This window comes from Rhinolophus ferrumequinum, chromosome 11 (genome assembly GCF_004115265.2).
Source record: "Rhinolophus ferrumequinum isolate MPI-CBG mRhiFer1 chromosome 11, mRhiFer1_v1.p, whole genome shotgun sequence".
In the NCBI taxonomy this organism is placed as follows: Eukaryota; Metazoa; Chordata; class Mammalia; order Chiroptera; family Rhinolophidae; genus Rhinolophus; species Rhinolophus ferrumequinum.
The window spans coordinates 35,298,455-35,358,249 of record NC_046294.1 but is presented as its reverse complement, the minus strand read 5'-3'; the positions used below and the strand labels follow the sequence as shown (position 1 = coordinate 35,358,249).

The following is a 59,795-nucleotide window of genomic DNA, read 5'->3' as shown; positions in this document are numbered from 1 at the left end:
GGGTCCCCATGTCCCAGGGCTCCTGGCTTGATGGGAGTGAGGGTGTGTGAGAATCACAATCTGGATTTGCTTCACATTCCCAATTTCCACAAGGGGGCACTGGGGAGCTTGAGGGCAGGGTGTGTGTGTGTGTGTGTGTGTGTGTGTGTGTGTACTTGTGTACACACTCGCTCTTTTTCTCTCTAGGAGGAGGAGAACATGGAGGCAGGGAGTGGACGGGAGCGGCAATCACACAGACCCAAGAGGGCTAGTTTTGCTCAAAATGCTCCATTTATTGCTCTATTCAATGACCACGAGCAAATTATAAAAAGACACCAAGTGTCTCTGTCTGCCGTGGAATAAATATTTAAAGTCAGCAATAAAAACACGTGGCTCCAAGATAACACATGTTGCCAAAGAGTCATGCATGCCCTGCAGATGGGCTCTCAACACACGCATGGACACAGGAACACACGCAGAGCTACACGCAGCAAGACTTCTGGGAAGGCTTTCCCACAGTAACACAGAAAAATGTTTCACACAGATCTGGGGCCGAGTTCCTACCCCATCCTCGGAGCTACACCTCTCCATTCCGCCCCCACCAGGGCCCAGGTCCTCTGGGTTCCCAGCCCCCATGTGTCCCCTTCCCTCCCAATGCCTCACAGGCTGGTCACTGCCTCCTGGGAGCATCTGACACCCAGGGGCCGTCCAGGCTGCAATACTCCTCTCTCCCAGCTGCGATCTCTCTCCGCTCTCAAAAGCTCACCATGCCTGACCCCCAGGACCTCAGGCCCCTCTCCCCACCCTTGTCCCAGTAACTGGGGGCAAAATGTAATCTGCCTGTTGGGAGAAGTGGGGTGGGCGCCCGAGTCAGGCTCCTCTGCCTGGGCTACTTAGGGGCTGGAGCTCATTACCCGTTTCCCGGGCTGAGGAGACACAGTGTCCGGTATAGACAGCAGAGATGGATGGACAGACAGAATACGCCGTGGCAGAACACTTGGAGTGCGGCACAAACATTTTGGATTAAGTAGCAATGAAACCATTGTTAAAAACTGAGGCCCCAGGTCTGTGTGGTGTGGGTCAGGCCTGGCCTGGGGCCCCAGGCCTGGCCTGGCCCATCCCTCCCCCACCCCACCCCATTCCCCAATATATACAGTAGGAAGAGCTATGTTGGGGGAAAGGGGCCAGGCTGAAGGAAGCAGGAGAGGCAGGGCAGGGAGCAGGCCAGGACCCAAGGCAGGGCCCTAGGGGCGGCTGGGGGGAGGGCCGAGACGCAGGCTGGGTGGTGCCCAGAGGACCTCCGAGGAGGAATGGAGTCACTCCGGGGGCTGACGGGACAGCTGCTTCTCATACAGGCTCATGACATGGTGCACAAACTGGTACTGCTCGCACGTCTGGATCATGCCGCCCCTGCCCAGCAGAGACACACAGTAGGGATGGGGTTGATGCAGGAGGGGGGCCCCCAAACCCATGGAATACCAGTCATTTGTGAAGGACTTTGTCTTTACGCAGCTTAGAGAGGCCACCCCTTGCCAGCCACTCCCCTGTTCCTTCTTGCCCCGCCCAGCTTTGACATAGATAACAGGGACAGAGATGGCATGTCCCACTGCTCTCAGCCCCTGTACCTTCCGGCCACCAGCAACTCCTCTTTCCTCTTCATCCAGCCCCTCTACACATCTGTCTTCCCTCCTCCTGTCAGCCAGTTGGTCCATACCTGGTACGTCCTCCTGCCCCTCAGCCCACACACAGGTCAGCCTCTCCCTTCTGCTCCTGGGGCTCTAGCTCTCCCCGTGCTCCCGCCCCCACCTGTGGGCTGACCTGTCCTGACGGAGCTGGCACGTGGTCTTCAGGATGTCCACCACGCCCTCCTGCCGTAGCTGCTGGCAGCAGATGCTGGTGGCAATGAAGCAGCCAGTCCTCCCAATCCCTGCGCTGAGGGCAGAGGGGATGGGCAGGGTGAGAGGCAGGGCAGCAGGGGGTGCTGCTGCCCTGCCCTGGCTGGTGGCTGGGAGGACCCACCTGCAGTGGACGATGATGGGGGCGCAGTGGGGCCCCTCCTGCTGGGCGGCCTCCTCCACCTCCTGCACCAGGTGAAGGAGTGGGGGGGCCCGGTCTGGGGTCTTCTGGTCGGGCCAGGACGTGAACCAGTAATGCTTCAGGCCTCGCTCTTCCGTCCCGCTCTGGCCAGGAGACAGAGGCCCACCCCAGATACACTTGAGCTCTCTGAGCCCGCAAACCAGCCCAGAGATGGAGATGGGATGGGGGGAGGAAGAACACAGGAGGGAGGGCACAGGGAGTGGAACGTCTGGCCTTTGCCATCTATACCGCATTGCCCAGTGGCAGCAGGCAAGAGACCCACAGCCATCTTGGGAGTGAGGGCTGATGAGCGATGTCAGTATTGGTCTTTACATCAGTTTTCCCCAGCAACTCCAGCACCATCTAAGAGAGGTGAAGAGTCCCTCTCCAATTCATTCCTGTCTCCCAGTTCCTTATATGAACAACTAGCCCAGTCACCCCTTCGTCACATAACCAGAGCTCCGGGACCCTTCCTTTCGCCTGGTCTGCCTACCCCCTCCCCTGGCAAGTATGCACATTTCCCTGCCTCCTCTCCATGTCCCTCTCTTTACCATCAACACCTCTCTTCCACTTTGGCCTTTATCATCTCTCCCTGTGTAAACCTCTCCTTGCCCTCAGACTGCACCATCTCCACCCCTGTCAAAAGGGTCTGCCTATGGCAGAAATCGGACGTGCTGCTCTCCTACCCAGAACGCTTCCATGGTTCTTGTTACTCTCTGAACAAAACCCATTCTCCTTAGATTTCAGCCTGGCAAATATTACAAGCATTGCAGATTCTACCCTTCTAGGCTTATCTCCTGCCCCTGCATACTGGTACTCTATGCTCCTGCACTAATGGTTTGTAGATAAAACCCTCTGCTACACAAACACACACACACACACACACACACACACACACACACACACACTCACACGCATGTGTGTGACACACAGCTGTTCTGTCTTCCATGTCCTTACTTTTACTTTTTTCTCTGCCTGGAATGCTCCTTCCATTTGTCTGCCCCCTGGCCAACTCTTACTCATCCTTCAAAACCCCATTCAGCATCACCAGTTCCAGGAAGCCCTCCCTGAGCACCCCAGCTAGCTGTTTCCTTCTGTGTTCTTACCTACCTCTAGCTCAGTACTTACCATACATGGGTGCTCTTTGAGGAGAGTCCCGGCTTTGAACAGCTCTGTGTTCCCAGTACCCAACCCAGAACCAGGCCCAGGGCAGGTGTTTGTAAAGGTTGATGGAAAGAAGTAAATACCTCCCAACCCTAAACTGCCCAGTTCTTCCCTAACCAGTCCTGTGGCACTGAGAAGATGAGACAGCCCCCGCCTCCCAGCCTCTTTTTCTGGGGAATCAGGAAGCTGGTTCCTTGGGCTCCTGCGTTATCTGGCTGTGGCAGCTACCACAGCCTCTGCTCTCCACCTCCTGGCCCTTTCTGCCCTCTAGCCAGGCCTGTATCCCAGAGCTGCTCAGGTGGAGAGGGCGCAGCTCAGAGGAAAAAGTCTCAGGCCTTGAGCTGGACCCCATGGCTGCCAGCATTACTGGACTTTCCAAGCTGTTTCTGAACAGGGCATCACGCTTTCTGGTGCCCGGTTCCCCTCTTCCAGCCTTTGGGGTTATTACAGTGGCTCCACCTTCCCCTTGTCATTTCTCAAAAAGAGAACCCACTGATTCTCCTGATTCCAAAGGAACAGTCTCCTCTATTATGCTGCTTCTGGAAGAAGCACAACTTCGGGGTGGGAGGATGCCTCCCCCAACTCTTCTGGGCTGTTTTGTATTGATCATATTTTGTGTATCTTCCTTTTTTCCCTTTTCTGTAATCACCACCTCTTTGTGCAACCCAAACGCAGCAAGGAGTGCCTTCCCTCTGGTGGACAGATTGGGTACTACAGGCCAGAAGCTGAGTATCCCAGGTGAAGGGGTTGCTTCTAGCCGGGATCTCAAAGTCACCATGGTTCTTCAGTTATAAGGACAGGGCTGGAGGCAGCTGGAGACCCCTTATCCAGACAGTCCTGGATTTGGGTGCATTTGAAGCAGAGCTGGAAGGCATTATGAATGACAGTGTAGACACAGAGAGAGCCCAAGAGCATGAAATACAACTGAGGTTTGGTCCTGCTTCTGACCCCCAACTCCATTCACCCCTCCCTCATCCCTGGGAGACACAGGCCTTGATTTCAGCTAGAGTGGACTCTGGGACCTGTTCTCTGTGGAGTCCCCAATCAAGCCCCTGCCCCCATCCTCCCAGCCCAGCCCAGTCCAGCCCATCCCCAGGCCTCACCCTGAGAGAGATGAGTCGCAGCCGGTAATCCTCAGTGTGAATGACTTTCCGCACGGTGATCTCGACGCCATCATACACCACCTGCTCCTCTGGCCAATACTCGGTGCACTTCTGAAGGGGCCCAGATCAGGCTGAGATACTCTCCCAGTTCCCCCATCACACTCTCCCCAGTGCCCATCCAGGGTTAGCGAGGAGAGATATCAAAGGGCAACAGGTTTGCAGTTAGAGAGTACAGTTTCAGAACCTATGAGTTAACTTCCCTTTTCTGAGCCTCAGTTTCCTCATCTGGAAAATGGGAGTACTACCCATTTTGAAGGTTTCAATTAAATGGGCTGTTACAGGTATAGAAGTAGCCAGCGCCAGCCGTGGGAAGCTGGGAGGCAGCAGAGCATCCTGCTTAAGAACAGGGGCCCTGGAGGTAGCGAGGCCAGCTCCAGGCCCTGCCTCTGACTGTCTGTGCGGCCCTAAGCCCATGACTTAACCTCGCTGAGCCTTACATCTTGTCAGCACAGTCAACACTAGCAACCTCACAGGACTGTGAGAATTAACAGGGAAATAAGACGGTTAGCACAGGCACAAAGCAGCAGACACCTGGTGATGGTACAGGGGTGCCTACCTCGTTCATCTCTTCAATGTTGGTGATCATGACAATGATCGGCGTGTGCTCCTGCCATACCATGCGCCAGAAGTCGCCGACCGTGCTGACGATGGGTCCCTGAGTGGCAATGTACACCTTCTCCTCCCCACCGTAGCCCTGCGGCCAGCCAAGTCCAGGCTGTCAGGGTCAGATGCGATGTTCCCAGGACCCACACTCTACACTCAGACTCTTCCCGGGGGCTCGCAGCAGCCTCGCTGGCTTAGGGACAAGCTTAAAGGACGGATCCCATTAGCTTGGGCCTCCTTTTCAGGGAGAGGCCATCGGGATAGGGCTACGTACCCGGATGTAGTTGGCGTTGATGTAGGAACTCAGCGGGTCGTCAGGGTCTGGTGAGCTCAGACACACTCTGCTGTGAGGGTCTGGGGTGGGGAGATAGGTGAGGCTGGGATCTGACACGTGCGCGCCCGCTGGGGCAGGGCCCACCTTGTCTGGCCCATTCAGGGCACCCACACTTCTTCTGGAACTCTTCAAGTTCCTCCTTCCTCTGCCTGGTAGCAAAACACTGACCCATCCCCATGGTCCACTGTGGCAGGGGAGGGCCCAGGCTGAAGAGGAAGTCAGAGTGCAAGGCCCTGGGTCTCTGCCTCTGCAGCATCAATGCCTGGCCCTTGTCTGTGTCCCTTAAGCTGTCCTGTACTCACTATGCCTCATGTTCTGGAGAGAAGAAAGCTAAGAACGAAATTACCCAGGGTATACGTCCTGGAGAGCAGGGGCAGTGAGAATTCAAGTGTTCACTCTCACCAATGTGCTGTGTACACTTGTACAGCACATGGCCTTTCTAAGCCTCAGTTTTCCTGTCTGCAATATGGGGATAAAGATGCCTACTTCCTAGGATTGTTGGGAAGGTAAGTGACAAAACAGCTGTGAAAGTGCTACGTAAACTGTAAAGTACTTTATAACTCTAAAGGGCTGTTAAGATTTTGGGGACGAAAACTGAAGGAGAATATTGGGATGAAGGAGTAAAGCCTTCCATGTCTGAGATGAGACGGTAGGGTCTTAACAGCAGAGCTGTGTGTACAAAAGCATATTTTTTTCTCTTAAATCTTTTCACACATCAAGTCACATAACATCCTGCTCTTCTTCCTGGAGTAGAATCTATTTTGTTGCAGCTAGAGCCTCTCTGTATTGACTATTCTGTCAGCCTGCAGAGGCTGGGATTGAGATGGGAACAGTGTGTGGGGTGGGCAGGAAGCTGGCTGGGGACCCCGCAGTCCTGGTTGTGGTCTCACTTTGTCACCAGCTCACTCTTATCCCTTCCCTGGGCCTCGGTTTCTCTCCTGTATAAGGAGGCCGGACTAGAGGCACTTTCGGCATGGACGACATGGCGATCTCAAAGGCAGTACAGGGAAGTGGGTCAGAGTCTACACCGCTGAGCCAGAGAGCCTGGGTTCAAGTGTGTCTCTGACTTACTAGTAGTGGCAACATGGGCCATTTATTCCTCTCCCTCTGTGCCTTATTTGTAAAGTGGGAACATTTCTTGCATTACAACCTCACTCATCTTGTAAAGGTTAAAAGAGTGAACGTTACCGAGTTCTTAGATCAGTAACTTGGCCCAGCATACAGAAAACACTGTATAACAGAAAACACTGTATACCTGCCATCACTTATATAGCAGGTACAAGTTAGCAGGTCAAAAGAATGATCCCACACCCGGCAGGAGAAACAGTACAAGCCTCCGCTCTCCCCCGCCCCAGCCCCAGTGCCTGAAGTTTCGGTAGCTGATTTGGGAGGGGTGGTGGGGGTATCAGGAGTGGACAAGAGCGAGGGTAAGGAGAGAAGTGAGGATAAGCAGAAGTCGGCTCTGGGTGACCAGCAGGAGAGAGCAGCAGGGAGTGCTGCATGGGCCACTTCTCTTCTCCTTGTCAGCATGTGCCCAGATTAGCTGCCACAAGTGAGCACTGCCCCCTCTGGCCAGACACCAGGGTCTTTGGTATTAAAGAACCACTGTGGGAATGGCCATGGTCCTACTGACGCGACTGAGCACTGCATCTGCGCCTGGCACTGTGCTTGAGAGCAGACACTCCTAAACAAACACGATTCTGTCCTTGTCCCAGGGTGTGGGGCAGGCACACAAGTAGTGTGTGGTTTGTGACCACTGGGGATGAGGAAATAGAGGGGCCCCTCGATTTGGCTAGGGTGGTTAGGCTTCCTAGAAGAGGTGGTACCTGGGCTGGGTTTGAGGGACCAGTAGAAGAAGTAGGGAACACTGTTCTGCCTGTTTCAAGTGCACAGGGCAGGTGGGGGCTGATGAGAGAGGAGCTGGAGAGGAACCTGTTGACAAAGGGTCTTATAAACCACACTTGTAAGGCTGGACCTAAACCCGAGGATTACAGAGTGACACGACAGTGTGTAAGGAGGAGAAGGACACAACTGGATTTCTGTTTTGCATCATTTTGGTGACAATGGTAGAAGACGGACAGGAGGGAAGAATGTGAATTCAGGAGACCAGCTGGAAGGTTACTGCAGTGGTCCAAGTAAGAAGCGTCAGGGGTCAGAGGGTATTATGTCACTGTAGTCTATGTAAATAGCGCCCCTGGGAACTGGGAAACATGGAAGGCCCAACCCCCCAAAAAAAGTCATTTGGCAGTGAGGATGGAAAGGGGGAGTTAGATTTGAGAGATATGTATGCATGCATGCATTCATTCATTCATTCATTCACACTCACTCACCCATTCATTCACTCATTCCAAGAGGTGCAGAATGTCTATTATGTGTCAGGCACTATTTTGGTGCTTGGGACACAGTGGCAAAATGGACAGAAATTGCTCCCCTGCATCTTGTTCTCGGTGCTGCCTGCTGGGTGACTGGTCACTTTGTACTGAAACTGTCCATGGATCTGTCTCTCCCACTAGCCTGTGAGCTCCCTACGCACAGAGTCTGTGTCTCATTCATGTCTGAATTCTCAGCCCCAAGGGCAGGGGCTCAGGAAACGTGCAGAATGAATGTGAGAACAAATCTCAGGGTGTCTTGGATCTGAGAGGGCGTTTCTGCTCTCTTGTCACCGCTCCCTCTCAGCGCCCCCATTCCAGTCTCAGAGAGCACAGGATCAATTCTCTGTTGGGCTCAGGGGCCTGGAGGCTCAGGGCATAGGTGGACGTAGCTCGAGTTCTTTCAGCTATCCAGTGCCAAGAGGCCCTTCCGCAGTGGCCATTCTGCGTGGCCAGCAAAGGCCCAGGTTCTGACATACCTGAGCCCCTCCCTCCAGGTGGGGCTAGGTGGGCGGGTGGGGGGCAAGATGAGGCAAGAGGTGAGCAGCCCTGAATCGTGCATCCTGGCCTTAAATGGTGCTTTGTTTAACTGGAACTACCTAGAGACTGTGTAACCATAGCAACCACAAGTCGATATTTTAAAAGTTAAAAATAAGTCATGACATCTTACGTGTTGTTGGAAATGCTGATGGCAAACTGCTTTTTTAAAGCCTCGTCACTCCATAAAATGAGCGGAAGAGGTTTGTGGGGATTCACTTTCAACAAGTCACAGCCCCCCTCCCCCCATGAAGCTAGCCCTGGGGCCTGGGGCCAAAACTCTGCAGGGTGACAGGCAGACAGGGGCTTGATTAAAGTTACCTGAAAATGACACACAAGGTCTGAAAGAGAAACATTAGGTCACCTGGTCTAACTGCCCCTAACGGGGAAACTCCCTATCAGACCTTCCAGGGGACAGGGACTGCTCATACAGCCTTGCTTGAACACCTTGACTGACAGGGTGCTTACTCCCTAACAGGAAGCTCATTCCCTTGTGGGGTGGCTCTGCCTGTTCCAGGACGCATACTCTGGACAAACGAAACTCGAGGCAGACAAAAGAGCCCAATTCTGAGGTCACAGAAGCCCGGTGTGAAACAGTTATGTTAATTCCAAGCTGTGTGACTGTGGATGAGCCACTTAACCTCTCTGAGCTTAATCTCCTCTCCTTAAAATCTGCCCACTCTGAAGAGACAAAGGATGTGAAAACACTTTCAGTCACCACGCACTGTGTAGGAACTGCTGTTATCATCACTCTTTCTCTCTGGGTTTCCAGAGAGCCCAGCAAAACACTTGGCCAGGGCAAGGGTCCAAGTGCTGTGTGAAGAAATGAACTAACCTCTGCCCTCACTAGGGGGCATTTCCCTTCACTGTGCACCCCACCCTCCGTCCCTAGCTCTGGAATTAAGGTCTTCCTCAGTGTGAGGGGGCACCCAGGTGAGGTGCCCGCCCCCATCCCTTGGGGCAGTGAGTACTCACTGGGCAGGATAGTCCTGTACCGGTTCTTCCGCACGAGCCCAGGGATGTCATACTCTTTTGGATCCACAAAGTTCATGGGGATTTCCTGCAGGAGGACCACATGGGGGTGTGAGTAGCGGCGGGCTGACGCTCATAGACGTTTGAGTCCAGGGGCAGGCGTAAGTACATGCATTCATGCAATAAACAGTTACTATTAAATGAGTTAGTGAACCTAAAAAAATTCCAGAACAGTGTCTGACAAAGGCTGAATGCATAATAAATGTTATTATTACTATGTTTTATCGACAGCCAGTCTGGTACATGGCAGACACTCAATAAACGGTTCACGAACAAAGAAGAACAAGAGAAAAAGCGACCTGGCCAATCATTGCCTTCTTCCACACTGCCTGTGCTGCAGCCACGCTGGGTGGCTTTCTTGATCCATGTTCTCGCCCTGGACATCCCCATCTCAGACCCTAAAGTTGTGCTATTTACTGTGTGATAACATCCACTCCCTATCCTCATCTTCTCATGTCCTGTCCATCTTAAATGCCGCCTCCTCCAAGAAGCCTTCCCTGATTCTCCAGCAGGAAAGGAGCCATTTTCTGAGCTCCCAGTCACTCTGTGTGTCCAGAGCTCCAAGGGTAAACTTCTCTGCCTGGAATGTGAGGTCTTCTGAGATCTGGCCTTTCTTTACCACTGGCTGCTCTCAAGAGAGCCACACTTTATTTATGCTGGTCTCTTCCCGTTACTAACATACCATTCTCCATCTTACCTGCAGGTCTGAGCTCATGGCATTCCACTTGCAAAGAGCACCCCTCTTCAACTCTACACATCATGCCCACCCTTTAAGGTTCCCCTCTAGCCTCACCTCCCCCCATGCCCTGTGGGATGACTCTCCAGTGCCTCTCAGCTCTTCACTCCCCATCTATCTGTCCACATAGTTTAGCACCTGACCACATATAGTTTTATTGTGCTCACTGTGTTTGCACCCACTGAGGATACACTTTGTAAAAGGAGGATCCTAATACTCACTTTCTAGGGTTGTTGTGAGAATCAAAAGAATAAAAAAACATGTAAAAGCACCCATGGAGTAGGTGTGCAGGCTGTGTTCCTTTCTCTCTGGGCAAAATCGACAACGATTTACTGAACAGGAAGTAACAGAAAGGACGCAAGCCCCTCATTCAAGGGGCGGTGATGGCACTGGGAACTCGGAGCAGGAGTAAGGGCTGGGTGGTCCAGGAAGGCTTTCTTTCTGGAGGCACCCAGGGTGGGGGATGATGTGTGGAAATACTGGAGGAGAAAGACACAGCAGGGGCTGGCCCACTTTGAAGTGGACAGTCCCTGCCGGGGTCAGGGGACGTGAGGCTGAAAAAGGTGGCTGGGGCTAGCCCAACTTGGTAATGCAGGCCATGCCAAGTCCTACAGAGTTTGGAGCAGTGGGTCATAGGGTGGTGGGGCTCTACTCAGAGGGGCGAGCCATCCAGTCCAGACAGGGAGCAGAGTGGCCTCGAGTGAGGGAAGTTGGGAGAGAGGCACACGGTTCCCCATCCTTCTGGCCTCTCCCAGGAGGGACTCTCCTCAAATACTCATGACCTTCCGTCCAACATGCCCAGAGAGATGGGCAAGTTACCTGATGGGTGCATTTGATTGAGGAATGGGCTTTTGGGCCCCAGCCCCTTCCTTCCTCCACCCTCCTGCCGGGAAAGAATTATAGGGATGCCCCATGGGGTGAGAGGCCCTGGGTGTGCTGGCACCGCCTGGGGTGGGTAGAAAGTTTGTTAATTCTGGGGGTCGATATTAGAAAGCTCACTATTGCTACATACCTAAGCTTCATTTTAAACTTAGCCTTTATCAACAAAAATAAAGGTGATATTGTGATCTCCTAGGTCTTAACTCTTAACTGGTTGAGTGCTCAGGCAGGTAAACCAGGGGTGTCATTTACTGGATCCCTCAAAGGCCTACAGAAGGCAGCTGGAAGCTGTTGCAGAGGACTAGAGAGGAGGTGATCAGGACCACCTTAAGCTACAGCCACAGGGATGGAGAGACATCAAAGCAGGATGAACAATGCTTGGTGGTCAGGCAGGAGGAGGGTGGGAAAACTGGAGTCAGAAGAAAAGGTTTCCTGTGGCTTTCAAAGCACAGCACTGGGCACTAAAGATGAGAATGCCGCTGTACACCCACCACCCTGATGGGCGCTTTGCACACATTAGTGATCTCTTTAATTCTTGCAACATCCCCATTATTTTAGCCCCATTTTCCAGATGAGGAAACTGAGGCCCAGAGGAGAAACAGCTTGCCCAAGACAGTAGGAGAGCTGATAATGAAATGATGTTAATCTATTTTAAACTTAGCATTTAATGCTGAGTTCTGAGCACCCCGCTCTACTGCCTTGTTAGTTGGGTGACTGACACGAGCACAGAGGTCTGACCACCACGGGGTGGCCGGCTCAGGGGACTCACGAAAAATTCTGCCTGTAGCAGGAAGGGGTCCAGGGCCTTTTCGTGAAGCTCCTTGGCCTGGAGGATGCGGGAGGCGCTGAGCAGGTACTCGTGGGAAGACTCTTCCCGTGGTGACATGAGATACCCAAAGCCCTCTTCGTTGCAGCCTGGTGTGCACATGTCCAAGGTCAGGGAGACATTGGAGCCCCTCCTGGAAGAACCAGGAAAGAGGAAGTGAGTCTCAGGGGCAGGGAGGGGCATCAGCCGGGGGCCTTGGAGCAGGAAGATGAGGGAGGGAGGGATCAGGAGTGGGAACAGGATGGATTCCACAAAGAAGAGTGGGGGTGTAACAGCACCCCTGATCTAAAGAGCACGAGTCTCAGGTCCAATGCTTAGGCCCCATTCCCCACTTCCTGCTTCCTGCAGTGCAGTTGCTAACTGAGTGGGGGGTTGGGAGCCCTGTTCCAAAGGTTCCCTCTGAGGCAACCTCAACACAGCCCTCCCCTGGACTCTCCTCTGTCACTACCGGAGGCACTGCCCAGCCCTGTAGCCCCCGGGAAGCTCCCAGAGAGAGGGCACCTGCCTAGAGAAGAGAAGCAGGGCTCGACCCTCTGTATCATGGTCCTGGGCCCGGTCCTGGGCTGGGATGAGGGTGCCAATGAATCAAGGACATCTCATCCAGGAGAGGCCGGGACCCTCGGCTGTCAGGGAAAGAGGGAGTTCTAAGGGCAGCACAGTGCTCGCGAGGATGTCTATCCTGGACAAAGTCTTCCAAGTGCAGCCTCGAAAGGCACACAATAGGAAGGGCCTTATAACGTAGAAAGGGAAACCAATACCCAGAGAGGGCATGAGAATTGCCCAAGCCTGTGCATTAGGGGTGACAGAGCTGAAACAAAAAGCTACGTTTTCTGGCTCCTTCTATGACATCATGTGGGCAACTCAAACCTGGTGTGATCTGGCTTACCCAACTGGGCTCTGAAAAGAGGGTGTCGACACCTCCCAAAGTGTGCTCTGCGGAACGCTGCAAGTACTCTATTAAAGGAGGGTTCTGTCGTCCAGTGACTTTGAGGCATGCCACACACTACTCCCTTGTTGATTTACAACACATGCATGTTAGAGGCTCTGACTAGACTTGCAGTAAAGAAACCTACCCAAACTTACTTGAGCACCAGAGTGTACGTGTGAGTGTGCACGTGTGTACACATGTGTATGCCTATGTGTTCGTGTGCAGTAACAGTATTTCTTAGCATTCACCTTGGGGCATTCTGATGTACATGCATCAGACCTAAAGAGCATGTGTCTACACTGGCTAAGCTATGAGGTCGGCTCGGTCCTGAGCACCGGGAGTTAGAGTCAGTCATCCGCCCTTCTGATTGGGAGCTGAGAGCTCCAGGACCCGTAGAGCCCACCCCTCTTCCACCCCTCCCACCTCTCCTGCAGACCCATGGACTTGACGGTCAGTGAGGTGGGGTCGGCCTCAGGCTTGATGTCCATCACGCAGTCAAACACAGGAGTCTCGGGGACCATGTCCAGGTCCAGGAAGTCATCCTCGACCTTCTCCTCCATCCACTCTGAGTAGGTGAAGGAGGGCTGGCGGCTCACCGACTGGCGCCTGTCCTCGGGGGGCAGTGGGGTGGGTGGCTCTGGGGGAGCCCTCAGGAGGTGCCACACCTAGTTGGAGGCATATGGCATCATGGACCTGGGACCATGCCGCTGCCCCCTGGCTCATGGGCTGTCCATGGGGTTGAGTCCCCTGCCCCTAGTATGTCCAGAGCAGCCCTGCTCTCCTAGGAGCTGTCTGCAAGGCACTGCCCCTCCCCTAGATGGGAAGCTCCACCCCCCATCCTTCCTGTCCCCTCCCTCCCCCGACCTTCAGTTTCTTGTGGATTGAGGGCTTCTTGGTGGGGTGTGGGGGTTCCTACTCCAGTCTTCTCCCTGCCTCAGCCCCTCCCCCTGGCCTAGAACACTGTAAACCAATTTTGAGAAAGAAAGTGCCTCTCAGCCCAGGCTAGACAAACTGGTTGAAGGAGGCAGATGCCCCGTCCTCGGCCCTACCTAGAATGTCTAGTCTGTAGGTCAGATGAGAGCTTTCGGGGATCAGCCTCAGGGTCAGAGGAGGGGAGCACTGAGTCGGGTCAGGAGGAGCCTTACCAGGGCGGTAATGAGCAGCACAGACAGAGAGACCAGCAGCAGACTGAAAACTTCCCAGGTCCCAATGCCCAGCCAGGCCTGGGGGACATGAGACAAACAGGTCAGGTGGGGGGGGGCAGAGATCTCATCTGTTTCAACAGGGACAGAACCAAGGCTCTGAAAACTTTGGGCCAGGTTTGGGTGGGGAGCAGGGAGAAGCGCCTCAGAGCTGTGGAAGTATCTTCTGAACTCAGAGAAGCCCCGGGTTGCAAGCGCTGGTAGGACTGGAGGCCCCCAACTCCTCCCTCCTACCCTGGGGGTCCCCGAGCTTACTCACCGAGGGTCCTAGCTGCTCCAGGAGCGTGAGCAAGGAGGAGAAGAGGTCTGTGGCGTTCCGTGACCAGATGGGGCCATAGCCGCTGAGCCAGAGCACCCCGCAGGCAAGCTGGGACAAGCAGACCGGGTTTGGAGCCCCGGCTCCTCGGCTCCATTTTCCCCCTGCAGAGCTCACCTTCTGCCTCAACCTGGCCCCCCAAGGTACAGACTGAGCAGCTGAGGAAAGGGCCGAGGTACCCTGTGCCCAGAGAAGGCCTCAGGACTTTCTCTGGAGAAAAGTGAACTGAACGAAGCCAAGAGAAAGCCCTTCCCAGAGAGGACCCCTCCACCCCAGCTGAATACATAAAAAGGCAAGTCTCCCAGAGATGCATCCATAGACAAGAAGTCCGCAGAGAGACCCCTGCAGGACCAGGGGGCTGTGGGGGGGGAGGGGGCTATGTTCCTGCTTTTGAAGTTAAGCAGGGCTTAGCTGTCTAGGCTGTAGCTCAGCTGCGAGTCAATGAGGGGCACCACGAAGGCCCCTCATCTTTCTGTATCCCCAGACAGCAATACCGGAGAGGAACTGGAAGGCTGTCCCTTGACACGCACTATCTCCAGGCCCTTATGTGGCCTGCGATGCCCTTACCAGGAACTGGGAGGCAGCGAGTAGGCACAGGCCGCTCCTGACAGTGAGGGAATGGCTCCTGGTGCCTTGAGGGGTTGGCTTCTGAGTTGGCTCTGAGGGCGGTGAGGGAGGTGGGGGCAGTGGCATCTCTCTCTGCGAGTCCGCGAGCCCTTCCGCCTGGTCCAGCGCCTCCATCACTACCGGCTGGGGGAGACCTGTGGAAAGCAGACAGCAGACCGGTGACTCGGGTCCTGCAGACCCACGACGGACCGCTCCTTCTGGGGCTGCCGTGGCTTCCTCTCAATCCGGGATCAGTCAGCGTGGCTCCACTTCCAGCATTCACCCTCGATTAGCAAAGCAATATTCACCTACCTTCGTCAGAAAGAGCTAAGTGTGGGTGGACAAATTATTTCTCTTTTATTTCTCCAGTAACAGAGTTAAAATGGCAGGAGGTTTTTCAGGGAGTTAACATCGTTGAGTTTATGTAGCGTCATTCTTTTCCATTTCTTAAGGAAACAAGAACCAACCACCTCAAACTCAATTAAAAGAGAGAGAGAGACAGAGAGAGAGAGAGAGAGAGAGAGAGAGAGAGAGAGAGAGAAAGACATGGCATAACCAGGTTGTGAACCTGAACAAGCCACCCACGCCTGCCCTCTGGATTTTTGACTCTCTTGCTCTGTGCCCTCACTGGGGCTGGAAGCTGGACACTTGACAAGATCATGGCCACGTGTCCCTCCCCCACCCCAAGACCCCACACTGAGGGGGTGTGGGGTGCAGAGGAAAATCTTGGTGTAGCAGAATTAATATCAAACATCTGGGATTCAGTTCTGCGTCTGTCCCTAGTTGTGTGACCTTGGGAGCACAACCTCCTCTCTGGGCCTCAGTTTCCACACCTGGAAAATGGGGGTTAGGCTCAACCCTTGGTTTTCTAACTGTGCTTTTTAGAGCCTTAGCATTTTCTAAGGTGCACCAGGCATTACCAAGTGCTCTGAGTTCCTATGCTTGTGGCTCAACCATGGAAGCTCTGTTTGTCCCTGTTCCATACACTGGGTTTTCTCTAAGGTTATTTCAACACAGGGTTCCACTACTAAAATAGCCTGATACCTAAGCCTGATACCACTGGCTTAGGTCTGAGGCCCTGACTGTAGCGTAGGGAAGGATTCCAGGACCAGACACCTTGGTGAGTCCCAGATGTTGAAGGTCCCCATCCAAACCCACATGTTTCAGTCTACTGCCAAGAAGAGAGGGGGCAGCAAAATGGACGTGTACGCCTTGACAGTGGGGATGGGACTGTCCTCACACCACTGTGTATATAGGACAAGGGACTCCTTTTCTGGCTGGGCAACAATGGAACCTCCATAGCCAGGACCACAGGAGGCCAATGTAGTTGCTTGTCCATGTGCTTGCTTGCTCACGCCACAAACATGTACTGAGCATCTCCCATGGTCTGGATCAACAGTGTGGTGTGGAGCCCAGGTCCGAGACAGCTGTACTTCGATCACAGCCTCCTCCTTCCCAGATGCTGACCCTGTGCGGCTCGCACCTGCTGTGTGCCAGCCATACTCCATGCAGTTCCTCGGGTGAGCCCACCCTCTGTGCTTTGCACATGCTCTTCTTCCCTCTCCCCCCAACAACACTTAGCCACGTTAACTCCCATTCATCTTGTAGAACCCAATCAGATGTCAGCGGAAGAAGGTCCTGCCCTATCATATATGCCCAGCACCTCATGCCTCTCCTTCGTTCCACCAGCAGCAGCACTGGATCTGGAATGAGCGAGACTCTGCTTTGAGTGCTTTATGTGTGCTCATTTGCTCACTCTTCATAGTACCTCTATGCAGTTGTAGTACTGTGAGCCTCTTCTTACAGAAGATGAAGAGGAGGTGCAGAGAGGTGAAGAGACTTGCCCAAGGTCAGCTAGCTAAGTGGCCGAGGTCGGTTCAAACCGAGGCAGTGGGACAGTCTCCGGGCTACGTCACACTCACTACGGTTTGTAAAAGTATTTGTTGACTATCATCTCCCCACTCGTCTATAAGTTTCGTCTGTAAGGGCAGGAGTGGTATCAGTTTTGTTCATTATGACTGTCCACACCCTCTAACACAAGCCCTGGCACGTCAACCTGCAGTAAATACTTACTAAATGAGTGAATGATGATGGGTAAGTGATAATCTTAGTTTTCTGACTGATAAATTAGGATAATCACATGTACTTTGAAAGGCTATATGAAGACTATAGATACTACAGATGAAAGACCCAGCATAGCACGGGGCATCTAGGGGGTGCTCAAGAAATTCCAGATTATAATAATGATCACACACGATCCTCAGTCTCGTGGGTAAAATGGACCAGCGGATACATGTTGACAATATAGTACATTAAGTGAAAAATCTACGTGCTGGTGGAGTCCAAGGGAGCTGGGGGAGGGTATCTACCTTTGCCCATAAAAGCTACAGTTACTAACCACTTGAGCACACAGTTCAGATCCTGGCCAGCAAGGTGAAAAAGCAAATGCTGCTGCTAAGAGGTGGATCACATTGGAAGCCAAGAGTTTACACTTTGATAAGCAAAGGGTTGATTACTCAAGTAGCAAGGTCTCCACCCACACCCTCCAAATAAGTAGTCCACAATGCTGCCAAATACAGAAAGCTGGGAGGGGTACAGGCCCAGGCGTCACGTGGTTTGGTTCTGCAACACACAACACTGTGGACTTTGGACAATCCCTTCTCCCTGGCTCGCAGTTGCCTTAAAAAGAGGGGCATGAACTATAACTCAGTTCTTCTCAGATGTTCTTGCCATCCTCAGAGGACAGGGGCACTTGGGTTTTGGGGGAAAAACAGCAAGCTCACACAATCTTGAACTTGGTGGCTTTGTTTTTAAAATTCATGGGTACTCTTTGTTCTATACTATGGTATGTCTGTACTTGTTTTGAGATTAAAATAAGGTGTTATTTTTTTCCCTCCTAAAACTTTGAATCAAATTTAAGCTTCAGGAAAATGTGCTACATTTATCCTGTGGCTTTGCCCTCAGGGGTACATGTACCCCAGTCTGAGAAGCACGGAACTTGCCTGCAATAAAACATCATGTCGCTGTTATAAATGACTCTGTAGATGAATATTTAATAACATGGAAAGAAATTTCGATGCTATGTAGTGAGAAAGGCAAGGTTACAAAACAGCATGAGGTCCTTGGCCTTAAAATTTAAGGAAGTATAAATGTGCGTATAAAAAGGTAGAGAATACCTGATGTTAGGAGAAGAGGTTAACATGAGATCATGCTTGGAAAGCATGCAGCACAGTGTATGCCTGGTACATAGTAAGTGCTCCATAAATGTCATTCACAGTATGTGGGAAGAAGAGAAGCCAGGTATTACCGTATTTCCCTGAAAATAAGACTGGGTCTTATATTAATTTTTGCTCCAAAAGATGCATTATGGCTTATTTTCAGGGGATGTCTTATTTTTTCATGTACAACAATCTACATTTATTCATGTACAAAAATCTACATTTATTCAAATACAGTCATGTCATCTTCTTCTGGAACATCATCATAACTCTCCAAACCCCTAATTCTGGCTTGAATCTCTTGCTACTCCATTTCCTGTAGAACCATTGGCCCCAATCTCTCATGTCCAGCAATGGAGCTCTCCTTAAATGAGCACTTCTTGTCGATGCAGCCTGCTCGTGGTGCACTGGCAACACAGCTGTCAGTGATTTTATCCCATGAATTCTTCACCCATGTCACAACCTCTTGCAGGCTAGGCTTCACAAAGTTTCCACACCGATTTCTCTCCTTTCTATTTTCAATATAGTCATTGATTTCCATGCGCAAATGGTCCTTGAATAGCTTGTTTATAGGCAGTCATTCCTGCGGGAATCATTATTTGATCTCTTCTTCTTTTTGTAAGGAAGTTCTTCATGTCTTTATCATGGTGAGTGCTGGCTGAATCCCAGACTAGCAGACCTCTTTGGCCACCTCACAAAACAAGTGGCAGGATTAAATCGACCTACTTCCTTATAACTGCTTGTGTGCACCAGGCTTTTTCGGTTTCAAGAACATAAATGCCTGAAACACATTCAACCTTATCTTTCTTGCCCTTTGTGATGATTAGAGATGGGGCTTTCTTTCCATCCAGATGAACTGCTAAAATACAGGTAACATGTGCACTTTTGCAACCAGTGGAGGAAATGTAGACTGTCAAGGCACCCCTCTGATCGTTTGAGATTCTTGGCCCATAAACACTGCAGTTTCATCCATAGCAATCATGTTGATATTTAGAAAAGTTGATGCCATCAACAAAGGACTTGAATACCAGTGCACGTTTAATAACTTCAGTCTCTTCCAGCTTGAACAGTGTTTTCGATCTTAGAGACAGTTCATATCGCTGAAGGAAGCCATCCAGCCAAGGTTGTGATGCTTTGAATTCTTCTGGGGATATTTCTAACTGTGGTGCCATTGCAAGGGCAAATGCTTGACTATCAGCCCTGCGCCCAACCAAAGCCTTTGCTCTCCTGTCAGCAATCCATTCACAGATGATGTCTTCCAGCTCAGGAAATAATGGTTGCCGACCTGATCCACACTTGCGCTTCTTAGCATTTCCCTCGTCTACCTGTTGACTGTGGTTATCGTACTCTGCTCACCATTTTCAGACCATTCGGAGATCCAACTTCTTCTCTTTGCAGAAAGCCGTAAGATTCTTGCCCCGGGAATCCTCCACGATTCCTTTGTTGTACTCGACAGAATAGCTCTTTCTTTTTGCACTCATCTTGTCTGGGGGTAAAAATATTATGCCTTTTAAATGTACCATTAAATCAAGTGTTAACTAAAGACTTATGAGACAGGAGTGGCAACAAAAATGATGACAGTTAAGAATGATGGTCCACACAAAAGTGATGAAAAATTGCTGGCACCAAAATTCAGAAAACATTTCTTTATTTCACACGAGTGTATTAAGTACGTCTTAATTCAACACATGACGTATTGAATTATGAATATTCATAATAGACACAATAACATCCGTTCATTATCAAGTGCGCAAGTTATTCATGCATTGTGCCTGTACTCTGGTCATTCAGCAATAAGTCTCGAGTTCATCTGTTTACATAGGCGTTTACCTCTCATCCAAAGGTGCCTGCTTGAGTATTTACAAATACTTAATTATAATTTATATTATCATTTATTTTAAGTATTAATGTCAATATTATTTATTTATATTTAATTATATATTAACATTATTATTTTATAATTAAATATGTCTGTTATGTGTTGCAACGAATGTACTAAATGTGTCTGTCTGGCTGACGATTTTTTTTTTTTTTTTAAAGATTTTATTGGGGAAGGGGAACAGGACTTTATTGGGGAACAGTGTGCACTTCCAGGCCTTTTTTCCAAGTCAAGTTGTTGTCCTTTCAATCTTAGTTGTGGAGGGTGCCGTTCAGCTTCAAGTTGTTGTCCTTTCAGTCTTAGTTGTGGAGGGCGCAGCTCAGCTCCAGGTCCAGTTGCCGTTGCTAGTTGCAGGGGGTGCAGCCCACCATCCCTTGCGGGAGTCGAAACTGGCAACCTTGTGGTTGAGAGGATGCGCTCCAACCAACTGAGCCATCCGGGAGGCAGCTCAGCCCAAGGTGCCGTGTTCAATCTTAGTTGCAGGGGGTGGAGCCCACCATCCCTTGCGGACTCGAGGAATTGAACCGGCCACCTTGTGGTTTCTCAACTGGCCCATGTGGGAATCGAACCGGCAGCCTTCGGAGTTAGGAGCACGGAGCTGTAACCGCCTGAGCCACCGGGCCGGCTCCTGGCTGACGATTTTAACTGGGGCTTATTTTTGGTGCAGAGCTCATATTACGAGCATCCTGAAAAATCATGCTAGGGATTATTTTCTGGTTAGGTCTTATTTTTGGGGAAATATAGTAACAACAGTTCTTTGGAGGAGAGTGAGATTAGAGGTGATTTTTTTCATTGTTTATGTATTCTAGATTTCCTCAAATACACGCACACATTTATACATATACATATGTATACATATACAGAGGGGCCAAAAAAATGTATACACATTTTAAGAAAGGAAAAAGCTGTAGTAAAATTGTAATAATATATACTGATAACAAAAGATGAATACAAGTCATATGTATACAGTTTTTTGGCACCCCCAGTATATGTATATGCACATACACATATATTTATTTGTAGTGAGAAAAATATTTTAAAAAGAGATCACCATTCTAAGTTTAGATACCAGGAGGCCTAGTTAATATTCCCAGGTTCGGGGGCCCTGACTCACACCTGTCACACCTAAATGCACATAGTGGGACACGTGAAAGAGATTGAAAGAGTGTGCATAGCTCTGTGAGAGCCAGTCATATAGGACAGCCACTCAGAAATCAGGCCCCTGATGAGGCATGAGAATCACTTTTGCATATGAAAGGTGGCAGGTTAACTAACACGCAAGAAAGAAAAACTGCAGGCTGGTGGAGCCCTGTATGCACATCTGAGAGACAAAGGTGGAGGTTGTTGTTTTGTTTTGTTTTGTTTTAAATCCACAGGGTACCTGGCAGCCCCCGGGGCCAGATAAATCCAACTGTGGGGTACTCACTAAGCGTCTGGGAGAGGCCCACCTTTCCGAGCAGGGTTTATTTAAAAGCTTTTCTGGGCAGAAATCTAACATTTCTTCACTCAGGAAGATATATTTTCAAACACACACTATATTCTGCGTACAATTATGGAGGGGTTCTTGGTTAAGAACCCCTGATCTCAGCAGTAGGGAGTAGAAAGTGGTGGAAGGTGGGGGAGGTGGAGAACTGGGCTGACTTCAGTCTCTGCTCTTTAATGTGTGAGTCCAACACACATGTATTGAGCACCAATTATATACTTTGCCAAGCACTGGATCAGGCTCAAAGCAGTCCCTGCCTGCATGGACCACTGCATCCTGTTCCCCTCCGGTCCCATTCCTAGAGATGACGCCAAATCTTGTCCTTGCCCTGCCCACCCTTTCAGTCACTGTCTTGTTTTGGGAATGACAATGCCACCTTGCGGGGCAGCCTCTGTGCAGTTCCCAAAGCGTTTTTTGCACACGCAGCTGCATTTGCTTCTCCCGGCAGCCCTGTGAGGTAGATATTATCAGCAGCCCCGTTTTGTCGGTGAGAGGCGGCTGCTTGTGTCAAGGGCTGGCTTTTCAATAGTTCACAGCGAGGTAGCTGCTTTGCCACGCATGAAACCCTGACTCAGAGGCAGCTTGCTGACAGTGATTTAACATCGCACCAGCTCCTCATGCGCTTGCCTCTTGCGCAGGGTGAAGGGGGTTTTCCAGGCAAGGACATTGAGGCTTAGCGAGGTTAAGTGGCTTGCCAGAAGAAGTGCAGACCTGACATTTGAACCTAGAGCTTCCTGACACCAAGTGGTCTTTCCATTTTGCCATACTGCTTTTCAGGAAAGGGTCACTGCAGCAAAGGCTGGGAGATGGTGAGAGTTTGGGAGGAAGGGAGGGAGGGAGGAAAGAAGAGAGGAAGGGAGGGATGGAGGGAGGGAGGGAAGAAGTCCTGGAAGGAAGGAGCTCAGTATCCCAGGCCAAAGCTCTAGGGACTTGGGTAGGGCCTGCAGGCAAATGGCTTTCAGATTTACCTGGGGCATGTGGAAACACTATGATACTTCTCCTTTCACACAGCACTCAAATCCCACCATTAAACTCTGCAGCTGTGTGCCCTGGGGCTCCTGAGCTGGAGAACGGTGGCTGCTCCTGTCAGTGACTCATCCTTGGAGCTCCCAGCTGCTAGCTCACTGGAACTGGAGCAGAAGGCTGGCTCGGCCTGTTCCTGTTTACATGAGGAGAGAGTTTTCCCTAACACGGACAGGGTGACCTCCCAGCTATGCCCACCTAAGTCACAGGGGACCCTGACTAACAGAACATCAGATTCAGTTCTGCCCAGGCTTCCAGAACCACTGACTGTCAGAGCCTGACAGGCCCTGAGGGGCATCTGGTCTAGTCTGCTAATTTCTCAGATGAGGAAACTGAGGCCCAGAGATAGGAAGCAGCTTGCTCAAGGTCAAAAGCCAGCCAATGGCAGAGCCAGGATGCTGGCTGCTACCATCACCACTATTAGATAACACAGAAAGAGTGCTTACATGTGCTGGGCATTGCTCTAAATGTTTTACACATATTAACACATGTAGTCCTTACAACAATCCTAGGAGGTAGGTGCTACTCTTACTCCCATTTTACAGATGAAGAAACTGAGGTACAGGGAAGTCAAGTTCCTTGGCCAAGGTCAGCTAATAACTGGGTAAGCTAAGACTAGAACTCAGGCAGTCTATCTCCAGAGTCCATTCCATTAACCAACATACTAGATGAGGCTACCTCAGGTATTCTGCTCGCCACTCCACATCATCTTTAAGAAATCTCCAACACTCCCACCTCTCACTGTTTCAGAAGTACCGTCTCATCTATCTGGGCGACGGTGCTGGACTCCACAGCTTATCACTGTGTCTGAAATCCCACCATCAGGCTTGGATACTTGTATATAGGATTCTTGCTCTTATCTTATTGTGGGGATGGAGGGAAGTGTGGGTGGGATGAGGAGAAGCCTGAGCGGTTTTCTAACAGCCTCCACCTATGAGGGGGTTAACCAGCAGGGAAGACTTATCCTCTGTCATGCTCCTACTCTGCCAGCTCTGAGCCAGACACATCAAAAGCCTTATGCTCATTATTTAACACCCATAACCACACCGTGGGTTGACTTTATTGTCCAGTCTCACTTGTGGAGCCGTAGAGGCACAGAGAGGTTAAGTCACTTGTCCAGGGTGACAGAGGCAGGAAGTGGCAGAACTGGGATATGAACTCAGGTCTGTTGGACTCCACAGTTCATGATCTCTCTGCTTTTCCACAGAAAGACCTGGCAACCCACGAGAGGGGGGTGAGGCAGGCTGACAAGGCCTATTTTGAAGTTTTGCTTGGGTAGGTCCTGAATGCAGAACCAAGGGAGGTACTGCCAGAGAAACTCAGTTTCATAGTCCAGAATGAATAGGCCCAATCAGCCATTTCTGCCATCGCAATCATCACACTTGTCAGCACTCACCTGGGTTCTGAGGGATAGCTAGGCCTTGCTGGGCACGGGGCCTGCTGTGGTCTCCATCCTTACTGGGACAGGCTGGGGTGGTGGCCCCATTTTCTGTTCCCTTTTGGGGGGTGCACCGCAGGTAAACTGGGAGTCAGAGGGGATGTGTTGGGGTGAGAGAAGTTTCCCCAGTGTTTTCAGCTGGCACAAATTCACAGAGCACCTGCTCTCTGCCCTGGGGATGTTTTGTGTCTCAGTACTGATGCCGACCGGCAGGACTCCCAGGAATTTTGAGAAGAGCCCTGGTGAAAAATTTCTAGCCCCTCCGAGTAAAGGCAAAGCGATGGTGGGTGTGGAGTTCTGCGGACCTGCACAGGCTTCCCACAGCCCCTCTGGATGCTCAGTCCTACGGACCCGTGAGTAACACAGCGGACACATCCACAGGACGTAGCAAGGATCTGGGCTGGCAGTACGTGTTTGCTCCCTTTGGATGGTAAGATGGCCGAGGGCAGGGCCCAAGTCTTATTTATCTCTGCATTCCCCAGGGAGGCAGGATGGCATGGGAAAGGAAACTGATTTGGCATCAGAGGATTTCGGAATAGAACATGGGTGCTCACCACTTATTACCGTGTTTCCCTGAAAATAAGACCTAGCTGGACACCCCAGCCTGGGCCTCCGCTGCTGCTTCCTCTTCCTTGTTGGGGGAAGTAAGTTTGAGAAGGAGCTTCAGCCCATTCTAGGACAAAGGGGACAGGCCTTCTCCCCTTGGCACAGCCTATCACACTCCGACATGCGGTGGGGGCGGGGGGCAGAGAAAAGCAAGACTGGGACCAAGGTGATGGGAAGACGTCTGGGAACTGAGGGTGTCTGATGCTCAGTCTGGAGATGGGAGGGCTGGGGGCTGGTAGGCAAGGGGGCTGAATGTGGTTGCAGACCCCTGAGAGGGAAGAGGGCACTTCCAAAGGCAAGACCTGTATGTGGATGCTATAGGCAGGCAGATTTCCAAGTCACAAGAAATATCTCGAGGGCCTGACCCTACAAGTCTCTACTGCAGCTCTTGCTATCCCCACAAATGGCTTTGTTTCCAGGAAGGCAGCTGTGTGTAATAGCTCAAAGTAAAAGCTTTGGAGTCACACAGACTTAGGTTTGAGGCCTGGCGTTGCCATTTACTACCTATGTGACCTTGGGTAAGTGACTTAATCCGTCCTCTCCACAACAGATATACGATAGCTTGTCTCTTGGATTTTGAGGATACCGTAAGGTAAGCATTCCAAGGGCTTAGCCTGGTGCCCCGCACAGGGTGAATGCTCAGTAAAGAGTAGGCAGAATTTAGAGAGGAGGGGGTAGGGGTGCAGGAGATGGGAGCTGAGAGAGAGAGAGAGGCAGCAGTAAGAACTTCCCTTTCATTTGCCAGGTGGGCCCTCCAGGAGGACAATGGGTCCCCGCCCCCACATGGGTAGGGGCTTTCAGGCTGCTGACTGGCAACTGGGGTGATGGATAGAATGGGCATGGAATGGGGGTGGTGCAAGTGGGGCAGTTTTGTCTCTGCCAGTTAATTAAATCCGGAATGCTAACAAGCTTTCAAAACAAAATGCAACTCAAGTACTCTCTGGATGGGATATAATAAAATGGTTCTATCTGAAATAGAACCAAACAGCTTTGTTGTTGCAAACAAAGACTCAGTTCTTTGTGCCTCTCTGGAGCGGAGGCCCAGAAGTACAAGGGTGAAAGGGTCAATGAAACTCTGAGGGTGCAGCATCCCCCGCCCCCACGCTGAGAACTAAAAGAACTGACAGAGAGGCCCTGGGGCGAGACTTAAACACAAATGCATGGGAAGGAAGGGACAGACTTGAGAGTGCATCTTGTTCCACCCTCCCATTTCACAGATGAGGAAACTGAGGTCCAGAGAGTAAGAACCAGCATCGGCACGCATGTCTTTAACCTTCTGGCTCAGTTCTTGCCCATTAAGGCAGCATGGGAAGTGTCACAGAGGGGATCAAAGGTTGGAGGCCCCATAGCAGCAGAAGGCTGGATACTGGCTTGAGGTTCTTCAGTGGGTCCTAATAAAGTGTTCTCAGAAGTCTAGGAGAGTCCAGGTGATAGGAGGTGAGCAAGAGTGACCAGAGACCCCCCAGGACAGCAGTGCTAACAAATCCCAAGCCTCCAGAGGCTGCAACGCTCAGATGGTCCTCTATAACCGGGGAGCCTCAGAATGTAGGCAAAGTGTCACGAGGACTGAGTGGCAGTTCAGCTCTGCCTCTAGTGGACTGTTTGATTCTGGGCATCTCACTGCCTCCATAGGCTTTAGAGGCCTACTGTCAATTCAGAGTGCGACACAGGGTGTTTCAGGGCCCTTCTAGTACTAAAGACCCACGGCTGCCTTAAAAAAACCGGAGCCCCAGCTTTAGTTTAATTCAGTGGCTTCCGCTTGTTCTTAGGATAAAAACCAAAATTCTCGCCATGGCCAACAATAAAGGCCCGGCATGCTCTGGGTCCCCCTTATCTCCTCAGCCTCCACCCACACTACCTTTCTTCTGGTTCTCTCTGCTCTAGCTTCTTCCAGATCCTCTCCTGGAACAGGTCTGGGAAATAGAAAAGTCTGGAAACTGGTCGTTCTGCTCCAAGAAATTCTCACACAGTCCCTAAAGGGGAAAGTAAGCCGTGGTGCCCTTCCCTGCTGTCTGTGGTGGGGTGGGGGTTGTGGAGGTATCGGCAGGCCCATTGCTTGGGGGAGCTGGTAGGCCAAGTGCCCAGGGACGCACCGGGGAGCACTGTGCAGCCTTTAGGAGCAAAGGATCAGAGTACATATGGCACCATGGAAGGATTTCAGAAACAGAGTGCTGAGCGAAAAGTATGTGCACTAACACAACACAATATTCACAAATTAAAAATATATGCACACAAAATATCGTAGCAAAATATTACTAACACAAGCAGTTTTATCCAGGTAATGTGGACTTTCACAACAGGCCAGGACTCCCACTGGGGAGAGGCAGGCCTGAGAGGTTGGGTGTGACTGAGGGTTGACTCTCCCTGATGCTAGAGGCGAGGACCAAATGGGTGGGCGGCTCAGGTTGGCAGAAGGTGATGCTGGGCTGGGTGGAGGACAGAAGCACCCTTTCAAAGGGTCTTGTTTGTAATGGAGGAATGGTCCGTCTTAAGCTAAGAGATGTTCAGGAGGGATGTGGGCAAAACGATGATTGAAACGGATGTAATGCTCACCGTTAGCCACAAACTGAATGACCCAGGGTAAAGGGATCAGCTCTGGGAACCACCTCCAGGCTTTGGTGCTTTGTAGCAGGGGAAAGCCAGACTGAGAGGTGGGACCGAAGAGAGCGGAGGCTGATGCTTGTTCCTTAGAAGAGGGGTGCTATAGGCAAAGCTTTGTCTTGGTTTAAGAAGATTGCGTGGGGAAAAAAAAATTGCATGGAACAGGCAATTTGGGGCAGGCTTCTTGTCTACATTTGAAAAGGCAGTGGGACCCCAGCTAATGTCCGGGTATGCTTGGTCAGACAGTCTAGATCCTCCTTTAACAACTTTCCCTGGTCCCTTAGATCCTTCAGGTTTTAATCACTTGGGATTAAAAAGAAACAGCACTGGGGTCTCCATAAGCAGCTCCACCTGTCCCATGGCATTATTTTCATGTGTGTGTGTGAAATCTCAAAGTTTAGAGATGTAAACTGATTCGTGCAAGTCCCCTACCTCCAAAGGAACAGAGCTCAAATTCACTCCCATCCAGGGCTTCTGAATTCAACAGTGAGACACCGTAAAAAAAATGACATGTGAGTAAGCCGTGCGGTGTACAAACCCTCATTCACATTCTTTCTCTCACTGCACTCTGGCAAGTGCCATGAGAAGACTGCTGGTCCCATTTCACAGGGGAGAAGCAAACGGCATAGCGGGAGGGGTGGAGCAGCACAAGGGCTTGTGGGAGCCCGTCTGTGAGAGGTGATGCCCAATGCAGGGGCACACACACTCAGCGCTGTCCTCACACTCAGGAAAATGTCCCTCACACTGGCCTCACACTTTAGAGGGACCCTGCTTCAACCCTTCACAGGCACGCTCCTCCGCATGGTGAGAAGTTCATGGAGCCAAAGGGACATTCCCCCTTTTAGACCACATACTGGGCAACACAGATTTCCTTGCCAAAATAGTCCTGCGCCTGATTCCTGGGCCTGTGTGGTCCTCTTCCCCGATTACTGTGCTTGTGTACGCATCCCTAGGACTGGCCTCGCTCGGAGTGACTGCAGAAGGTGTGTTTGGAGCTTGGATGTGTGGGCTGGGGTACCCATCCACAAAAATGTGCACGAGAGCCCTTGTGATGGCGGACAGAGCCAGGGATGGCTGGGGACTGGCTGTCCTTAGGTTCCATATTTTGGTGCAGAACTCTGAGGAGTCAGAATTCTAAATCTGAATCTGGCTTTCAAGCTCCTTACAAGGGAATATTTGTCAAGGGAGAAGGACAGAATACATTTCATTTAAAGCTTGGTAGCTTGCTTTCTAACTCTTAATTAACTGTTTAGACACAGACAAGCACATATAGGCCCTACAAATGTTAGGGATGGGCCTGCATACAGCGATGCTCACTGCAGATTTAAATGACAAAGGGTGAGTAGTTTAAATAATGGAAAGCTGGGGGTTGGAGGAAAGAATGCCACATGAGATGGAGGCTGAAGGAAGGAAGATTTAGGGGAGGAAGAAGCTAGTATTAGGAGGTATGTGAAAACTTACAAGGAGGGTACTTTGGGGGATTCAAGATGGCCACTGATTCTCCGTACTCCTCCTGTCAGAAGGTGCAATTGATTTCCCTCCCCTTGAATCTGGGCTGGCCCTATGACAGGCTTTAGTCAATAACTGTGGTGAAGGCACACCATGTTACTTCATAGGCTGGACTTTCAGAGACCAGAAGCTTCTGTTTTTGCCCCTGTCGGAATGCTCTCTTGGAATGCTCCTTTTTCTGGAAATCAGCTGCCATATAAGAAGTCTGACCACCCTGAGACCACCATGCTGGGGGGAAGTCCAAGTTAGCTGCATGGAGAGATAGGCCAAGTGGAGGAGCACTGAGGCACCTCACATGTAAGACAAGCTCTTTTGGACCTCATCCCAGCTCAGCACCAGGCAGATACAGCTGAGGGAATGACCTCAGCTGATGCCACACAGAACCAAAGAACCGCCCAGCATGACCCTCTGAATCATGAGCAAATAAAATGATTGCTGTTTTAAGCCACTAAGTTTTAAGGCAGTTTATTAGATAGCAACAGATAGCCATAGCCGGTGCTGAAACCTGAAAAGGAGAAATAAGCTTAAATGGAAAGATGAAGGGTTTTTTGTTTGTTTGTTTGTTTTTTCTTTTTTAAGGTATAAAGAACTTTCTGAGAGCTGGGGTGATTAGTCCCTGGCCAGGCCAAAGAGGAAGGTGACAGCATCTATCACTGCATGTCTCACGAATATGATGGATGCCCATTTGTCTGAATGGGCTTTAGAATCAAACTGTGTGGAGACAGGGGACTGGACCAGATGGCTTTTCTTCCAGTTGCAGACTCTCTTTTCAGTCTCCTCACACATCCAGGTATCTCCCTAGAATTATAAGAACTGTTTCTATTCTGGTGAAGGAAAATGGATGAGTTCCCCTATGACTCTGGCCCCTCTTCCCATCTGACTTTGCAAGTAGACAACAGTCCTGCATGTGTCTGTGCTGGTTCTGTGAGGTCCCAGGCCTGTGGCAGGGACCAGGAAAGGTCCATAAAGCTAACCATCCACTCCACTGCTGAAGGACTGGCCTGGGACTTGATGTCTGGGCTCTGGGAACACGCAAGGCTTTCTCTGTTCACACTCCATATCCTGGCACACTCATCGCCATCATTATGACCTACCCTTTATCAAGTACTGGGTAATGAGCACTTTACGTGCATCAACGCACTTAATCCTCACAAAATCTCTGAAGATCTCATCATGTTATCACCTTCATTTTAGAGTGAAGAGTTTGGAGCTCAAAGTAGTCAGATAATTTACCCAAGGTCAGGCTGCTGGTCTGTGGCAGAGCCGGGATTTGAACCCAGGTCTGTCTGCCTCCTCACAGCACCCCAAGATCCAGCCACCTGGGCCCCTACCTCCATATTTGTTCTGGTGTCTGAAAATAGTTAACCTATACCATCGCTGACCAGTGAGTACCTGGCTGGGTACTTCTCTTCTCAATGCAATGGTATTACAGAATGGTATCCACTTAGGGTTCTTAGCACATCCAAATAGTGTTTTGTTTTTCCTTCATTTTCATTTCAAAGACTCAAGTCAAAGACAATGTATTATACCATCAGCCACAATAAACACTCCTAAATGCATTCAAAGTCCTGAGTGAAAACAAAACCATCCATTAGCAAAGAAATAAAAGACTCAGTGTTGACAGACACAAGTAACATCTCAGTAATAATACTCTATACAGGTCTGTCTTCTCTACATTTGTCCATCTGGGCTCCTGCACCTGCTCCCAGACCAGTTTGAACCAATACTAGGCACCAGACGGGGTGGTTCTGTGAGAACAAGGGTTAGCAGATAGGGACAGGGCCCATCATGAGGCTAACTTGTTCCCTGAAATGCTCTGACAGCCAGTTCCTACAGACACGAACCAGGACCCTACTCATCCTTCAGGTCGCAGTTTAAAGGCCATTGCTTCCAGGAAGCCTTCCATGACCTGCCACTCAGCCAGCTTGCCCCAAGACGAGGTTACATTACCACGGCACCCTTCCATGGAGTCCTGTCTTCCTTGAAAGCAGGGACCAGGTCTAGGTCTGTCTTGCTCTTCACTGTATCACCAGTGCCTGGCTCTGAGTGGATGCTCAGCAAAAAGCTGTCCAATCGATAAAAGGGTCAGGCTGCCTTTTCAATTGGCCCTTGCTAGCTTCTGGCCTAAGACCTCATCCATGCCGTGAAAGCTATGACCTACCCTCCCTGAGGGCCAGGGAGAATCGCTGCAGGATTAGGACAACAAAGGTTTCCTCCATACAGACCTTTTCTAAGAGGCCACCCATCATGGGCTGTGGCCTCTTGCTGAGACCTACCTAGATCTCGACCCCCTCAGAAGAGGGTCCACTTGATGACCATGATGATACAGAGACTCAGGCTGGTGGAGAGTTTGGAAAGTCACTGGGACTTAGGTGGGAGTGGGTATCAGAGTCACGGGCCCAAGAGGCCCGCGGCTCCTACCAAATGGGCAGTGGTCTACGCAGGCCTCGGTGTCGACTCCCAACCTTGCATAGAACCAGCTAATCATGACATACTGAAATCCCAGGACGGCCATGACATCATAGCTCCAGCCGGATGCCAGCTGTAGGGAGCAGCCTGTTCTCAAGAGCAGTGTTGTCCTTAGACCTGGGCCCTACGCGCCCTCTTCTCTGGCTGTGCCATTCCCTATGGGCTAAGAAGTCCACAGGGCCCAGGAGGCACAGCCACACTCCTCTTTCCAGGCCGCGCTCTGGCTAACTAGGACTCCAGAGCTCCCTGCTTGGAGCAGGCCTGAAGCCTGCTTGGGTACAGGTGTACCTTCGGAAGGTGGACATGGCCTCCTGCTTGGGGATCTTTAGGTTTGAGGGGTGGCCAAAGAGCAGCTATAGCGGTGGAGTGTGCACCACTCTTGGACACACGACGGGCCCACGTGCATGCACACAAGGGCCCTGGCAGTGTAGGCCTGAGCAGTGCGTTGATGCACCACTAGGGGCCCCATCTGCAGTCAGGCCTCGGTCCCTGCACATGTTAGGAGCAGGCTCACCCATGATTCTGCTTACTGGAGACACAGCGCAACACTTGTTGATGTCGTGCTATCACCAGCACCTACGGTTGCCTTATTTACTTCCTTCCTTTCTCTGCGCTGTACCCCTGAAGAAACTGCTGGTCCCAAGCTAGGCCCCAACAGGTGCTGGCTGGGGAAGGAGCGGAGGCCCAGCACCCGCAGGGTTGCCTGGTTTCTTGCGAATGTGAACACCTACGCATGGAAGAGGGGGAGTGTGAGCTGGAATGTATAAATGTGTTTGGGTGACTGTGAGCAAGTAAGTGAGCAAGCAAGGGGGAATGAAAGAGAAAAGGAGGGTGACCATGTGAAAAAGTGTGCATGAGGGGAGAAGAAAAAGAAACGTGTGCGTGTGCACGGAGTGGAGAAGGCAGCTGGGTACACACCCAGTGCCTGCTACAGTACCAGGACCCGCGTGTAATGGAGGGCCTGGGAACAGGGCAGAGAACAGGAGGGAGGGAGTGTGCCTGCTTGTCTGTGTGTGTGCGGGAGAAGGGGCAGGGTTGCGGGAGAGAAAAGAACTTAAAGAAGGAATGAGAGAGCAAGCGAGTCTGTCCATCTCTGAAAGCATGTATCGCGAACGGGTGTGTGGGGGTGCGGATGATGGCGTGATGGAGCTAAGAGAGCCTGAGTGTGCAAGAGGAAGAAGACTACCAGGTGTGTGAACCTGAGGGTGGGTGTGTGCCTCGCAGGGCTCTGTGAAACAGAGAGACAGGGCACGTGCCTGGGTAACTGCATGTGGGTACGTGCACGTGCGTATGTGAGCACGAGGCTGTGACAAATGAGAACACATACGAGTGCATGAGCACATGCGTGGAGTGCCCCAGGGGGGTGAGCAAGCATGCCTGCCCCTGGGGCAGCTGTGAGTTGCCTGGCATGTTGGCAATGCCTGAGGATGTTTTCACCCAGAAATCTCAATCTGGGAGGACCGTGTGACCTGCTCGGCATTGGCTCCGGTCCAGGTAACTGTGGCTGGAAATGTTGGTCATGTTGCCGCAGCCTGGTGGTACATGTGGGAATGAATGGATCACCCAGGCATTGCCGGCCCTCACGCTGCCTTGCTCTCATCTTGCCCAGCAGGAGAGACAGCTGGGAGGGGGTACGGTTACTTGAGGGCTGTGTTTTTATACCATTATTATGCAATTGCTTGCAGTGCCCAGGGCCTCATTCTGAAGGCCCAGCACCTCAATTCACCCAGCCTTTGTACCTCCAGCTCCTTTCATGTCCATGTTGCAGTGCAGGTGAGTGGTTCCAGCTGACAAATATTTATGGAAATCTGCTCCTTACCAGGTTCCAGAACCACTTTATTTACAATGCCAAACCACCCTCCAGTCCTTTCCCACCCCTCGCTTCTTGGCCTTCATTTTCTCCATAGTACTTATTACACTATATACAGAGGGTGCCAAAAAAACACAAAACGAATACACATTGTAAGAAAGGAAAAAAACTGTATTAAAATTGTAATACTCAATATATACCGATAACAAAAGATGAATACAAGTCACGTTTGACTTCTGCAATTACAAGAGGTGCTCAAAGTGGTTACTACCAGCGTCCAGACACATTTGATGACAGTGAACTACTGCTTGAGCAACACTGACCAAAGTGTCCACTTGTATCGCTGCGCATGCCGTTTCAATTTCTTCACACAGTACCATGAGTCTCAAACTTATCACGAATACATGCAATTGTTAGGTGTGTTGGAGGTTCTGTTGCATACTCATGCCTCCACTGTCGCTGTATTTCCACAACGTTCTTGAATTTCAAATACCACTTCAAAATGGTCTTGCACTCCTCGAACGACAACCGTGCTTCTGCCATTTTCTTTGATTGTCCTGCCTGTCGCATGGTGACGCTAGCATTCATTTGATTAACGCCACCTTTTGAGCAAATGTCATGCTACACATTGCTACCGTGATTCAATTCAACTTCGGAAAGTAAGATATAGATAACATCTTTTAAAATGTGTATACATTTTTCTGGCACCCCCGGTATTTTACTTATTTTGTCTATCTTTCCCTTCGTAGCAAATGCCTGTGCAGCACTTGCTATGGACCAGACCCTGTTCTAAGTTCTCTCTTTTAATTCATTTAATCCTCCAACAACTTTATGTGGCCGTGAATATTATTCTTGTCATTTTTGTGGATGGGCGGCACAGAGAGGTTAAGTAGCTTGCCATGATCACCCCAATGGCGAGTGGTGGCACCACACCTGGTCCAGAGTCCTTGCTCTTAACCAGTACACAACACTGTTCTACGAGGGTGGAAATTTTCTCAGTCTGGTGCATTGTTGAATCTCCAGGGCTTACAAGAGTGCTCAGCAGGCGCTGGATGAATAGCCAGTGAGTGGATTAAGAAATGAGTCAATGAAGGCTGCACATGGAGGTGAAATAGAGAGGTATTTGCCTTCACAGAGCTCATGGTCCCATAGAAGAAACAGACAAAAAGTTACTTTAATATCATTTCAAGATGGCATCGTGGGAGACGAGAGGGGCACACAACTTGCCCTTTGGGAAACTGGCAGGTATGTGAGCTGCCACCTCCTCCAAACTCCTCCCTGGGGACAGACACACCTTAGCTCTTTCTGCCTTAATCTGCAAGATGCCAGAAGATGATGGTGGCTCCACGGTGACAACGGAGACAGGATGGGGTAGTGGCCAGGAGTATGAGCTCTGGAGAGAGACTGCCTGGCGTAAATGCTCACTCTAGGAAACTGTAGGTAAGGGATCTGGACAGACAAACTACCCTCCCTGGGCCTTGGTCCTCTCAACTATATGATAGGGATAGCAAATGACATTAACTTCCTAGGTTAATGGAGAGGATTGCATGAGATATACGTGTAAAAGCACTGGAAACAGTACATAGCCTGAGGAAGGCAGTATGCCAGCTCCGGTGGAGACGACCAGTGCTCCTCCACCATTCGACATGGGTGGCTGGCTCTCAGCGAGGAATGGGAGAGAGCGGTAGAATTAAACATGCTGCAGCCTCTCTGCTGTGGCTTCACCCCATTTCCCAGAAGCAACTCAAAGCAAGAAAGGGACTATGTCTGCTTTAGCTACCACTGTTATTCCCAGCACCCAGTAGAGAACCTAGTACAGAACTGTAGGTTTTCAATAAATATTTGTTGAATAAGTGTGCGATTACATTTATTTAACCCTTGTGAAGATAAATATTCATTGTTGTTGTTTGCATTTACAAATGAGATACTAGAGGACCAGCAAGGTTCACACACAGCCTGTAAATGGAACAGCCAGACTCAAAGGCCAAACCCCATGCTCTATCTCCTCTACACCACACTAATCTCTGGGGCCATCCCTGGTTGTAGAATCACCTCCGAGTTCTATGACTCATATCTGAATCACAGAACTGTTCAATAGTTGAAAGGGATTTTTGATGTCATCTCGACCTCCCACCCCTTGTGGAAATTTCCTCTTCAATGTCTATCCAGAAAATATTTGAATGCCTCTAGTGATGGAACGTTCATTTTCTTCCTCTTAAAATTATCAAGTTCTATGACTGGACCACTTTTAGAGTCAGAAAGAAAAGTTCTGCATCCCTCAGAAAGAAAAGTTCTGCATCCCGTGGGCCAACAGGCCACTCTTTAATTTCTATGTATTGGGTTTATGCCATCTTCCTAAGACACACACAGAATGAATCGGCTGCCTCCTTCACGAAGCAGCCTTTCAGATAATCGCAGACAGCTCTCACATCCCTTTGGAGAATTCTTTTCTTCAAGCTAGTTGTTTCCGGTGCTCACCAACGACTCCTGTGCAGTGGTGGCATCCATCCTAGACCAGTGTTTTGAGCAATGGCACCCCCTACTGGATAAGGTGTGAATTGCACTCCATGCTTACCTTGCCGCCTGAGGAGCTTCCACAGTAGCTGGGGCAATGGCTCATGGTGTGAAGAAAATAACCACTTATTTCAAAGAGTCATCACTTTAGAGCAGGGGTGTCAAAACTGCGGCCCGCGGGCCAACTGCGGCCCGCAATCCATTGTTAATTGGCCCGCAGCAAACTCCAAAAATATATTTAGTTTACTTAAATAAACCAGGTGAGGCAATAGTACTTCACTTCGAGTGAGTGGCCCGGCCCGGCTGTTTGTGTATTTCACTGAATATGGCCCTTGGTAAAAAACGTTGAAAAAAGTTTTGACACTCCTGCTTTAGAGGCATACCTAGTTGTTTTAAATGTCTACCTGAAAGAGTGTCATTGAAAACTCCATCCTAAGGTTCCTTGCCAATCATGAGGTTTCTGATAAGCTACAGGTTTGGAACTTCAACATTAGAATTCAAATGCCTGGTTTTTTTGTTTTAAAGAAAAAGGTTTGGAAGGAGATAGGAAAATGTATGCTGCGTTATAGGATTATGGTGATTTTTCTTTTCTTTTTTTCATTTATCTTTATTTTCTAATATTTCTACAATGGATATTTGTTATAAGAAGAAAAAAAACAATAAAAATTTTCTAAAAAGAAAAAAAACACACAACCCCCCCCAACCCAAACACACACACACACTTTCCTTCCCTTTATTCCTTCCAAGTCTGTTATCACGAACTGAGTATGTGAGCTACCAATGGGACATGCTGCCACCCATGGGCAGGAGTGGCTTGGTAGTCTTTGTGGTGACCGCAATGGCCTCTGGTTCAGACAGCCAGGCTCCCCCCGAGTGTGGTCAACCAGACTCAAACAGCACAAGGTGACATTCACATCCAGGCTTCTCCGCAGGGCTGTCAGGTAGTTTCTCCACATCATCCACCCCACCCTGGGTTCATGCCACAGAAAGGTTGTTTGTGTTTCCTAATCTTACCTCTTAAAGTGTGCCCAACACACTCCTGGGCAGCGGTCATGTTCTGATCAGTCCTGGACTCCCCAGCTCTTCACCCTTCTCTCTATCCTCCCAGTCTACCCTCAGTGACCCGCTCTTCTCAGCCCAGAGCAGCTCCAAATGATGACAGGTCAGAAAGACATCAGGGATTACAAAAACAAATCCTCATTTAAAGGAAGACCTACGGACCAGCTGAGTCACTCCTCTCCAGCAAGTTCACAGCTAACCAGGCTTTACTTCAGCCCCAGTGACATCTGGGACTCTCGCCCTCCATTCAGAAGCCTGGGTGGGGGGGGACCTGAGTGCTGGGAAGACTCACCCGGCAGCCTCTCACTGCAGCACATGTCCAGGGCCCCTCCCTCGGAGTCATCAGCAGCGTGATTCTCTCTCTCCCTCCTGCAGGAGGACGAAAAACATGAGACGATGCTGTTGAGCTGGGATCCAGACAAAAGCCTGAGCAAAGGTAAAAAGCCTTCCTTTCTTGCATGGTGTCCCTTTGAATAACCCCACCCCATCAGGGGGACCTGAGGACAAGACCAACGTGCCGAGGGGTCAGGCTGCAGAGGCAGGGACAGGGTTCTGCAGGTATCTCCCGTGAGCAATCATTGGCAGCAGCAGCAGCAGCCCGATAACCATCATTACCACCATCATCTCTACCATGGAAGGAGCGCTTACTATGTGAAAAGCACTTTACCAACTTTATTACACTGAGTCTCCATCATGACCCCATGAATTAGGGGTCATTAAACAGGCTCAGAGAAGTTAAGTAACTTGTCCAAGGTCACCTGGCTCCCCAAGGTGGAGCTGGGTAGGAAATTACAGCCTAGGACTCTAGGCTCATGCTCTTACCGCTGCGCTGTTCTTCTTCCTAGTTCCTGTGGGTTTCATAGTTGAAAGCATGGGTGAGCAAGAAGAGGGGTCCAGGTAAGACACAGGCTGTGTCCGGCCCCCCAAAGCCTGCAAGTGTCCAGTGCCTCAGGCAGTGGACAGCGGGATGCGAAATTCTTCTCCAGAAATAGGCAGAAGAAGTAGCCCTCTTTCGAGACTATGAGGGACTATGGGGGGGTCTAGCTTTCCCAGCTGACTGATCCAGGGGGGACACACTCACTAGCCTGGGTCAATCAGATTGTCTTGCCTGCACTTTTCAAATGCACTCCAGAGGGCCTGGAGTCTTCAGTCGCTGGTGCTGAATCACGGTAGCCACAGTGCCCTGGATTAAAGGTCGGAAAAAAATCTGCTGCTGAGGGCTGCCGCATTCTTGCCCATTCTGAATCCTGAATGGGTAACATGTCCATCAAGACCAAGAGATACCTCAGAGTCCTTCCTCTAAATTCCAGCATTTTAGCTTAAGCCAGTGAGTGGGATTTGATTTCTGAGATCGGCAACCAAGAGAAACTTTAATATAGCCTCATTAGCATAACACTTCCAAGAAATCTGAGAGGTCAGCTGCTTCTCTGCCCACCAGTCCTGCTGTCCTGCCTCCCAGACTGGTCCTAAGGCTGATTTCAGGCCTGGCTGCAGATCTGAAACAATTAAGGGCAGACAGGCTGGGTTAAGGTGCTCGCAACTGGCTCTGCATTATTTTATTTTTTCCTCATTGCAGTTGGCAGGGTGTCTGAGAATCCCACATCCCAGAGCTCAGCTCTCCTGCAGAGAGGTCTGCTATTGTCAAGGCCCTTTAAATGTCTCCTGGGTCCCTCTACTTTTCTCCCTCTCCACCACTTCCATCTTGGTCCAAGCCAGCATTTCTTGCCTAGATCACTGCAGCAGTATTTTAACTGGTCTCCAGCATCCATTCAGGCTGGCCTCCAAAATAGTCTCCATATGCTCCAATACACATGGCTTCATAGGTTGTGCAGTTTACAACCTGCACAACCGAATGGAGCAGGCCTGAGTTAGAATCAACTCTTTCAAAACTCAACATTTAATATATAACCTCCCTTGAAAAACTGTTTTAATGGCATCATACTGTGCTTAGAACAAAGATAAAAATCCTTTAACAAAGTTTACTAGATCTTGCATGATCTGACACTTGTTTATCTGTTCAACCTGATTTCATGTTTCTTGATCTCTGCACTCTGGCCACTCTGGATAGGCTTTTTTCTTACAGTGAGTTTATACATACTTTTCTCTCTGCCTGCAGAACTCCCCCAGCTCAGTACTTTTTACTCATAGCACTTGACACAGTTTGAAATTTCATTTTAATTCATTCTATTATTTGAGTAACATCTATCGTAACCATTAGACTACAAGCTACATGTGGGCAGGGACCACCATTTCCTTTTTATTTACCATTATATCTTCAAAGCCTCACACAGTGCCTGGCTCATAGTAGGTGTTCAATAAATAAATACTTGCTGAAAAAAAAGAATGTTGGTCTGTCCTTCTTGAAAAAAACACCGCGAACCTCAAACATGGCTATTATCTGAGCTGCCTTGCGGGCAGATTTTTGTTAAGCTACTTGGAACCCTCCTCCAGAGCTACTATCCACAGTAGTCACAGAATTACACATCTGGAATGCCCCTCATTTTGCAGAGGAGGAAACTGAGGCACAGAATGGGGGCCTGATTCGCCTCAGGTCATACATCGTGCAGGGATTGGGATTGAAAACATTTCCTAATCCTGAGCTTTTTCTTTCTTTATGCTAAACAGCACCCCAGCTAGAGGGCAACCCATGAGGGCTGGCCCCCAGCTGGGTACAGAAAGGTAACCAAAGTATCCAGATACTTCTGGAAGGGGCCCCAGGGGTGACTCACAGCTGCTTTCACACCTTAAGCCTCCCTGGCCCCAAGCTGTGTTCAGAATAGCTTGGTGCTGCATGCGTGCAGAGGACTCTATAAATAAGCTTCCTAGAAAATGACTAATTTCATAATCAGAAAAGCAGAAAGAGTAGCACCTTGCATTTGTAGAAGAAAATGGAGCAAGAGTCCGCTGCTCGGTCCTGTAGTTGAAGGACTCCAGGCAACCTCAGCCCAAACCCATATGTCTAGATTTTGCAGGGGAGGGTTTTAATTAGATTTCCAAAGAGAAGAGATGGTCCATTCAGGCTAGATGGAGAAACCTCGTCTCTGGGCATTGCCTTCCTTCCTCCCTGCCAAGAGCAGAAATAGCTGCAGGCTCCTTCTCTCTCCTTTATCAGCCAGGCAACCGGAGCAGAAAACTGGCCTGTGACAACAGACAGAAACTTGCTGGGGTGACCACTCACCACTGCTGCGCTTAGAACCAGAGAACCCTGAGATGAAGGGACATCGCGCCCAGCCTGTCTCTCCTTCACTGGTGGAGAATGTCTGGGAGGTAAGAGATCCTTCCCAAAGCCATTGCCTCATTCAACAAGCATTTGCTGAGCACCCCTATGTGCACGGCACGAGAGCTGTCCCAGGAATACAGTGACCAACAAGCCAGGCCCTCCCTCCACAGCTCCCAGTCCCCCTGGGGAGACACATGTGCAAACATGATGGCACCCATACCTGCTTTAATTGACTCATGCACGTGACACCTTGGGAAGGGCTCAGTTCAGCTTGTGGTGAGGGGGCAGGAAGAAGAGAAAGTCTTCTCCAAGGGGAAGACAGGAGCTGGTTCCTAAAGGACGTTTCTAGGTGGATGAGGGGTCACAAGGGAAACACCTTCTTGCATAGTGCAGATTGCAAGAGCAAGGCGTGGAAGCCTGAGATGGACGGAACATTTGGCAGTAATTGGAAGCAGACTGGTCAGTGGGATGGGAACACGGAGGGGAATAGAACTCAGCAGGGGAACATGAGCAAAAAGCAGGCCTGGCTGCCAGGAATCCTGTCTCCTGGGGGACAGCCCTCTTCCACTTGACCATGGGGCTCCCCCACACTGCGGGGTGCCACAGGCTCTCCAACCCCTGGCCTGGACGGGGCAGGCCCATGACAGGAAGGCGGACCAGCAGGTGTGTTTGAGGAATGGACATTAGACCCAGCTGGTGGCGTCTGATCTGGTCCCAAATGACTCCTTCTTTTGTTGTGGTAAAAGTCACATAACAAACTTCATCATTTTAACCATTTTAAAGTGTACAATTCAGTGGAACTTAATACATTCACAATGTTGTGCAACTACCACCATTATCTAGTTCCAGAACATTTTCATCCGCTCAAAAGAAAACCATTAAGGACTCATTCCCTAGCCTCCCCTCTCCTAGCCCTTGGCAACCACTCATCTTCTCTGTGTCTCTATAGATTTGCCTATTCTGGATATTTCATATAAATGGAATCGTGCAACATGTGGCCTTTTGTGTCTGGTGTCTTTCGCTCAGCATACCATTTTCAAGGTTCGTCCCAGTTGTAGCAGTACTTCATTCCTTGTTTGGCTGAATAACATTTGACTGCAAGGATATACTACCTTTTATTTATCCATTCATTAGGTAATGGACCGAATCTGGGTTGTTGCCACCTTTTGGCTACTGCGAATAGTGCTATGAACCAAACTTCTCTTTCAAACTCTGCTTTCAACGTGCTTGTGACTTTGAGTGGTTCTGTCTCACCATGGGCCTGAGGCCTCACTTATAAAATAACTGGTCAGACTCTAGAAAGCTCCCTGTAGCTTGAATGTCATCACCGTCATCTGTCCATTCGTACGTGTGAAGGTAATGTGTGTCACGCAGCCACTCCACCCGTGCTGGTGCTAGAGACCTGGCCTGGACCAGCCTGCCCCATCTTCTCAGAGCTTGTGGCCTGTGGGGGGTAGACAGAACAGGTACCTGCTGTGGGCTGGGTGACGTGTTCTAAGAAGCCTGTCCAAGATAGGCTGGGAGCACCTCACCTCTGTCTGGGGGTGGAGTGGGGGACGAGTGGGTGCTGTTAGGAGGCTTCCTTGAACAGATGCCAGCTTTGCCCAGGATTTATGCAGAGAAATAGCTGACAGGTTTGGGGAGGGAGGCAGAGGAGCCTGAGCCTTCTCCCCAGGTGGGTGAGGGACGAGGAGGAGCTGGGATGCTGAAGCCAGGGTTCTTGGGTGGGAGGCTGAGCCCCCTGGAGCTTCCTGATCCAACCCCAGGCAGACATGCCTTCTACTTTGGATGTCACACTGGCTGCCAGTGCCCTCCAGACACCCTTCACTGCCGATACAGATCTCGGGCCACCCTCCCAAAGCCCGACCCCACCAGACTCCTCCATTTCCTGAGTCAGACCTGTCCACTCCCACCGCCAGTTCCTTCAGCCCGGAATTTCCTTCCCCATCCTGCCCAATCGTGTTCATTCTCAAGGTTACCTCTTCCATGAAGCACTCGCTGATCTCCCAGGAAGAAGCAAACTCTCCCATCTCTGGGCTCCCTCACACCCCCAGCTCACTTCCCTCTGCCGCTCACTTTGTTTTGCTGCTACAGTTAGCTGTTTATGCACCTGGCTCCTCCACCAGGTTTCCAGTAACTCAGAGCTTCCCCACCCCCTCAGCTACCCCTGCATCTTAAGTGTTCAGTGCAGAGCCTGAGTCTGTCGACATGCGTGTTAAAGGGCAAGGCAGGATCTTGGAGAAGCCAGCCAGACGATGGCCAGGAAGAGCCCACGTGCCATCCAGATTTCTATCAGCATGTTCAGCGTGTAGGGGCAGAGGACATGCCGGTTCCATGGAGAACAAATCATCAGGCTGACTACCTCGAGCAATGAGTCATGGTCCCAGAGCATGCACGCCGAGAGGGCTTGCCCTCCTCAGTGAGACGAGCTGCAAGGAACCACACACTCACTCACCTGGCTCCCTCATAATTCATTCCCAAGACGTCTAGATGGGGAAAGGTGGTATCTGGGACCAGGGCAGGAAGCTGTCTCAGCAAGAAACACTGGAGACGTGAATGGAGGCGAGATGTCAGCTTTAGAACATCCAAGTGGGGAAACTGAGGCAAGAGAGGCTAAGTGACTTGCCTCAGGTCACATAGTGTGTGAACAGTTGTTTTCAGGTAGTTAACAAAATCCTGATTTCGTTTTGGGAATTACCTTACTCTTCCTCTGGCACCCTGCCTGTCCCTTGTCGCTGGAAGGGCCCAAGATCAGAGGTCAGTTCCTGTCATTCTGTGTCATACCCCAAAGCCTTCTGATAAGTAGCTTTTCTGCCTAAGTTACTAAGAGTCAGTTTATGTTGCTGGCAACCAAAGGACCCAGACTGATATGTGCAGCAAACTCGTGGAACAGATAGGCTGTGAGCCCAGGACTCCCAATCCTTAGTTCACTGCTATTTCTATCCTGCCAAGCTGCCTACCCTCCCTGCCCAGCTGTCCACTGTCCAGCCATCTGTCCCCACGTCTGAGCAGACGGCAAACTTGGAGTGTTCTGGATCCCAAACACAGGGTCTGAGTGTTCTCTGCTTGGGATGTGCCCAGATAAATGATGACTTCTCCTCTATCCTGCTCTGTTGGTGGGAGACGGGGGCGTGAGCGTGGCAGAGACCCAAGGGAAGGGAAGATGGAAGGAAGGGTGCTGGAGAGGCCCAGCCTGCAGAGGGGTTCAGGCTCCTCAGACTTTTCTATCTTTCATGTGAGGCTGATTCAAGGACTGGACCATTCATTTGTTCAACGAGTGTTTACTAAACACCTACTATATACAGGCCATGGCACGACGCCCTGGAAATACAATGAACTATAGGCTCTCAGGGCACCATGGGGGAGTACAGGTAAGCAAAAGGCAATGGCACGTTTGACGGGAGAAATGCAGGCTGCTGTGGGGGCGCTGTGGGGTGCTGTGGGGGCACCTACAAGGCCCCTAAGGAAGCAGAATCAAGGAAGGTTCCCAGGAATAAATCTGTGACGCCCATGAAGGAGGAGTAGGGGCCAGGAGCTATGGTATGAGAGAAAAGCTGGTGGGGTGTTCCAGGCAGAGGGAGGACGCGTGCAGGCGCCTGGAGTTGAGAGAAAGCAGAGCACGTTCAAAAAACAGAAAGAAATTCAGTACGACAAGGGTGACAGGGGGCGGGAAACTGACCAAGATGCTCATTTGTGATGTTCTTCCTCTGGTTTGCCTTTTCCCTCTTCCTTTCCAGAGAGAAAAGGTGGACCTTAATTCTTAAAACAGCCCTTGGAGAAACATACTATTACCTGTATTTTCCAGATAAGAAAATGGAGATTCTGAGAAGTGAAGTAACCTGCCACAGGCCACACAGTTAGTAATGACAGATCTGCCCCTCACCTCCCAGTATATATTCTTAAGCTCTCTTCTCTTTTGGCCTTTGTTAAAACAATGCTCTGAAGGGAGAGAGTGAACAGGAATGAAACAGCAGGCTACAGCTGTTGCGACATATACAGACATACCTCATTTTATTGCAGGTCGCTTTATTGCACTCCATAGATGTTGCATTTTTTTAAAAATTGAAGGCAAGACCCTCCAGTCATAATCCAAAAAGATTATGACTTACTTTATTGCGATCCTCACTTTATTGTGGTGGTCTGGAACGGAACCCGCAATATCTTCAAGGTATGCATGTATGCTCTTTAAAAAATTCCTCACTGTAAGTCTATGGAGCAGCACGCCCATTTTACAGGTGAAGAAAGTAAGGCTCAGGGGGTGAAGTGACAGTGAGGCTCACACAGTAGGTGAATTAGTGAAGGAGCCTGGGGGAGACTCTAGCGTGCCTGTCCCCTTGCTCAGAGCTCTGAAGGAGCTCACTCCTGCAGGGCCATTTGCTTTGTGTGTCCCCTCAGGAACAGAACGACTGGAAATCCTTTGTCCCCCTGAAGAACTGCCCAGGGAGCCCCTCTTGGTTGATTGGCTTGGGTGGGGAATGTGTGTAATGCAGCTGTGCTACATTATGGGCCTGACAAATGCACTCACTGGCCAACGACTCAGCAACCCTGAGCTCTAGTCCTCGGCCACTGTGTCATCTTGGGCCAGTCATTTCCTCTCATATGAGTCTCAGCAGCCCCAAACAGAAGTCAAAGGACTTGAATTTAATGAGTTTTAAGGGCTTTGCCTTAAGGTCAAGTTTCAATTCTGGGGCTATCAAGGTTTCATGAGGTGGATGGTGGTGGAGCAGCAGGGAACCAGCAGAGGGCGCTCCCAGCACCAGGGAAACAAGGCTCTGGGGCCGCAGAGCCTGGCAAAGGCTGCCTCACCTTCAAATGTAGAGGGCAGATCCTGCTGAGGCCACGTTCCCCTGTAATAAGGAGTGCCTGCTTTGGATAGTCCTACCTGTGTGGTAGACAGGAGCCCAAAAGAAGATCAACTGAAGAGCAGATTTTCAGAGTTCAAAGGTCATCTGGTTTAACCGTCTGTTCTCCAAGACTCCGAAAACATTCTACTCTGCTCCCTCTCTACATCCCCTCTAATCCCCAGGTATACAGTTTAATTTACAAAGAGAAAATAGGCGATCACAAATGTGAAGGCGTGATCACACTTCTTGTGGGGGTGTTCTGGTATTTCCATTCAGTTAGATGCTCGCTCTTATTTGTAACGTCTTGGAATGCACTTTTCCCTTCACTGGAAAAGCCCGCTTTTCCCTTCTCTGCTTGGAAAACTCTTTAAGGCTCTTCGAAGACACTGTTCAAAGCTCTTTGGTGGAACCCTCCCTGACTCCCTTAGGAAGACCTGGGTACTCCCTCTTCTGTTCGGTAATTACCTGTTGGTAACTTGTTTCCCTGCCTCACCAACTTGTGGTTTATAACCACTGCAGCCTCTTTGTACCGCGTGCTTCCTGTGCACTGGGTACTGTGCCAAGCGCTGTGCATGACCTCATTCCTCATTATAACCCTATGAGCCAAACACAGTTACCATCGTCCCCCCACACACGTGGAGACTGGGACCTGGAGAGACCCAGTCACTTGCTTAAGGTCACACAGTTGTTAAGTGGCACACCCAGGCTTCACACTGAGTTTGCCTCAACCCCAGGCTCAGACTTTATTTACACAATTAGGTTTACAGCCTCTTATATGGATTTTCCTGTTTCCCATGCTTAATACTCTATCTGGCGCCAGGCAAATATTCAAGACATATTTCTTAAACAAAATAAATGAAAAGGGGGCTAGAGTTTGAGCATGTATAAATAGCTCATTCAAAACACTACAAAGCACAGGCTTTGGGATCTGCCCGAGCATGAATCAAGTCTCCCCTACTGGCTGCCTGATTTTAAGCAAGACACTTGACTTCTCTGTGCCTCAGTTTCCTCATCTGTGAAATGGGGATACCAGTGTCTACACTTCAGAGGGATCTATGGAGATAAAATGAATTTTGATCCTTACACAAAGTTTTTACACGAGGCGCATGTAAAATGCTTAGAACAGGGCCCAGCACTTGTAGATTCAGAGAACAAACTGATGGTTGCCAGATTGGGGGGGGGGGGTTGGGGAGCTGGGTGAAAAGGGTGAAGGGATTAAAAAACAAAAAGAAGCAAAAATTTAAAAAGCTCCGATTTGCAGCATTTGCTGATTTCCATGGTATAAATGCTCCCATCGTAGCTGATTTCAAGCTATGAATGTGAGGGTTATGCTGCCAGTCCTGGAAGAGGTCAGAAATTTTACTCTAACTCTTGATGCCTCAGTTTTATCATCTGTAAAATGGACCAGTAGTAGCACCCAACTCAGTATTGTTGTGATGAGTAAACAGAAAGCTCTTAGAATACCTCACACATACTACACTATGTAACTATTAACTAATACTACTGTTGTTAAGAATTTCAACAACACTTAGGCTCACTGCTGCTTGTCTGGCTCTGACACCGGCCCAGTCCCAGCACCTGGCCTCCCGCCTATGCCCTGGCAGGCAGAGTCAGTCTTGATCATCTGCTTTCTAGTACTGAAGCCTGTCTACTCTTGCAGCTCTCCCCCACCCACCTGGAACTAGAATTCTGACCTAGCCTGTGCTGGTTACACACCCACCCCGATCCCCAATGACTGTGCTGTGGGTTCTACCTGCCTCTGGTTTCAGCCCTAGACGTCTCTGATGCCAAGCCCTGGCCTGGACGGCCAGGACCGCCTGTGCCTTGCTCCACATTGTCCCGGAGGGTCCCATTTGACATCTGCTCTCTTCTCCAACCACTTCTCACGGGACATGTAGCACTCACAGAGGGGAGAGCTGGGGTTCAGAGCTAGGATGGCTCCCACCTGTAGCTAGGGAGGCCCCTAGCTCCTGCCATCCCCATAGTCCTCTGTCGGGACCTATCCCTCAGCCTCTAATTGAACCCTTCCGTGCTCAGGCTAGCTAAGCTGTGGCAGCACAGGCCGGGAAGATGCTGGCACTTTAGGGTTTGGTAGAAGAGTCAGGTAAACTGATTCAGAAGTAAGGCCTGGCAGAGGCTACGTTTGAGAGCATTAGCTAGGTCTGAGGCTCTTTTGCCAGGAGAGAATAGAATGTGAGCTAGGGAGTCAAAGGGAATGGGGAAGAAAAAAAAAGCCAGATGGGACTTGGAATCAAGGTTGAAAAGGGTCTGACCTCTTGAATTGAGATTGAATAAATCTTACCTGCATACCTACTATGTGCCACATGCTTTCCAATCCCTATTTCATGCGACCCATGTGACAACCTTGTGAAGAAGACATCATTACCCCACTTTGTACAGGAGCGACGTACTAGGCACTCAGCAGGGCTACAGATTGGTGTGAGAGCAGGGAAGTGGTCACTCTGGTCCTGCCCAGGTGCCCGATGGAGGAGACAGGACGAAGCCTGGTCCTGGGCCAAGGGGAGTTGATTCTCTCTCTGCCTTGTGCCAGTGGACAGCTGGCAACCTGGGGCCTCGGGTGTGCTGCCAACAGAGATCCTCAATCAAGGGTAGAATTCCTCATAACATGATAGACTGACCATCCTGACGTCACACACCTCAGGGTACCCACGGTTCTCTGGAAAAAGGATGGATTCAGAGGCAGAGAGAACTGGTTGAAAGGCTGTGTTTTGCCACCTTCTCCCCCTCGGGGCCAGTGTCTGAACCTCTCTGAGTCTCAGTGTCTTCCTCTGGGACATGGGAGCAAGAAGAGCTGCCTGATGCAGGGTTGTGGGAATGACCACGGAAGTGACTGACATAAAGTATGAGGCAACCTGAGGCAGACAGCCTCCTCGTCATTACTGCTGACTTGGCTCTGCACCTCACTTCCAGGCTCCCTCTAAGTCAACCCAGCACGGGACACGCTCCTGCTCTTTGTACTTGGCAGTGCCATCAGTACAAAGGTCTGTTTCCTTATTCCTCAGGCTCTGTCAGGTGTTTCTGGAGCTAATGAGAGCAAGGCAGGAAACAGTAGCTTGAGGACGAGTGGGGCCTCCGACTCCTCTCGTCTCTGGAGAGCCCCGGACTGTTTGTAGGTCCCTCACGTCAGACCCAGAATCCTTGGGAAGGGAAGGTCAAAGAACCAGAAACCCGACTTAGTAGGATTCCCCAAATCCTCCTCCATCAGGAAAATGCCCCCTTCTTCCAGCCACAGTCACTCTTGCTTCTCAGCCTTTGTCTTCCGTTCCTTCTTCCTAGATGGGCCTCCCTGCTCCTCCCCTCTGAGCTGTGGGCACCTGCCTTTCCAAGGCCTGCTTCAGCTCAGACATCCTCCAGGAAGCCTCCCCAGGGAGTCTGGTACATACTGACCTCTCTTCTGGCTGAATGCCCCCCAACCACCCAGCATTTGATGGGTGACTCAGAATCTAGCAATGGACTTTACCCCACCCTAGCTGTTCCCTGGCTCTTGGATTCTGTGAGCTTCCCTGGCTGAGAAGGGACAAGGGACGGGCCTCTTTCAATATCCCCCCAAACAGGGAGTCCAGTGTAGAGAAGGAAGGACGGAGAGTAATGCACATCCAGCTTTTTCCTGTACACTCAGATTTTGAAGGAGGATGGGAAGAAGTGGGAGAGAAGGAAGGAAGAAATGAGTGAAAAGGAGTGAAAAAGGAGGGAAGGGCAGCTGCGTGGCTCAGGACCGGGGTCACAAGAGGACAGATTAAGCCCATGCACAGGCTGCCTTGGATCATGCTTTAAGGTTCTGTATGAATTACCCTCTGACTATGTAACTCCCTTGCTCAACAGACTCCTGTTTAAAACTCTTGGAACTCACCTCCTCTAGGCAGCCTTCTCTGATTGACTCTGATCTTCTCTCCATCCCCTTGGGTGCCTGAGCTGCACTGCTTGGCATTCATTGATACCATTTCCCATGTTGACAGGCCCCCTGGGGAAGGGCTGGAGGTCTCTGCCTCACTGGCCCCGAGTTTCATGCAACATTTATCATTCGTAGTCAGAGATTATAACTGTCTTTTTGGACCACCTCTCTTTTATCAGCTTCAGAGGGTGGTTTCAGACATATTTTACAGTTATTTTAAACCCAGCTTGTCTCTAAGATAATCTTGAGATGTGACCTATCATAATTTTATATCAATTTCTTTACTATCAGGCTCTGAGCTGGGCTGGTGGGAATACACAGACGACTAAGACCCGGTCCCTGTCTCAATCAGCTTCCGGCCCAGTAAGTGAAGTCTGAAATGTGCTAAGTGTCAGCGGAGGCTGTCTTACAGGAGTGCCTAGGAGGGCACAATGGGAGAGTCTGGGAAGCTGCACAGATCAGTGATGTGATATCTGAGCACCGCAAGGACAAGCAGTTCACCAGACAGTGGGGGAGGGCGTTTCTGGCAGAGAACACTGTGCTGGGAGAAGGAAGGCACCTCAGTGTGGCTGGACAGGGGGCAGGAGAGCGGACTCACATCACATGGCAGAGGGTTTTCTACATCAGGTTGTGACATACTGACTTTAACTCATAGCCCATGTTTTTCTCCTGGATAGCTGTGGGAGCCAGGCAGCTATCCCCACGCTATTTGGCAATTAGAGGTCTATGCATGTCAGGGAATGTGGGGGCACAACAACACGGACGGATCTCAAAACCTACTTTATGACACACAACACCACATGCTATCTGATTCCATGTATATGAAGTCCAAGAACAGACAAAACTCACGACAATGACAGCAACGGGCACAGTTACTACGGAGGGCGGGCACTGACTGGACAGGAGAAAGAGAGGACTTTCAGGGGCCATGGAAATGTTCCACATCTCAAACTGAATGGTTGTTAGATGAGTTCGTGCAATCGTCAAAACTTAATGAAACACTGTACATTTCTGCATTCATGAAATACAGAGGGCGCCAAAAAAAATGTATACATACTGTAAGAAAGGAAAAAACTGTATTAAAATTGTAATACTCAATATATACCGATAACAAAAGATGAATACAAGTCATGTGTATACATTTTTGTGGTACCCCTGGAATATCTTTAAAATGTGTGTGAGCATTATTTTTGGTTGTCACTATGACTGAAGGGCGTTACTGGCAAATATTTAGCGTTGGGGCCAGGGATGCTTTCACAACAAAGAACTCTCCTAACCAAAGGCTAAGAGGATCCCTGTTGAGAAAAAGTGTGCAGGCCACAGGAGCTACAGGAGTTTAAAGAACAGAGAGAACTGGCTACGTCTGGATTTGGGAAAGACAGAGCCATGGCAGTGATGGGAGCTCACAAGGTCCAGGCATCTCAGGGCAGTGAAGTGACGCAGAGGGTAGACATGTGACCACCACTGTCACTCTTAGACCTTGTCTTTGGCCAACTGCAGCAGGAAGGAGGGTGGTTTTTGTTCTATGTGCCACAGTTCAGTGACAAAAGCTTTCTTCAGTCTGAGAGTCTGGGAATTTCAGAACTCTGCTAGACATTGGTGGCCAAATGTTCGTCCCACATCTCACCAGATGCAGAGAAGATGGTGACGGTGTTGAAGAAAGGGGGGAAATCTTATTTCCCATAATGCCATGGTTTAAAATAAGGAAGAGATTTTTAGTGATGACACTGTTTAAAAACTAAAATGGGTTTTTTTAAAATTTTTTTTTTTTTAAATAGGGGAATATTGGGGAACAGTGTGTTTTCCCAGGACCCATCAGCTCCGAGTCAAGTTATTGTTTTCAATCTAGTTGTGGAGGGCGCAGCCCACCGGCCCATGTGGGAATCAAACCAGCGACCTTGGTGTTATGAGCACCGTGCTGTAAGCAACTAAGCCAACCGGCCGCCCCAACTAAAATGGGTTTTTAATTTTTCTTTTTGGGGGGCTGACCTGAGTTTCCATGTTTTTTAGAGGCAACAAGAGAGGCAGCATCAGATAGAATTGGGACCACAGCACCTAGAGAGTCTATGATCCTAAGAAGACTAGACCACATGTCAACTCATGCTCTCACAAGGTCCAGGCTAATATCTGGCTGTGTCTGCTGATGGGACCATCCCATCTCCTCTGTGACATCCCATCCACAAAATCATCGAGTGCCACAGGAGGCCACACCCCCACTGTGTGACACTGGTCACTGTCCTCCAGAAAGACAATGATGTGGGGCTGCAGATAAAACAGGTCACAGGGCTGAGTGCTTCAGGGACCCATAAACTCCAGCCCTCCACTGGGGAGATGGGGAAACTGAACTTGGAAGAGGGGAAGGACCTCACCCCAGGTCACTTAATCATGAGTAAGCTTAGGACTGAACACAGGTGCTTACACACACACAGTGGTGCTGACCCACACCAGTAAGAACACTGCTTCATACATACTTCATGATGAGTTGGTTAAACTGTTGGTGCCATATGCTTTGAAATGTTCACATATGTCCCTGTGTTCAACTTCATGGAGGCAAAAGCTTTCAACGATTAGCCATCTTCTGGAGCTGTTCCATTCCTACTTATAGATCCATTTAAACAATTAATTAGGTGCCTTTAGAATTTATCCTTCCATAAATAATTTCTCTCTCCCCACTCCCCTCTCTGTCTTTTCAGGAATCTGTCAATTTATCAGAGAAGATGACAATTTGTTGTTCCACAAATGTAGGTCTTTGTGCTAGAGATGAGTTTCTTTAAAGTCTGAATGAGAGAAATGGCTGAGGGCACAAGAGTTGCACAGGGAAAGTTCGAAATGAGGCCAGAGGTTGTGTATGCACTGGAAGGGGATGAGAGATGACCAAAAATGTTACCATCTTAATTGTTTTACAGTCTTTTCAAGTATATTTTACTATTTAGTCTTAATCAACAGCAATGTCTATAATATCAAGACACACTGAATAATACATACAGATTTGATTCAAATTTTCATGTTTAAATGACAACATATTCAAATCATCTGAGCTTTATCACTTTGATCACACTATACCTTACTATGCCCTTACTATGTCATAATATCTTTATTTAGTGGTTCATATAAGCTCAAGATATGAAGTTCCACACATAAATGCTTATTTCCAACTTTCATTCACTCAGCAACTATTTAGTGAGTCACTGCTGAGTGTTAGGCTGGTTTACCAGGCATAAAGAATACAAGAATAGGCCTCAGATTCTCTTGGACTCATGAACACTGTGATTTCTTATTCCTCAGGCAACTACATGGTCTGGCCCTGCTCCTCTCTCCCATCTTTCTCCTTACCACCCTTCCCCTTTGCCTATCTCTTACAGCCACACTTGCTGTTCCTTGAAAGCACCAAGCGATTTCGACCCCAGTGCCTTTGCACTTGTGGTCTCCTCTTCCCAGAGTGCTTTTTTGTTCCCCAAGGTCTCTTCCTCACTTGATTCAGGTCTTGGTTCAAACATCACCTTCTTAAAGACAATTCTATTTAAAGGCAAATCTCTTCCTCCACTCTTGCCTCCAGTTACCCTGCTTAATTTTTCTCCAGAGCATTGCTCACTCCCTTCAAATGTTATATCTTTGCTTATATTTTATTTTCTGTCTACCTTGGTAGAGCTTGGGCAGGAAGTTCTTTTTTTTTTTTTTTCAGCAATGTATCCTTAGAGCCTAGGACAACCTGTCATGCAACAGATGTTTATGTGTATTTGGAGAAAGAATGAATGAAAAAAGGAACCAGCTCTTGAGTTTGGGGAGCTCAGTGAGCCAGCTTTGCAGGAGGAGTTTTTATGGTTCCCTGTCGGATCCATGGCCCCCACTTTAAGCCTCCTCACTGCTCCCCTGTTGGGCTCTTTCTGTGAATGGCATCCTTAGCCACTGAGGCTCAAAATCTTGCCATCACTTCTCATTCCTCCCTCCCTCCAGCACTCCCATTCAATGAGCTGCCACTTTTGGTGACACTGGAACCTCCTGCATCAATTCCTTTTTCTCTTCACTCTTACAAACACTCCCAGTCCAGACCATCGTTCTCTCTCACCTAGACTGTCACTGTTTCCTACCTGGGCTCCCTGCCAGCAGGCTCTCCACCTCCAATCTGGTTGCTACTGAGTGGCCAGAGTGAGTTTCCTAATAGCCAGGTTTGATCATGTCTCTCCCCGACTCAAACACTAAAGGCTAATCCCTTAGCTTGGCACTCAATGCCCCCAGCAACTACTTCCACCCTCCTACTCAGCCTTGCTTCTCACTGCTCCTCTTTCATCCCTTTTGCACCAGTTGGAACGAACTGCTTTCTTGTTTCTACACGTGCCCTAGAAGCACTTATACTGTTTCCACTACTTGCAATATTTCCCCTCCTTTCTTCCATTGAACAAATCATTTAGACCCAGCTCAAATGCTACCTAGCTTCTCCAAGAAGCCATTCCTAATCTTCCAGAAGAATAAAACCCTCTTTCTTCTCCACTCTTTCCAAGGGGTTATCTACCTTTCTTTTAGGACAGATCTTGGAAAAGGACAGGCACTGTGACATAGAACAAAGAGTTCATAATCTAGAGTCAGATGATCTGAGCTGGAGGTACAACTCTCTGGCTCTGAGACTTTTACAGGACACCCCCGTAGATAAGTTAAACTCTGAATCTTAACTTCCCCATCTATAAAATGGCAACAATAACACTATTGATATCATGGGTGTGTTATGAGGATTAAGTATAAGTTACAGAGTGTAAGAAATGCTTTGGCACAATATAAATTAATAAATTGAATCACACTTAGGTGTGAAATAACTGATAAAACAAAAGTGCGACTTCTCCCAGGCAGTTTGCCTGGATGTCTTATGCTGGCTGAGCCTCAAATCCAGGAACAGGTCGGAGGGGAGGGATTTTGAGGGAGAGGGACTTTGAGGCCCTAAAAATCCCATTCCTTGGGCAATCTGAAAAAGGGAAGAAGTGAAGGGTATAGCCATAAAGCTGGAGCCCTAATGGTATTATAGTTACTTATTCCTGAGCTTTTTCTAGGCCCCAGGCACTGTGCTAAGTACCCTTCATAAATTATCTCATCTCATTTCTTCACAGAGTCATAGAAGAAAACCAGGCCCACAGCAGTTATAAAATAAGTGCTCCCCTTCCCACCCCCAACAATGCAGACATGCAAGATATCCTGAAACTCTTCAAAATGATGATCTTATTTTTGGGATGGAGAAACTGAGACCCAAGAGGTTATGAGCGTTTAATGAAACTGTCCAGCCCGTGAGGAAATGGGCCTGGAACCCAGATCTCTTCACTCTCAGGGTGGGAGCCACTGCGTTGCAAAAAGGGGCCAATACTCATTATGAAGTCTACACAAATGGTGCTTCTGGGGCACAATGCCATTTAGGCGGACTACAATATGAATTGTGGCTCCTGGAGTTAGTCAGGTGGTCACCCTGGCTCTGCTTCATGCCACACTGCTCACCCCACCCAAGAAGGAAGCTCCTGAGGCAAGAGGCCCCTAGAGACTGAACCGTGCCCTCCTTGCCAACTATCCCATCCAATGGAGTCTCCTCAAAGGTAATTGGCTTTGTCCATACACCACCCAGCTTGCTCTCCTTCAACATACCTCTCAGGGCACCCTCTCTGTGCCCTTGAGGGAGCCTTGCCCTGAGCTGTCACCCGAGCCTGATAAGGCTGTAACTCAAGCTTCCCCAGTAGCTTTGTCAGCAACACCAACAACCACACTCAACAAACATCAAGGAGGAAGAGGTAACCTGACATGAAGGACTTGAGGACTTCCATCCACGGAGGGATGATGAAAGGGGCCTCGTAGGATTAGAAGACCTAGGCCTTTACAAAGGAGGGAAGAGTGACGGCGAAAGCATGCAGTCAGGCAGGTCAAAGTAGGGGAAGGGGATGACTCCTTGAATGCCACATCACCTGGTCCAATTGAGGACACAGGCCCAATGACTCCTGGGAGAACCAGGGTGTACACCTTGGAATCTGATCTGTCCAGGACTGATTCATTCTCTAAAACTAAACCCCAAACCTGGAGCACTTGCATAAGAAGAGAGCTCTCCTCTGAGGCGGAAAGAGGCAAATGAAAGGCTAACCCCCCCCTTTTTTTTTTTTTACAGTAAGGATGGTAGTAAATGAATGGCACCTGCTGCTCCGAGTGGGGGCGGGGCTGGAATTACAAAGACTTTCAAGGTACACTCAGATGAATTCTGGGGTTCTGAGGCTTCAATGGGAGCAGGATAAAATTGTGTAGGGGTGCGGAATGAGTATGAAAGCCGGGGACCCCAGATTCTAATGCAGGCTTTGCTACTAATTCTCCGGTGACCTTGGTCAAACCGCATCACTGGGCCTCAGTTTCCCCATCTGTAAAATGAGGGGGTTAAATGAGTTCCAAAGGTTCACCTTATCCTGACTCTAAGCCACATGATCCTTGTTAAGGTGAAACCCCTTAGGGCTCTGACCTAGGCAGTCTCCAAGTTTTGCAGGAACCTGGGCCTCATCTAGAAAAAAGGGGCATCCTGGAGGAGGGGAATGCGCTGGGCTTTTATTTTGGAGGTAGGTGGGAAGCGAGTGATTTAAGCTACATGGTCCGGGGGAGGAGAAGCGAACCAAGGCTGAGAGCCGCAGTTTACAAGCCAACAGGCTAGCGGCGATCTCTAACCTCCTTCCGGAGCTTCAGACACTGGAGAGACGATGCTGCCAAGAACCGCGCGCGCACAAACCCTGGTCGCAGAGGCTCGGACCCGGGACCATCACCCCATCCCTCCCTAGCATCGCTTCCGAGCTCCGTGGGGAGTGGCTGTTACTCCCTCCCGGCTCCCCAGCGCCCGGCCCCCTCCCGCAGTGTGGGGGACCCCTCCCCCAGCCCGGGGGCGTCGGAAGCCCTATGGGGGCGTGGCGGGGGCGGGAGCGGGTTCCGCGGCCCTGGGGGCTGGAGGAGGTCTCAGTCGCGAGGCCGCCCCGGGAGGGACCCCGTGCCCTCCGCCTCCCAGCTCCCCACACAAAGGCGCCGACGGTGACGCCACACTTACCGGCCAGAGCGGGCTCCGGGCGCCGGCGAGCGGGCAGGCAGGCAGGCCGGCGGGAGGTTGTGCAAGCGAGTGTGCGTGTGTCTGCGTGTGTCCCTGTGAGTGTCTGCGCGAGTGTGTGTGTGTGTGTGACAGGGCCTCGCTAAGCTCTATGCGTCTGCGTGTGCGGGGGCGTCCGTCCGTGGGTCTGTCCGCCCAGCGCTCTGTCCCGCGTTCCGTGCGCGCTCCTTCGCGGGACCGCCCCACCAAATGCGCTTCAGCTGCGGAGTCGCGGGCGCAGCTGCGGGGTGGGTTCGGCACCCCCCAGCCCCAGCTCCGCCCCGCCTCCCGGCAGGCTTGTGCAGCTCCCCGGGAATTGCGCAGGGCCGGCGGGGCTGGAGGGCGGGAGGTGGGAGCTCCGGCAGCGCCCAGGGCCCGAGTGAGGCCGATCGCAGACCCTTAATCCTGACCCAGATCTCGGGCGCCCCCTCCCCGACTCTGCTCGGAGTCCCCGCAAGCACCGCCCCCGCGCCGAGGTTGCCTGGACAGGGAGGGCGGGGTGACAGGAGAACCGCATCCATTTCATTCATGACTTTCTCCTCCTGGGAGCCCCAGGCCCGGGCTGCGCCGCTACGGCGAGTCAGAGGGATCCCCGCGGCACCGTGCGCGCCGAGCCCGGCGTGGGACAACAGGCAGACAAATGGGGGTAGGGGAAAGTGAGACAAAGGGGTCAGGGCTGGGGGCGCGGGTGTGTTGCGTGGAGGGGCGCTGTGGCGTTACCCTCCTGAGGCTCGCACGATGCCCACACCTGCAGAAGCCGAGTGGTTGCATACCGGGGTTCACACAGTGCCGGGTGCCCGGGACCCGCTCTAGGGCTGGGAATAGGCAACCTCCTTCCTCCCCTTGCCTTTCAGTCTCTGGGGAGCAAGGTATTCCTCTGCCAGGTCTTGCCCTCCGGACGCTTCGCGGGGCGCGCACCTGTCTTGCCTTTCTCGTGGGCACCAGGGGCCCGGGCGCGTAAGGAAGCCCACAATCCCACATTCCCCAGGCTGGCACTCGGTTGGCCAGAGGTTCCTGACATTCCATCCCGATGTTTTTTTTTTTTTTTTTTAAGCGTTGGGCTGTACACAGGGCGGGGATCCTAAGCTCCATTTTTACATGAGGAAACCGAGGAGCACACCACACAGCTACAACCATGGCTCCAGCCACCATACTCTTTCGCCTGGTTTTCGGCAATCGCCTCCTTACCGGTCTCCCTGCTTCCACTCTTGGTACCTTGCAATTGATTCTCTACACAGCAGTCTGAGCGATCCTTTAAAAAAGTAAGTCAGATCACGTTGCTCCTTTATTAGAAATCCTACAATCGCTGTCCATTTCATCCAAGTGACAGCTCAAGCCTCTATAACTGCCTGCAAGGTATCTCATGAGCTGGCTCCCTTTTAACTTTCCAACCTCACTTCTTACCACTCCAGGCCTTTTTAATGCATCGCCAACACGGCAACCACTCTGTGGCCTGAGGACCTTTGCCCTGCTATTTTCTCTGCCTGAAAACTTCCCCCAGATAGTCACAGGGCTTGCTCCTTTACCTCTTAAATGTGTCACTTCAAAGAGGCCTTCTGTGACCATCCTATTTTAAATTGCAGGCCACTTCCCCCATTTTCTCCATGGTAGTCATGATCTTTATTTTGTGTTTCCTGCCCCTGAGACTCTCTGGCTCTTCACTGCCAGCTCTCACCTCAGTCCTCCTGTACCCGGTTCACCCAGCCTCACCAGACCACTCTGTTCTATAAAAAAACAAAAACACACAAAAAACATATTTCCCCATTTCTTGCCTTTGCTTGTGCTGTACATTCAGTCTGGAATGGCATCCCTCCACATCTTACCTAATTTTTAAGGTGCAGTTAAAATACTTCCTCTATGGAGCCTTCCCTCATCTTCCCAGGGACACTTGGCCCCTCCTTCTTTTCTGTTTGCTGTAATTGCAGTTCTTTGTATTTTCCCCCAAGTGCTCTGTGAATTCCTGGGATAGGGCTGGGTCCCTTCTCTCTCCCTAGTTCACAGAACAGAAGGTACCAGCAGTGCATGTGTGTGGATCAAGGACAGTGAAGGGAGGCCCTTGCCTGGGCCTTGGTTAGTCTATAGAAGGGGCACAGAGCCCTGCTAAGTCTTCTTGTTATCCCCAACTAGTCTCCGGTGGGGCGAGGGGAAGGGTAGATAACTGCCAGATAACCAGTTCACGATGCTTGGCCTGTGTGGCAATGTGGGTAGACCCGTCAGCTGGTGCCCAAGGACACGCGCTCTCTCCTTGACAACCGTCATCTCTGTGGTTCAGCATAATGCTGATTTTCCCCAGACGGTATCACGGTAACAGCGGCAGCTACCATAAATGAGTGAATACTATGTGCCAGGTACAGTTTAGTGTGTTTTCAATGCACTGCTATGTTTAATCTGCATGGCAGCTTTGGGAGGGAGGCATTTTGATATCCCTGTTTTTAGGAGCAGAACCAGAAAGAATAAGTGACTTACTTAAGGTCCTCCAGTTGATAGGTGAGGGGTGTGTGTTTCAAATTCAGATCCAGCTAATTCCAAAGCTTATAGAAAGCAGGGATGCCTTAACAGGGCAGGCCCTGGGGGCTGATGGAGGTGAGGGGAGGGGCTTAGGGAGCCTCAGCCAGGTCAGCCTGTCCTAGATTCTTGCTGAACTCAGTTCAGCTAGGGAGTCACAGAGGTATGGCACTGCAGAAGGGCTGGGAACTTGCAGGTTTCTGTCGGTGGTACCTCTGATGGCCTGTGGTGGAACCTGGTCCTTGGCCTTTGTAGTCAATTTCAGAAGACCAGAGCTGCCTCTCAGACATTCCTAGCTGTGTGCTCTGGATTCAAGTCCAGCCCTAGTTGTCAGATGTAGATAACAACGCTTATCTCAAAGGATTATGGCGAGGAAGAAATGTGGTGATATACTTAGAAAGTAAGGGGAGCTCAAAAATGATCTTTTCCCCTTACTTCTTTTTTTTTAAAAGATTTTATTGGGGAAGGGGAACAGGACTTTATTGGGGAACAGTCTGTACTTCCGGGACTTTTCCAAGTCAAGTTGTTGTCCTTTCCATCTTAGTTGTGGAGGGCACAGCTCAGCTCCAGGTCCAGTTGCCGTTGCCAGTTGCAGGGAACACAGCCCACCATCCCTTGCGGGAGTCAAACCGGCAACCCTGTGGTTGAGAGCCTGCACTCCAACAAACAGCCATCTGGCCTCCTGGGAGCTGAGCGGCAGCTCATTGACTTCATTCTAGTTGCGGAGGGCACAGCTCGCTGGCCCATGTGGGAATCGAACTGGCAGCCCCGTCGTCCAGAGCTTGCGCTTTAACCAACTGAGCCACCGTCCGCCCCTCCCCTTACTTCTTGGAGGGAGTTGCTATCATATAGGGATGTACTTAAACGAGTTTCCTCACCCCATGTCTGCCCTGTACACCCTCTTAGAATAGCTTCTGATTCCCATAGTCCATTGAGTGTTGCCCTGCGGTGCAGGTAAGGAAGAAAAGTCTAACAATTATTGAGAGCTTTACCAATAGCTATCCTTGTTTCTTCTCTTCATTCTCTCTTTTATCTGCACAGACACCTTAGGAGGGAGCTATTGTTATCACCAACAAGGAAACTGGAGCCCAGAGAGGTCCAGGGACTTTCCCATGGCCACCGCCCTCACTAGGTAATGGCCGTAATGAGATTCTAACCACGTCTGACTCTGCATTGAGCCAGCACTCTTCCCTCAGCCCATCACCATGCAAAGCAACCCCAAGTTCTTTTCTCTTCTCTAATGGGGAAGAAGGAAAGTTCTCTGAAACCCATGACAATGAAGTAGTTGTGAGGTTGGGAGAATTTAGGCTTATTGGGTCATTTTGTGTGACTCGTTTGCTCTCTCTTGATAGATGGAGGAAGAGGTGTTTGTGAAAGAGAAAGATGGTCTGGTAACCAGAGTGTCTTGCTGGTATTTTCTGATGGACTGTTAGAGATTAGAGTCAATATGTTTTGTTTTTTGGCCTCACTTGCAGTTCATTCTTGGTAATAAAATGTTTTGCTTGAGTGAAAATGTTGCCCTATCCAGATTTTTATTTATTTACTTATTTATAATCCACCCAATCCACAAAGGATTTGAGGTAGCTTACCACAAGAGCAGAAACCATAAAACAATGTTAAAATATCAACAAGGATGGAGAATCAGGACGGAGGAAAGCGTAAATAAACTTTGAGAGACAAGACCAGGCTTAATACCGTGTTTCCCCAAAAATAAGACCTACCCCGAAAATAAGCCCCAGTTAAGATTGTCGGCCAGATGGACGCATTTGATACGTTATGACGATGTTCCAGAGGAAGATGACATGACTGTATTTGGGTAAATACAGATTGTTGTACATGAAAAAATAAGACATCCCCTGAAAATACGCCCTAATGC

General features: G+C 50.1%; 1 protein-coding gene across 1 annotated transcript; it reads right to left on the bottom strand.

Annotated features, from left to right (window-relative positions):
- Nucleotides 1–248: 248 nt before the first annotated feature.
- PTPN5 (protein tyrosine phosphatase non-receptor type 5) lies at nt 249–55,562 on the bottom strand. Its single transcript, XM_033121110.1, has 14 exons — nt 55,379–55,562; nt 36,652–36,728; nt 14,712–14,905; nt 14,088–14,195; nt 13,772–13,849; nt 13,050–13,291; nt 11,642–11,831; nt 9,201–9,285; nt 5,260–5,339; nt 4,939–5,076; nt 4,323–4,433; nt 1,999–2,159; nt 1,798–1,911; nt 249–1,389 (listed from the first exon to the last, which is right to left on the bottom strand). The coding sequence occupies exons 2-14, from the start codon at nt 36,674–36,676 to the stop codon at nt 1,296–1,298; spliced, it is 1,620 nt and encodes a 539-aa protein (XP_032977001.1). The 5' UTR covers nt 36,677–36,728; nt 55,379–55,562; the 3' UTR covers nt 249–1,295.
- Nucleotides 55,563–59,795: the final 4,233 nt, after the last annotated feature.

Bases quoted from the DNA above. Each gene is read 5' to 3' on its own strand.
- PTPN5 (XM_033121110.1), bottom strand. From the start codon at position 36,676: ATGTGCTGCAGTGAGAGGCTGCCGG. The intron at 11,832-13,049 runs GTGGGAGGGGTG...TGGTTCTTCCAG, and splicing joins TCCATGGGTCTGCAGGAGAG to GAGGGGCTCCAATGTCTCCC. The intron at 1,390-1,797 runs GTCAGCCCACAG...TCTGCTGGGCAG, and splicing joins TGCCAGCTCCGTCAGGACAG to GGGCGGCATGATCCAGACGT.